Source organism: Malaclemys terrapin, chromosome 1 (assembly GCF_027887155.1).
Source record: "Malaclemys terrapin pileata isolate rMalTer1 chromosome 1, rMalTer1.hap1, whole genome shotgun sequence".
Taxonomy (NCBI): Eukaryota; Metazoa; Chordata; order Testudines; family Emydidae; genus Malaclemys; species Malaclemys terrapin.
In genome coordinates, this window is record NC_071505.1 from 324,808,584 (window position 1) to 324,863,335 (window position 54,752).

The following is a 54,752-nucleotide window of genomic DNA, read 5'->3' on the forward strand; positions in this document are numbered from 1 at the left end:
ATCATGTCAGCTTTCCCACAATTCTTTTCAAAGAAGAGATTGGCAGTCTGGGAGTATGTTCTCTGCCTTTTGTTTCCTTCAGAATGGGCTTTTGTTTTACAAAGGTGTGTAAGGTGTGAGAGACACTTTTGATATTTTGAGTGACACTATGTCAGCCTGAGGTAGTGGCTTAGCGCTCTAAGCCTCCTGTATGAATAACTAAATACCCTAGCACCACAGGTTCAAGTCCTCACTGTTCTAGTTTACCCCTTCTCTGTTACAGTAGAAAAAGCAAGTATCTTGCAAATGTACTGTACGGAAGACATTTGAAGAGACCTGAATTCTGCTACATGGGAATTTTACACATCCCATGGCACTCCCAGCAAAGGATTGCACTAGGGTCCATAATCAAAATCTGCCCTCTCACCCCTAAGTGTGGTATAGTGCACTGTGCATTCTCTGGTTGCCCACCTCAGCACTAAATGCATTTTGCTGGTGCGGTATGTCTATACCTTCTGGGAAGAGCTTTGTGCTTTACTGCCTTTACATCAATGTCGAATACTATTGCTGTGTAAAGACTAGAGAGGCATGTTTTGTACAGAGCAGGCGGGATCATGCAGGACAATGAATCACAGTGAAGACAGGGAGAAGGAGGGGATGTGAATAGTTAAAGAAGAATGTGCATTCAAGGCATTAAAAAAATTCCTACAACAACCCCACCCCCACTATTTCCCAGAATTCCCAGTACAAGCTCAGATAAAAATGCTTCCATCCTCTGGTCTTGTCTCTGCATTGTGTATGATGCGCTGCTAACACAGTTGTGTATTGTTCTTCTCTGGCCCTGGCATGCAGCAGTAGGTCAGGGGCTAGAGACTTATTCCTACCCAAAGATCTGTGATGGGGGCTGGGGAAGTAAAATTGTTCACAACACAGTGACTGGCAGGAGAGACAAAGTCAGGCTTTCTCCTTTGTGCTTTTGCATGTGAGCAGTTCATATTAGGGGAAAAAAAGTGAAATCAAGCTGATCATGTTGTGATTATCACAATTTATAGCCCAGAGAGAACAAGAAAGGGGTGTGGGGGGGGGCGGAGAGCACAAAATTCATTTTCAGTTAATAATGTGGAGTAGCACCAATAGAGGAACATGCAGAGGCTTGCCAAGGCAAGTAAAGTTTACAGAAGCCTTTGTATGACACACCTTTTGCATTTACAGCAGTGAGCCAATTTAATGAGACACCCAAAAAACTGCACCTTGCACAGATAAGCTCTGTGCATATGCCTGAGCTATGACATTAGGCATGCATCTGAGGCCTTGGCTTCACTTGCGAGTTACAGCGCTGTAAAGCTGCCCCCCGTCCACACTGGCAAGGCATTTGCAGCGCTGTATCTCCGTGGTTGCATCGCTGCATGTACTCACCTCCCCGAGAGGAATAGCGAGTATTGCGCTGCTGCTGCAGCGCTGCGGCACCAGTGTGGCTGCCCAATGTGCTGTGAATGGCCTCCAGAATTATTCGGCAGTATCCCACAATGCCTGTTCTAGCCACTCTGGTCATCAGTTCCAACTCTACTTCCCTGGCCTCAGGTAACCAACCATGTGACCCACCCTTTACATTCCCCGGGAATTTTAAAAATCCCCTTCCTGTTTGCTCAGCCCAGCATGGCGTGGAATGCTATCAGCGAATCTTTCCATGTGACAATGCCTCCATGCGCCAAGCGAGCCCCAGCATGGAGCAATGGTGAGTTGCTGGACCTCATCAGTGTTTGGGGGGAGGAAGCTGTCCAGTCCCAGCTGCGCTCCAGCCGTAGGAATTACGATACCTTCGGGAAGGTATCAAAGGACATGATGGAAAGGGTCCATGATCGGGACGCCCTGCAGTGCAGGATTAAAGTGAAGGAGCTGCGGAGTGCCTACCACAAAGCCCGCGATGCAAACGGCCGCTCAGGTGCTCCCCCCGCGACCTGCCGATTCTACAAAGAGCTGGATGCGATACTTGGGGTTAACCCCACCTCCACTCCGAGCACCACCATGGACACTTCAGAGCCGGTGTGGGGGGGAGGAGGAGGAAAACAGGAGTGATGGTGGTGGGCCAGATGGAGACACCCCGGAATCTCTGGAGCCATGCAGCCAGGAGCTCTTCTCGAGCCAGGAGAAAGGTAGCCAGTCACAGCGGCCGGTACTTGGTGGAGGACAAACAGAAGAGCAGGTTCACGGTAAGCTTTTTTTTTTTTTCGGGAAGGAATTTTTTTGGTGCGGGCTCTTTGGGAGAGGAGGGTTAGGCATGCATGCCTAGATGCGGAATAGTGCATTGATGTGGTTTATCACATTGCGGCAATTGGCCTTGGTAATCTCCTCGAATGTCTCATCCAGAACGTGTGCAATGCGCTTGCACAGGTTTATTGGGAGAGCCACCGTGGTCCTTGTCCCAGCCAGGCTAACGTGTCCGCGCCACTGTGCCGCGAGGTGCGTGGGGACCCTTGCTGCACACAGGCAAGCTGCATATGGGCCAGGGCGGAAGCCACATTGCAGTAGAAGACCCTCCCTTGCTTCCCAGGTCACCCTCAGCAGCGAGATATCGTCCAGGACGAACTCCTGTGGAAAATGTTGGGACAGTGTTCAGTGTAGGTGCCCCCTGAAGCTGTTGGCTCTCCCCAAGGCACAGAAACCCAGAGGACAGTGCAGCCCTGAAACAATCAGTCCCCCTTACTCACCATTTTGAGGCTCTTGTGGGATATGTGTGCTCTGTTTCAGATGGGAAAATTATGCTATTGTGTAGACCCTGTGTGTTTTCTACTCCTTAAGTGCGGGGGGAATCATTACTCTGTCTGGTATAAACAATGCTGCCTCTGTTAAATGTTGCGTTTTGCCTATACAGCTGCATCAACCTTGAGACCTCAGACGTCCCTCTTATCGCCTGCTCAGAGGCTGCAAAGACTCAGGAAGAGACTGCAAAAAAGCAAAGAAGACATGCTGCAAGAAGTGATGCGGCAATTTATTGAGAATGAGAAAGCACAGAACTGGAGGGAGAGAGAAAGCAGGATCCACCAGGAAAACGCAGCGCACCAGCGGCAAAGCACCGCGCACCGGCAGCAAAGCACTGATAGGCTCATAAGCATCCTGGAGCACCAAGCAGACGCTATCCAGGAGCTGGTAGCCATGCAGAAAGAGGAGCAGTACCGCAAACGCAAATGCCACCCTCCCCACAGCCCTTGTCCCAAAACTCTTTCCGTTGTGCCCCACTGTCACCTCCAACCCGCTTTCCCCAACTTCCATGTTCTTCACGCCACCCACTGCCTCCAACACCAGTATCTTCACCACCCAGCCCTGAAAACCATGACCCTTACTCTCTGCACTCAACCCCCATCACCATGCAGTATAGCTGTCCTGAAGTGCAGCATTCACTGCACAGCACACCAGACAGGACATACACAAATCTGTGATTGTACTGTTCCCCACTCCACCCCCTTGTTTCTTTTCAATAATTTTTTTTTCTTTGGAATAAATGGATTTTTTGGCTTTGAAAACATTCTTTATTATTGCATATAGTAAAAGACTCCTTAGCCCAGGAAATAAACAGGCACTGCAAGTCTCCTTGTCTGCTTAGCAAACACTGATTCCTAAAGATTGGAACTACTGCACTTCACTCCCGGTATATCACTGCTGGTTTTCAGCCTCAAATTGCTCCCTCAAGGCTCCCTAATCATTGCAGCCCCGCGCTGGGCCCCTGTAATAGCCCTGCTCTCTGGCTGTGCAAATTCAGCCTCCAGGTGTTGAACCTCAGAGGTCCATGCCTGAGTGAAGCTTTCACCCTTCCCTTCACAAATATTATGGAGGGCACAGCACGCAGATATAACCGCGGGGATGCTGTTTTCGGCCAAGTCCAGCTTCCCATACAGAGATCGTCAGCAGCCCTTTAAACAGCCAAAGGCACACTCCACAGTCATTCGGCACCGGCTCAGCCTGTAGTTGAACCGTTCCTTGCTGCTGTCAAGGTTCCCTGTGTAGGGTTTCATGAGCCACGGCATTAACAGGTAAGCGGGATCTCCAAGGATCACAATGGGCATTTCAACTTCCCCTACCATGATTTTCCGCTCTGGGAAAAAAGTCTCGGCCTGCATCTTCCTGAACAGCCAAGTGTTCCGAAAGATGCGTGCGTCATGCACCTTTCCGGGCCAGCCTGTGTTAATGTCAATGAAATGCCCACGGTGATCCACAAGCGCCTGGAGAACCATAGAGAAATACCCCTTCCGATTAATGTACTCGGATCCTAGGTGGGGTGGTGCCAGAATAGGAATGTGCGTCCCATCTATCGCCCCTCCACAGTTAGGGAACCCCATTTGTGCAAAGCCATCCACTATTTCCTGCATGTTACCCAGAGTCACAGTTCTTCTGAGTAGGATGCGATTAATGGCCTTGCAAACTTGCCTCAACACGATTCCAACGGTCGACTTTCCCACTCCAAACTGGTTTGCGACCGACTGGTAGCTGTCTGGAGTTGCCAGCTTCCGGATTGCAATAGCCGCCCGCTTCTCCACTGGCAGGGCAGCTCTCAATCTCGTGTCCTTGCGCCGCAGGGTGGGAGCGAGCTCCTCACACAGTCCCATGAAAGTGGCTTTTCTCATCCAAAAGTTCTGCAGCCACTGCTCGTCATCCCAGACTTCCATGACGATGTGATCCCACCACTCGGTGCTTGTTTCCTGAGCCCAAAAGCAGCGTTCCACGGTGCTGAGCATGTCCGTGAATGCCACAAGCAATCTCGTGTCGTACGCGTTACGCAGTTCGATAGCATCGTCGGACTCCTCACCCTCACTCTCACTGTCACTTTGGATCTTAAGGAATAGTTTGACAGCCAAATGTGACGTGCTGGCGAGATAAGTCAGCATACACCTCAGCAGTTCGGGCTCCATTTCCCGCAGACAGATTGCACTGCACAGAAACCTTTGAAAGATGGCGCCAAAGGTGAATGGAAACAAAGGGATTTCTGGGATGCGAAGCGATGCATCACGGGGCGTTGGAACAGGACCCAGAATGCCCCGCACCCACGCCCCCTTCCCACAACCCACGGCGCCAGAATGGGAAAAGGTGCTCTGTGGGATAGCTGCCCATAATGCACCACTCCCAATAGCGCTGCAATTGCCGCAAATGTGGCCACGACAGTGCGCTGGGCAGCTGTCAGTGTGAACAGACTGCAGCGCTTTCCCTACTCAGCTGCACAAAGTCAGGTTTAACTCACAGCGCTGAACATCTGCAAGTGTAGCCAAGGCCTAAAAGAGAAGTGAGCCACATGGCAAAGCCTAGATCCCTAACTAAATGAGGGCATAATCAGGTAAAACAACTATATGTCTCAACTCCTAGCCCAGCAAAATCTGCTTGCACCTCAACTGAAGAAATGAGGGGAAGATGGAAGGAAATGACCTTTGCAAATCTTGGTTCGCCCATGGAGGCGCATCCAAATCTGTCTTGCCCCTGCTCAGTGCTCTGAAGGAAAGTGATGCCCCACTGTGACCCAGGAACCTCTTGGTGTCAACTGGCAGAGGGCACAGGAGATGTCTAGAGTTTTACAGGGATCCCCTGGATCAGATATATGAATAATTCACTAAAGGGTGGCATGTGAGGTCTCTACAGTAGCCCACTGATCATCATAATCACTGTGAAATGTATGTCTGGATGATATTTGTTTTTACTGAAAATTATGTTCTTAAAAGCAGGTAACCAGAGGGTGACGTGTCTCAGACAGGTTCCTTTCAAGCAGGAGTAACAGACACTTATCTCTCTGGTCTTGTGTGCACTGGGCATTGAATGTCCCATTATGGATGGCTGTGGACACACTGAGCCAAATGCTAATCAAGAAATTGCAAAATCTCCAAGAGAGGAAATTTACAAGAAGAAATAAAGAGCAGGATGGGATCCTGGTAGGACTAAAGTCAGTGGATTGTTGGGGTATAACTGGGGATGGAGAGGCACACCCTGGATCCTTCACTGAGGAGGCAAGCTAGCCATGTATTTATCTTATGAACAGAGGCCCACAGCCAAACCTAGCTGTACAATGCTTGAAGGACTTTGGCTGAGCATTGCTCTATAGGACATGACAATATCTAGTTAAGTCTAGGTTCTGGAATGTGTGTTATGATTTTGTTTAATATGTAACCATTTGTTCCGATACTGTCACTTGCTATCACATGAATCTCCATACTGTTACTTGGTTTCACTATAAACACATCTAAGTGCTATGTGTTAAGCAGAGTGGTGATGTGGCTAAGCTGGGGTGCACTGATTCTTTTGAAACAGCCAATCTGTGAATACTGTGAGTGTCAGTGGACCAGGGGCTAGAAATTCCACAGAGATGCTCAGAGGATTTGGAGCATGCCAATCCCTGACAAGACACAGCAGGGCCTGTGTAGGGGTGCTTGTGTTGCCCATGAGAAGTGGAGTTGGGGAGTTAACCCACTGAAGGCACAGACAAGGCTTCCACATGCTAAGGGCAGGTGGTAGCAAGGTGCCTCACACCCTGGGTCCCCCCTGGGAAACATCGCATACACACCCCAGTGTGCTGTGGGGGACAATTTCTTCTCAACCTGAAAAGTGATAATCAAGAACCAATCAATCAAAAATCAACCCAATTAAGTATCTAACCCAGTTACGCACCAAGATACCATTGTTTTCCAAGTAACAGTCCATTTTTAAAATTTGAATTGTAGTAAACTGGATTCTGCCAATTTGTCTGCATGCAGACAATGCCAAGTGTTTAAGACTATTACAAATACGTAATCGCACCCACTATTAGATAAATGCTTTGGACTGTGTGATAATTCAGTAACTAAAGAGTTAATTATTCTCAAACCAAGAGGGAACACGTGGTTTGGTCCTATTGGCTAGAAACCCTGGAACACGCAAACTATGATACATTCTAAGGCCTGATCCTATTCCCATGGGAGTTGGTGGCAAATCTCTTAACAACTTCAGTAGAAGCAGGACTGGACCTGTAGCTTAGCTTGTTTTTAACGAGTTCAGAGATGGCTGCACCCAGATGCTGCTAAAAAGGGAAGGGCGCAGGCTTCAATGCTAATTAGATTGGTATTTAAATCTCTTTCCCTCCTTGGAAACCCTTCTCTGTGCTATGAAGTAGGGATCCAGGAGAAATGTTTTCTCAGTAATTACGCCAATAGCCAAAACCACATTTATCTGGAGGATCTGGATGTCACTTAGATCTCTGGAGTTCATAGATTTTAAGGCCAGAAGGGACCATTATAATCATTGTCTGAGTTCCTGCATAACACAGGGCATAGAATTCTGCTCAGTAATTGCTGCATGAACCCCATTACTTCTGTCTGAGCTACAGAATAGCTTTTAGAAAGCCATCAAATCTAGATTTAAACTCTCCAAGTGATGGAAAATTTACCCCTGGACAGGCAAAGAGGTTTGTACTATAATACACTCAGGAAAGAACCGCATGTAGCTCAGAGATTAAAGTAAGATAACTAGAAAGCAGCGATTAAAAAAAGAAATGTGTGTAATTATTAGGAACAACATGGATATGAGTTTCCGGTGCAATACCATTGCTTGCTAAAATGGATAATTCCATTCTGATACATGGGAATCTTTTACAGAAAAAAAGACCATCCATTGCCCCTTCACATTGCTTTGGTAGGACCATCAGTGAAATGCTGTGCTGGTCTCCTTTGCTTGAAATATATATAGAAAAGATAGAAAGACAAGGTAGGAAGTGGTGTGTTGGTGATTTGCTTTTCCTTCTGATCAGGCAATATAAAGCCAATTCCCCAGTGTGGTACTGGGGGCACTGTGCTACTGGAACTTCTCTATGTCAGGTGGGGAGCCACGGATGAGTCATTTCCAGCTAACATTTACAAAGGGATAAATGTAGCTTAGCTCTTAGTAGAAATGTTTGGCTGGTGGGTTAAGACAATTGAATAGTTTGCCTAAAGATGGATGCAAGTGTAGACACAGCTCAGGTACAATCACTAGACTGTGTGTAAATATTGTGTAACTACAATTACCTGCTTTGGTCTAAGCACAGAAAAACATTTGATCCTGTAGAAACGAGAGTCTGTATTGGGATCAGGTTGTCTCCTAAACGATCAGGCAAGGTAGGAAGTGAGCCCACTGTGTTTCAAAATGTCAGCTTGCTTTTCCAGAATACCTCCCACCCTACACAGCTAAATTCCTTTTGGGTGACATTGTGTCTTGTATGTGAGCTTCACTAAGATCTTGACAGCAAGCTGCATGTGTGGTTGAATTAAGCAGCCAGAGGAAAAATCAGGAAATAAACAAAATACAAGTTCAAATCCTGTGTCTACCGGGAAATGCCAATATGACATGGGATACCATGTGCTATCATACCAAATTAGAACATTGCTCCAGCATGTTTGGCATTTAGCAAGTGGCCAATACAGAAAGGTAACCATGCACCTAGACAAGGGTACCAAATCATGTAAATCCTCCTTGCAGGGGACTCCTATTGAGTTAAATGATTTGCCTGTATTGTTTTCAAACCTTGTGATGGGATTTATGTGCAGGTGAATAACAGGATTAGGCCCTAATTGTGATGCAGAAGAGAAATCCTTCCTGACCCTGCAGTTTACATGCTGATGTATGAGACTGTTTAACTAGAAATGTTTCTGTTGGGGGCAACAAGGTAGGTGAGGTGATATCTTTTATTGGACCAATTTCTGTTGTCTCGCTCATATCCTGGGACTCACACAGATACAACAACACCTCAAACAATGTTTCGATTGGCAAGTTGACAGCTGTTTTAATCTTTCCCACTTCAGTACCCAATGCTCCATCAGTCAAGTACTGAAAGGTTTGCTGTCTTTGTCTCATGCTTCAGAGATAGAGCACGAGATTTCTCCTATGTACTTTTTTGGGAGAGTTTTCCAGTCAATTGCCAGTCCCCCATCCCAGCACTCTGGAATAACTGAATCTTGGTTTTGGTTTCCATGGGTCATTAACTACTAGAGTACTGAGTAACACTCTTGGTATTTGCAGGAGCGAACGGGTTAACGGACAGCGACAGCGCAGTGGACCCCAGCAATGAAAGGGTTAATAGATGGTGTCAGTCTTGTGCAGCACCAAAAGGCTTACTGCACAATGGGGGCACAGTGGGTGTGGCCGAGAACCAGTAGTGAAAGAGGTCAGTGTACTTAATACAGACAAACAGGGTAAAGCGGACTCAGAGGCTGAGTCAGTGCCTTACCAGTCATCCTTATTTAAAAAAAAAAAATCAAAGAAACAGTAACTTCCTGCCAACTTCTTCTAAGGTTACATTTTTGATTCTGAGCTTTCTGAACCTGTGCACCAAGCCACCATTCTCTAAAATCTAGAGCTGGGCAAATAATGGATTTTTCAGTGCACCGGCAATTCCAAATAATAAATAAAATAATAATAATAAAAAGACCATACATTATCATTATGAATGGCTATGAATTGCCTCTGTGAATTGTTACTGGGCCAGGGAATGAGTGAGAATGACTCTGCAGTCCAGGGGCATTAGGACAGTGGTTCTCAACCAGGGGTACATATACCCCTGGGGGTACACAGAGGTCTTCCCAAGGGTACGTCAACCCATCTAGATATTTGCTTAGTTTTACAACAGGCTACATGAAAAGCCCTAGTGAAGACAGTGCAAACTAAAATTTCATACAATGACTTATTTATACTGCTTTATAGGCTATATCAGTGTTTCTCAACCTGGGGGTGGGGTGGAGGGATCACAATTTATTTTATAATTATACGGTAAAAATGAGAAAGGAAGCAATTTGTCAGTACTAGTGTGCTGTGGCATTTTGTATTTTATGTCTGACTTTGTAAGCAAGTACTTTTTAAGTGAGATGAAACTGGGGGTACGCAAGACAAATCAGCCTCCTGAAAGGGGTGCAGTAGTCTGGCAAGGCTGAGAACCCCTGGATTAGGGCACTCACCTGAGATGTGTGAGTCCCCAAATTCAATCCCTGCTCCAATGACTATTTAATTTATTTATAAAAAGTGGAACAACTTCAAGAGCAGAGACTGAAACTCACACCAGATTATCTCAGTGGCGAGGGGTGCTCTCCTGCAATGTGGGAGATCCAAGTTTAAATCCCTTCTCCCTATCAGGCATGGGGGGAACTGAACCTGGGTCTCCCAGATGAGTGCACTACCCATTGGGCTAAAAGTTATATCGAGGGCACCATCTCCTTCTCCTCCTATTGTTTTGTGACTCCACCCCCAAAACTGAAATACAATCACAGAAATGTAGGGCTGGAACAGACTTCAAGAGGTCATCTAGTCCATCCCCACACACACTGAAGAAGGATTAAGTATGCTTAGACCATCCATGGTGGGTGTTTGTGTGGCTTTAACTTCCAGCCATTGGTTCGTGTTATGCTGTTCTCTGTTAGGTTAAAGAGTCCTTTAATACCCACCTGGAAAATACTTACATACCATAATCAAGTCACCTCTCAATCTTCTTTTTGATAAGATAAATAGATGGAGCACCTTCAGTTTCTCAGTGTAAGCACTTTTTCCAACCCTCCAATCATTTCTGTGGTTCTTTTCTGTACCCTCTCCAGTTTTTCAGCATCCTTTTAAAAATGTGCATACCAGCACTCGACATGGTATGCCAGTATCAGTCTCATCGATGCCGTATACAAAGATAAAATCTTGATTCTTCTAAATTGTTAAAAAAATTAAATTTGCCTTTTTAAAATTCCCTATCCAACTACAATCCCAAGTACTCTTTAACCATCCCCCTTGTCTCCTCTGGGAAAAGTGACCCTGGCTTCACTTATTACTTTTATATCATTTATTGTATCTATTTCTTTGTTCCCCCCGCCCTTCTTTGCAGCTTGTACCCAACTGCCTTTCCTCTATCTAGCATTAGTTCGTCCTTTTTTTAAAAGGAACCAATATCTCCACAACTCCCTCAGATAATGGGCCGTCCGTATGGGATATCTGCCCTGTGTGGAGCTGGTAGATTGGGGCCCTAAGGGTTCCTCAAGGTGCCAGGGCAGATCCATACAGGTGTGAGATTCAATAAGGTAGAAAATCCATTGATCAGCTACGGAGAATGTATTCTGATATCACTAAAGTGAAGGCTGTGAAAGTGCCACTAAGGCCTGCCAGTTACCTAACCTCCTACTCAATAACCCGTTTGTCTCACCTCCCCAACCAAAAATCAATCTCCGAACCACACAATAAAGCTCACTTGAGCCGCAACCCACTGAACATTGGTTAGTAACTTTGAACCCAAAACACTTCAGCAGCTACACACACCACTACTAAAATGCAGACACAGCTGGGGTGAAGGACACCAGCTAACTACCACACAGCATCCTCATGTTGTGTGGGATAATTTTTGACCAAAGAAACCAGGTAAACCCTTATTTTATACTAAACTCTTTAATTGCCATTCAGAGCTGGGGCAACATCCATTTTTAAGATCGCATCTAACAGTCACCCCTTTACAGGGGGCTGCATGGCATTTAATTCCAACCTCTAGAACAAGCTACAAAGGGAAGTAATGGCTTCTCCAGCTCTTGATGTCTTCAGATCAAAACTGGATGCACTAATACTTTGAGCTATCAGCGTAATCCTGCTCATATTGAAATCAATGGCAAAACCCTTATTGATTTCACAGGGAGTAGAATTGGGCTGATTGCAAAAATATGAATATTTATTTACAGGTGTAACTCTCGGAAATGTACTTAATAGTTGTTATTTAATTTAGTGGGTGCCTGTAGCAACTAGACATGTATAACAATTTGTTTAAAATATATTATATAAAACTCTGGGAAGCTTCCACTAGGGAGCATTGAAGACCCTCTTCTGAGGTCTTCACAAATGACAGGAAGTGGGCTGTCATTTTTCCCAGGAATTAAAAGACACACACACACAAAGCCATTACAACTCACATCAAGTAAATGTATCTTACACCAGACCCTGGGGATCACTAGACTTCGGTGTGGGAAGAGCATCAAAAGAAGCAAATTCCACAGATGGAGTGCTCGGGTGACAATGCCCTGCCACCGCCCCTGAACAGTTCAGCCCTGAGCGATGACAACGAGAATCTCCCAGGCATTAAGCACCAGGGCAGGGTGCTCAGAAATACTTCAGATGGACCCGGCCAGAGGCATTAATCTCGTCCAGCATTGGGCCTTAGATCATATAAACTTTGCTACCTGGCCACAATGATCTGGTTACTGTGGCTCAGTCTGGCACACTAGCTCTGGGGACCCCCTGGTGGATGATGCCATTAACAGCAAGCTGGTAGGAGGGGGGCCGTGGGAACGTTTCTGCCGCAGTAACTGTCGCAGGGCCAATGGGGGAGGAGGAGGGCCTGGGCCTCAAGTAGGGTGACCAGAAAGCTTATGCTCCCTATACTTCTGTTAGTCTCAAAGGTGCCACAGGATCCTCTGTTGCTTTTTACAGATTCAGACTAACACAACTACCGCTCTGATACTCGATTTTATAGGGACAGTCCCGATTTCTGGGACTTTTTCTTATATAGGCTCCTATTACCCCCCACCCTTGTCCCGATTTTTCACATTTGCTGTCTGGTCACCCTACCCTCAAGCTCAAAGTGGGCCTCAAATTTAGACACTTGTTAATCTTTTGGCATTTGATAATTTTCGCAACTTCTTTGTATGCGCCTCGCTATCAGACCGAACCGTGACACTCTCTCAGCTGAGCGCTGCAAAGATTAGCAAATAAGAGATGTGAAAAACATTTGTTAAATTAAAAAATATTCAAATTATGTCTCCCCCTTTTTTGGTGCCTTATTTTGTTTTCACGTGTCGCCATTTTCTATCTGTATTGTGGCTGGGGGTGGGGGGGGCTCTGAGGGGCTCAGCGTCAGGGCACGAAGTTACCGGCGCCGCCCCAAGCTAAGCCGGACAAGCCCCCGGGAAAAGCACCGGCCGCAGGGGAGACGGGGCGAGGCGGGGCTCGATCTCCGGCTTCTTCAGCGGTGGGGCCACATTTTACCCGCGACGGGCTGGGCGCCCGGCTCCCCGCTCCCCGCGCCCATTCACGGACCCTGCCCCTCTTGGGCTGGGGCCTCAGACTCTCTGCGGCCCTGAGGGAGAAGCCGCCATCGTTAGCTAGGTACAGGGCTGCGGGCGACAATGGAACCCCAGCACCTACTCCCGGCGCAGAGCGAGGGAACTTCCGCCTCGGTAACCATCATGGCGGAGCAGCGCTCGCGCAGGCACGTAACGTGACTCCCCCGCAGAGACGGAGTAAGCCCCGCCTCTTCTGCCCTCTCTATGGTGCTTCCCCGAGCCGGTCCGTGCGTTGCGGCGTGTCTATGGTTTGCGCGCGGTGGCCTGTGGGAAGGCGGAGGAGTTATGGCCTAGGGGCTGGCCGCGCGCGCGTAGCTGGCCTGGGAGCGGAGCGGAGTGGGGCGGTGGCGCGGGGGGACCCGCTGTGTCTAAGGTAAGTCCTGACGTCGGGTGCTCCTGAGGGCGGGGGGGCCGGGAGAGGGGGCATGTCACGGGTGGGGGGAGCCATGTTGGGGGGCGGCTCTGGGGGAGGGGAGCCGTGTAGGGGCTCTGCTGACGGGGGCTGTGTGGCGGAGTGGGGGGTGTCATTAACGGAAGAGGGCGAGGGGTGCTGGAGAGGAAGGGGCGGGGGTTGACTTGGGGGAGCGGTGGGGGAGGGGGAGCAGGAGGGGGGGGCAGGGAAGGGTTATGCCGCTAGTGGAGACTTTAGCTTCAATGATGACATTTTACACAGTTCTTTTCATGCGGACGGTGTCATAAGTGAAGGTTAAACACCATTCCACGGTTAAAATAAAGTGCAATAGAAGGGTGTGGGGTTACTGCTAAAATCTAGCTCTGATATAACATTTTCTATCTACGCTCTTTACCAAGTATCAGAGGGGTAGCCGTGTTAGTCTGAATCTGTAAAAAAGTAACAGAGGGTCCTGTGGCACCTTTGAGACTAACAGAAGTACTGGGAGCATAAGCTTTCGTGGGTAAGAACCTCACTTCTCTTGCATCTGAAGAAGTGAGGTTCTTACCCACGAAAGCTTATGCTCCCAGTACTTCTGTTAGTCTCAAAGGTGCCACAGGACCCTCTGTTGCTCTTTACCAAGGAGGTCAGTATCATTATCCACATATTAGTGATGGGGAAGGTGAGGCACAGAAAAAGGCAGTGGCTTGCTTCAGGTGACCCAATAGGCCGGCTGGACCTCCTTAGTCCACTGCTCTAGCCACTGGGCCGTACTGCCTTCCAGGGAGAAAGAAGATACAGCACTCAAAAACTAATATTTACATGCACCAGGGCATGTTGGACAAATCAAGATAGGACTGTGATGCATACAAAGTTTTAGACACTTTTTATGAAAACACTTAAGCGTAATGTTCCTGCTTGTACAAATGTATATAGAGAGATTAAGAATTGTCTCTCTTTGATCACTTGATCATTGCCTGTTAGGTTCACTCCCTCTGGGACACCTGGCATTGGCCACTGTCGGTAGACAGGATACTGGGCTAGATGGACTTTTGGTCTGACCCGGTACGGCCTTTCTTATGTTCTTACAAATGTTTGGATAAGAGTTGAAATGAGATGGGAAGATCTAGAAAGGCAGATCTACAAAATAGGAAATGTAGAATAGAGAGCTTGCTCATGCCATTGATGATAGCCTTGTGTTGAGAGAAATGAAAGAAAGCTAGTAACAAAGATTTTCATATGTTATCAGTGTGTCTCATTTGAGATAAACAGTAACTTTTGACTAATTCCATTTATAGACATTAATTATAGATTAATTTGCATGTGTGATTTGACTCGTGATATTGACTCATTTTTGAAAAGGAAAAAATGGAAATGTATTGACTTTTTATAATACTTTGTCCTTCTTGAAAGGAGCTTCCTATGTATATAATAATCTCATGTCCTGTGTTTCTTTTCCCCCTCCCCTTCCTGACAGATTAATGAAAATCTGAATAGGTTATTCAGTTAAATAAAATGCGTCTTGGATGCAGCACTGTTTGCCAAGTTGTAGTTTACACTCTTTAACTGTAGCAAGAGCTGTGGTTGCTGCTATAATTCCATGAGTAATGTACTACTTCAGTTAATGTCTTTTACTATGACTAGTGGTAATTACCATATTTTGCATTTGATCTTGAAGTAATTAAGATGACAACAGCGGCTAGGCCAACATTTGAACCTGCAAGAGGAGGAAGAGGAAAAGGAGAAGGAGATTTAAGTCAGCTCTCCAAACAATATTCCAGCAGAGATCTTCCTTCTCATACTAAAATTAAATACAGGTAAAGGCCAGTTTCTTTTCTTGCACAACGTGGTGTACAGTGAATTATTCTCAGACTTGCACTGCTACTGAAAGAGAAATATTTACATGTTAAACACTGATAATGTACTTAGCACCATACAGGCCCAAAATAAAGGCATTGCACCTGCCACAGTGAGGGTGCAGTGATGGAAGGATAGAAGAGTTTCCAGTCTGAAGAGCAGACACTGAAAATAGGATGTTTTTGAAGTAATTATAGTATTTTCATATTTATTGTATTTACTTGTTTCTTGTGGGCACCACAACATAAATTAGTCTTTAGAAGGAGCCTGAATAAGAAAAAGGGTGAACTGTATTGACCAGAGCATTCTGTGCATAAGGGAAAAGATACAGGGTCATGTGAAGGAGGGAGGAGGAGGAGATGATGTCTCATTCATCATTATCCTAATCCTCACCAAGGCTGGTATTTGCAGAGCAAAGAAGCTGATGGGAGGCATGCTAAAAGATGGAATAAGAGATGTATGTAGGGGTGGGATTCTATAGGGCCTTACAAGCCAGGACAGAGGTTTGAAGTTGACACATTGGGCAAAAAGGAGCCTGTGGAGAAAGTCAAAGGTGGGGAATAATTAAGTCACATTGGGCAAGAAAGATCATTTTTATAATTGTGCTTTGGAAGAGTTGGGGGTGAGCAACATGGATGTCACATAGGCTACAGAAGAGGACGTTTTAGTAATCAGTGTGGGAAATAATTCATTCATCACATGATCTGTTTACAGTTAGGACAGAGGAGTGTTTGGATCTTCAATATGTTGTGGAGGAAGAAATGGCAAGTTTTGGATACTGTTTGAGATAGAAACTCAAAATTTAAAGAGTGTCAATTTGTAAAATAACAAAAATGTGCAGTGACGGGTCAGGGGAACTTAGACAAGTGTAATATCAACTACCTTTAACTGTTTTTTTTTTAAGAGATTAAATTTCAATCTCACTTCATTACATTTTGAAATGCTTTGTCCATCTCTCTTGCTGTGTGCAAGACTCATATAGGTGGTAAATGAAGCATGCTGGAAATATAACAAAACTGTACGCAAAATGCTGTCAAAAGCACAGTATAAAAATGGAGGTGTTTCTCTACTTTTTAGTTAACATTTTAGGTGTTTGTAAGAATATTATAGAAGACATTTTCAGACAAATATGTTTTTTAAAAGTTAATATTGTCCCTTGAAATAGAAGACAAGTAGGATGTGTCATACTGGTTTTCCACTTTCTCAGAGAAGTAGCAGTGGGGAAAATACATGCATAAGCACATACACTGAATATTTTAACAAATCTTCTGGGTGCTTTTTAATAATGTCTTCATTATGTCCCTGTTCTTTTACAGCTGATCTGAAGGATGGCTTTGTTAAATAGTACTGCATCCTTGAACCTTGTTGCAATGTTTTAGTCTCCCTTGTTCTGTTTTGAATTATATGTTGTATTTGGGGTTCTTGTGGTTGTATCAGCCACAAGCCACTCAGTTATGGGATCTGCAATTCCTGATTGTTATTTATACAGTAAGAAAATGAGCAAATTACTACACCATAAAAACAGACTTGTGCACACAGTATATTAATAGCTGCTTGAATCTGGGTTTCGTCCAGGCACTGTGTACACTTATTTCCAGAACAGAGGAGTGAAATGAATTATTGCTCACTTCATTCATTTTAGTTCTTTTAAAGTTTTCCACAGCAAATTCAACACTGCCTGAAAAAGGCTTGCATTAATGTGTGTCAAATATGAATGAGTTGTTGCTCTTGGCTGAGACCTCTTAAATATGCATAGTGTGTCTGTAATATTTTATTGAAGCTATTAATTCCATTTGCCCCCTCTTCCCACTTGCTTGTTCTTCTAGAATACAAGTTAGTGAATCATCTAATTTGCAGGTGGATAAACCATCTCTCTGCAAGGATAAACTATAGTCATCTGATACATCTATCTGGGATTAACTGAAAACACATTTTAATCTTGATCTTGGGATGTTATAACTGTCAGAGAATGTCGGCCAGAATGTCAGGTCCTGGTGAATGTTGGCTAGGACGTGATACACTACTAGGTGTCTTAGAAGTACCTAAGAGAAATGGATAGGGTCAGTCCCTATTTTTATAGAAATTCTGTGATGTCTTTAAAATCCATTTGGAAGCCACTGGAAACTGGATGAAGTTTTAATGTTACTGAAGGATGGGGGGATGCCCCTTGAGTAGTATTTCATCCTCCTTGTATAGCTCTGCAGAATCATTCTGACTTCTGGTAACTAGTTTGTCATTCCAGAACTTTCAGGCCCACGGGGGCAAATGCTACAAACTGGGAACTGTCTACTTCACCTTCCCTTTCTTACTTTTTTTTCTCATTGCCTATTCTAGACAGACCACTCAGGATGCCCCCGAGGAGGTGCGTAATCGTGACTTCAGAAGAGAACTGGAGGAGAGAGAACGAGTTGCTGTAAGAGAAAAGAACAGAGACAGACCAGCAAGAGGTGAAATGAAACTTCTACTAAACAGAAAATTACATCCTGTAATGAATCCATGCACTTCTGTCAGGATATCATGGGAATAGAATCCACAACCTACTTGAGCTAAAGGAAAACCTTTGTCACTAATAGTAAAACACGTATCATTTATGGGCCAGCCACTAAAGCATGACTGTTACAAATACGTTGCCAGTTCATGACAGTACTGAAGGAGCTTTTATTCTTGTACTGCTTGGAGGAAACCCATTATGTGGATTTTTTTAGCCTTGGCAAGACAAATAATGCATTACAAAATATGTGAGCTTGTTAGTGGATAATGAAGAATTCCTCTGAAATTAATATTTCAAATAACTCCTTGTGTTCTGTAGTGCTGATGTATGTGAAAATGTAGGCACTACTGATTGTGTGGATCATCTAAAATGTATCTAGATACTTAAACAACATTTGTGGTAAGAAAATGGGGACATTCAAACTCTGTGGGCTGCAAAAGCTGTCCTGATTAGGTCCAGACTGCCAATGTTTAGAAGCAGCCCATATGCAACACTCAGGATTCCTGTCTCCTTGGGATATGTGGAGTTGGCTCCCTTTCCTCTTCAAATAATGACATGAAGAAACTCTACAAAATGAACCTCTTGAGTTTTTGGGGTGCCAGTTCCACTGCCATGGGATGTCTCTGCAGGGGAGGTCAGTTCAGACATCAAGTCATTTGATTCCAGAAGTTAGATATTGCAGGATGAAGTTTGGTGATTCTGCTTTACTGTCGATCTTACTAACTTGTACAAATGTTCATACATTTTCCTTTTTTAACTTCTCAGAGCACACCACGTCCTCTTCGGTGTCTAAGAAACCTCGATTAGATCAGATTCCTGCAGCAAACCTTGATGCAGATGATCCACTCACAGATGTATGTATTTTCAGTTCTCCTCAAATCTCTTGCTTTTCCTTAGGGTACTCAATAGTGGTACATACTGCATTCACAGATCTGTTAAGGACCAGACCTCCAGATAATCGTTCCAGCACATCTGGTCTCTTTCTTTAACAAGTTACTGTATCTGGAGTTTGGTGGAATGTAGAATTGTTCAGAGGACCCTGCTTTCACACCCTAACAGCAGTTTGAAGAAATCACTTTTCACACACACCTGGCAGTAGCTAGGAAGCTAATGGAGAGGGGTAAAATAGAAGGCTCTGGGTGGTAGATAATGAGGATCTTCCTTCCAAAAGTTATTGGGAATGAAGTGGATTTAAATTTAATCAAAACCTAGGTAGCTAGAGTTTCTGATGCTGATGTTCCACACTCTTACTCTCATTATTTTGTAACAATATTAACATTTTGTGCTGTTCTGGGTGCATGTGGCACATTCAATAGCACAATATTAATTTTGCTTCTAAGTAGTATTTGGAAGTTCCATTCAAGGCCATCTTGTGCTAGTCACTATACACTCCTTTAGCAAAGAGACAGTTCCTGCTCCAAACAGTTTACAATTTTAGCATACAACTAGAGACAACTAATGAATTAAAATCAAACAAGGAGTGAGGGAGGTTGAGGTACAAGTGAAATGATTGTTTGGAGTCAGTAATTGTATCAGCATGCCAACTGCCTAGCCATTGGATGCAAGTAATGAATTACATAGTCTGGATAAGAACAAATGCATCCATTTGTGCCTTGCTTTTAATGTTCGAGGACAAAAGAATAATTTGTATTACTTGCTGTCATTGCAACCTCCAAAACACTTCAGGAACCCACTTCTTGCAAATTCTAGTCTGTCTTAGGCAGTCCTGGTTTTACAACGTTTGGGCAAAATATTTGGTTCTGTGTAATTTCTTTTTCCAGAGTAAATGTATACTTTTCACAATAGACAGCTGGTTTTATTAAATGGAATGAAGTAACCAACCCACCATTTCCTCCTGTTAGGAAGATGATGAAGATGAGGATTTTGATGAAGAGAGTGATGACGATACTGCAGCTCTTCTGGCTGAACTAGAAAAAATAAAAAAAGAGAGAGCTGAAGAACAGGCCCGAAAGGTAAAATCTCACCAGTTAAATGGGCTCTTTGCTTGAAAATTAATTTACAAAAAATGCAGTTCACAATATACTAGAAACCACACTGAAAGTGATAGAGTGTAGAACTATTAAAAACAAGTAAGAAGCACATTTTAATACTGCAGTAGCCCTTTAAAAGGACATTTACCAGGAATAAATTTCTTATTTAAATTTTTTTATGGGGGGAACTTAGTACTCCATTAAAGGGAAGTGCCAATGGCGGCAGTTAGAGCCAGGCATGGCATGGGGTACTGTGCAAACCAATGTACTTAATCCCTTAACAACCTTTCAGTTCCTATGCCAAGTGGTTCTTGGCTAAAGACTGCCAGTTTGCCAAACTATATTATGGGTTTGATAAGTACTTCTGGAGATTTGACTAAGGCCACTCAAGGTGAGTGAGGGAATATCTTTTCCTGGACCAATAAATAGGTCAGATATAGAGTGATCGCTTTGTGAACAGTGTTCACCCACAGGCAATGTGGTGTTTTTGTCTTATTTTCCTGGGTGAGTTCATTTGATAGTATAGTGATTGTCTGGTTTCACCCACATAGTTGCTATTGGGGCATTTTAGTGCACTGGATGAGGTATATCACGTTGTGATAGGCATGTGTAGGACCCATGGATCTTGAAAGGTGTGTTGTTGGGGATGTTGATCATTGTAGTAGTGGAGAGATGTCTGCAGGTTTTGTATCTGTTGTTCTGGCAGGATCTGGTTCCACTTTGAGTTGGTGCAGGGGTGGACAACCTGAGCCTGAGAAGGATCCAGAATTTACCAATGTACATTGCCAAAGAGCCACAGTAATATGTCAGCAACCCCCCATCAGCCCCTCTCCTTCCTCCCCCCCCCGCACCTCCCACCCACCGGCAGCCCTTCTGACCTCCCAATCGGCTGTTTCATGGCGTGCAGGAGGCTCTGGGGGGAGGGGGGATGGAGGGAGCAAGGGCATGGCAGGCTTAGGGGAGGGGACGGGAAGGGGTGGAATGGGGGCAGGGCCCGTGGCAGAGTCAGGGGTTGAGCAGTGAGCAACCCCCGGCACATTGGAAAGTTGGTGCCTGTAGCTCCAGCCCCGGAGTCGGTGCCTATACAAGGAGCCGCATATTAACTTCTGAAGAGCTGCACGTGGCTTCGGAGCCACAGGTTGGCCACCCCATGGTTGGTGTATTCTGGTCTGTGGGGAGTTGCTTCTGATGCTGAGCTTGGAGAGATTGGTCAGTTGAAGGCCAAAGGAGGGGGTTCAGGAAAGATTTACTTCAGGAGAGAGTCCCCATCAAGTATGGAGGTGGTTGTTTGATGATACCCCAGTGTGGGGTGGTAGGTGACAAGGGATGTGTTTCTGTTTTGAAGCAGGTTCTCTCGAGGTGTTTGGGTGGCCCATTCCATTGTGTGATCTACTTCTCTGGTGAAGTGTCTTTGTTTAGTGAAGGCAGTTTTGAGTGTATTAAGGTCTAGATCCCGGACTTTCTTCTTAGAGCATATTCTATGGTATCTTAGTGCCTGGCTGTAAATAACAGATTTCAGGTAACAGAACTTGGTCCAATAAAAGATATTACTTCACCCACCTTCTCTCTCTAGTACCATGGGACCAACCTGGATACAATACAACTCTATAAGGCTACTTAGTGCAGTTTCATTTGAACTTAGAGTTGGCATAGCTGGCTTCTCTGCCACCCTCATCATCAGCCCCTGGTGTAAGGGATGGGGAAGAGGTATGACTGGAATGCAATGTGTTCAGTAATCTCTGGCTGCCAAACATATCTCTGGGGGGGTCATTGTCCACTGGGGTACTCTAGAACAGCCTATTATGGCACAGCCAATTTAGAATCAGCCAGAATTGGGGACCTGCCAGAAAGTCCTTTGTGGCCTTTCTTCTCACTGGATACAGCTGAGACTCTAGCCTCTAGTGTTGATAGCACAGGAAACTATTTTCAAGCTTATGTAGGGTATTATAAACAGGGAAATGAGAAATGCAAATCTGTTAGTTTATGGTGCCTCTCATCTACTTTACCTATGCTCGTGCAATGCCACCTTTCAGTTGCGTACCATTGGTCATGGTTGTCCAGAAGTTTGGAATGGTGTCCCAAATTCTGTGCTTAACAGAATTTAAAGATGTGGTGTTAGAATGTTTTACGTTTTGAAGGTCTGGTATAAACAAGGCACTGTAATCTTCAATTTGATCAGTTTTGCACATGCTGAAGCCTAGGCTGCCCCCCAAGCTTTAACTCAACTAGCTTTGCATGTTACAGTAGGGATGCTCAACCTACAGCCCACGGGCTGTACATGGCCCACCAGAGCATTTCATAAGGCCCGCGGCAATATAAACAATATACTAATGGCCAATTTCTTTTATCGTGAAAGTTGAAGGGGTGAATCAGCCCTGGTTAGATTTGGAGCTGTGGTTCTACTATTGATATTCCAAATACCTGCTGCTGAGCCTACCAAACTAGTCCATTTTTAAAATTAAAAATGTACTTGAAAGTGTCTTTCTCGTACCTCTGTGCCTAGGATTTGCAGCATGTACCATATGTAATGATAGCCCGTAATCTGAAACTATGCTCTGCAGTAGTAACTTGGCCTAGCAGGACTTATTTAACAGCCTGGCAGCCTTACCTCAGAATTGTCCTGCTTTAAAACTTATTTAAACACAGTGAGTTCAGTGTATCTGTTTTCGCAGTAGTATGAAGAGACTGCTGTTTCTGTGATCCTAGAAAAGGCTCTTCTTGCAAGGAAAACTTATAATTTCAATTGGACTGAAAGTTTGAATTATAATTCTGTCTATTAAATAGTTTAGTTTGTTCACACTGATCTACAGATGGCTTTGCATTGGGAATGTAATGGTTTGGAATTGCTGTGCATAGAAGTGTATTTCTTGATTTATATTAAATATACAAATATGGGCGTGTGGGAATTAAATTTCTGAAGGTACATTTAATGTTCCACTAGAGGGCACTTGAAGCTGTGAAGTATATAGCACAACATTCATCTGGCTTTTGCTGTCCTTTTTTTTTTAACTGTTAATATTCTTTATCCTCGTTGTAATCCTCTTTTTGAGAATAAGTCAGTGTGTAACAATTCACGTATAGACAGTGACCTAAAATGAATCGGTGTTTCCTCCTAAGAAGAAATGCTAAGTAAGTATTATTGGATCTGGTGGTACATGTTATCACACACTTGCTATATATTTTAGTGGGAAGGAGATGTCTGTTCTTTGCTACTGTCTCTCAGCCAGTGGCTGAAAATTATTATATATGTAGGCATAAAAGCATTTTTAAGTAAATATTGATGACTTCAGAGTACTTTGAAAAAAAAAATTTATAGCACTAGCCTGAAAATTAAGTCCATACTAATCAAAATTGTATATAAAAGACATGATTTGCAGAATATTACGAAATAATATAAATTGAGATAATTTAAATATGGTTCCCTCTTACTGTCATTGGAGGCACAGAAAGCCTGTTAGTGAGATCAAGTTAAGGAGCTTCATTATGATGGCAACAATAAAGATAAACATCTCTGTAGATTGCTAAATTTAAAAACAAAAAAAACACATTCCCCATCCAAGTGTTCTCCTATCCTTCGGCACTTAGGATGGATTAAATGGAAAGCTTGCAAAAGATCAGGAAAAGGTAAAGTAGCCATTTTAATTTAAGAGGAAGCAGAAGTAAGGGATTTGGAGTCCAGAAATCTCTAGGATGGATCATCTTGTTTTGCTAAAAGAAGTGGACAAAGGGGAGTGAAAACTTTGTTTTTGCACCTACCACATTGGTTCATGGAGAGGGTTTGCTTTCCTCTCCAACCCCGAATTAGCTGCATGCCCTCTTCACTGGCTTAGCTCCCATTGGCTTATTCCCTCACTTCCCGGCAGCATTTGGAGTCACTGCTGCCCTCTAGGCCATCCACTGAAACAGTGGGTTTCCTGCTATGGAAGTGAGCTTCATGAGAAGAAATTCAGCCCCAGGCTGTAGTGTACTCTCCTGTGGAAACTGGGGGGGCCTATGAGTGGACAACTGACTCCCTACATCCAGCCCTGGCCCCACACATGGAGGGACTGCCCACTCCCCATCCATAATTCACCAAGTCTCCCCTGCCCCCCAGGTGGATCCCAACCTCAGAGATTGCTTCCAAAGTGTCTTGAGAAGAGGACGATGACACTTCCATAAAAGTGACTGACCTGCCCACCACTTCTGCACAGGAGTAAGATTATTCTTATGAGCATTGATCTCGATGCACAGGGTAGCTGCTGCATCAATTTCCCACCTGTAAAAGGATATTTCCTTACCTCAGGGGAGCTGACATTTTATGATTATGGTTGTGAAGGACTTTGCATGTCAGGAGTACCTGACATCTTCCAAACTATCAAAATGTTTTACAAACCGTAGTCCAATGCTGCAAACTTCATGGATGTGAGTCATTCCACTGTCTGCAGTGTGATGACACATGTGAGTAGTTAGTTACTTGCATGCATGATTGACTCCTGGAGGAATTCTGCACCAAAAAATTAAAATTTCTGCGCAGAATATTTTAAAATTCTGCAAAATTCTGCATATTTTATTTGTCAAAATAACAATATAATCATACCAGTTTCAATTATTTTTGGTCATTTATTTCAAAATACCTGTCAGCAAGTATGTCTAGAAGATAAGATGATAAATAACAGTCAGCATGGATTTGTCCAGAACAAATTGTGTCAAATCAACCTAATAGCTTTCTTGGACAGGGTAACAAGCCTTGTGGATGGGGGGAAGTGGTAGACATGGTATATCTTGACTTTAGTAAAGCTTTTGATACTGTCTCACATGACCTTCTCATAAACAAACTAGGGAAATGCAATCTAGATGGAGCTATTATAAGGTGGGTGCAAAACTGGTTGGAAAACCATTCCCAAAGAGTAGTTATCAGTGGTTCACAGTCAAGCTGGAAGGGCATAACAAGTGGGGTCTCGCAGGGATCAGTTCTGGGTCCGGTTCTGTTCAATGTCTTCATCAATGATTTAGATAATGACATAGAGAGTACACTTATAAAGTTTTTGGACGATACCAAGCTGCGAGGGGTTGCCAGTGCTTTGGAGGATAGGATCAAAATTCAAAATGTTCTGGACAAACTGGAGAATGGTCTGAAGTAAAAGGACTCTACTTAGGAAGGAACAATCAGTTGTACACATATAAAATGGGAAATGACTGCCTAGGAAGGAGTACTGTGGAAAGGGATCTGGGGGTCATAGTGGACCACAAGCTAAACATGAGTCAACAGTGTAACGCTGTTGCAAAAAAAAGCGAACATCATTCTGGGATGTATTAGCGGGAGTATTGTAAGCAAGACACGAGAAGTATTTCTTCCACTCTACTCCGTGCTGATTAGGCCTCAACTGGAGTATTGTGTCCAGTTCTGAGTGCCTCATTTCAGGAAAGATGTGGAGAAATTGGAGAAGATCCAGAGAAGAGCAACAAAAATGATTAAAGGTCTAGAAAACATGACCTATGGGGGAAGATTGAAAAATTGGATTTGTTTAGTCTGGAGAAGAGAAGGCTGAGAGGGGACATAAGTTTTCAAGTATGTAAAAGGTTGTTACAAGGAGGAGGGAGGAAAAATTGTTGTTCTTAACCTCTGAGGATAAATTACAGCAAGGGCGCTTTAGGTTGGACATTAGGAAAAACTTCCCAATTGTCAGGGTGGTTAAGCACTGGAATAAATTGCCTAGGGAGGTGATGGAATCTCCATCATTGAGGATTTTTAAGAGCAGGTTTGGACAAACACCTGTCAGGGATGGTCAGAGGTGGGCAAACTACGGCCCGCGGAACCCTCCTGCCTGGCCCCTGAGCTCCTGGCCCGAGAGGCTGGAGATATACCAATCTCATAGAACTGGAAGGGACCCTGAAAGGTCATCGAGTCCAGCCCCCTGCCTTCACTAGCAAAACCAAGTACTGATTTTGCCCCAGATCCCCTAAGTGGCCCCCTCAAGGATTGAACTCACAACCCTGGGTTTAACAGGCCAGTGCGCAAACCACTGAGCTATTCTCCCCCCCCACCCCCTCAGTCTTTGTACTGACACATAAGAAGAGCAATATGGATTTTGGAGCAATCTCTGAGCTGCTTATTCCTGGGCCTGATCATATCCCAGAGGTGTGAAGCTGAGACAGCTAAGATTCTGTTTGGGTCTTTTTGATTTGAAACAACCCACACTCAAATGCCTGGAGAGTTGTAACGTTCAGACAGGGAGTGGGTAGGGGAAGATTAATATGGAAAATTCTAAAACTCAGTGAAAACCTTTTTTGGCTGTAGGAGAGGGGACTCTGCAGCTTGGGCTGAAATGTATAACTAAGGGTAGAGAAGGCATAATTCATTGTGGTACTTAAAATGTCAATTTTTTTAACGTCATGGTTCCAGAACATTAAATACAGTAGGTGATTTTTACAAAATGTGCCTGTGTGGGAGGACATAGCCAAGTAAAACAATATAAAATCTACAAGCCCCATCTTTAAAACTAGCCTGCATCTTAAAGCTGTTCAAATACATTTAAATGTCATCCAACCTAGAACAACTTCTGAGCCATTGAGTGCCATAAATTGATTACTGCCAACTTATTACTACTAGTTCTACTCTGCAAACTGACTAAAATTGGCATTGCCTTTCAACAGATCTGCTCCCTGTTTGTATTCAGAGTCTTGACTGTTGATTTTTAGTGACCAAAATAAGCTTGAAAAGTTTGTTATTCCTGTTAGCTTTGCTGTCCGTGCAGGGCAAAAAGTGAGCAAACTGTTGCGAGTCAGCAGCATTGCTAAGCTGCAAACACTAGGAAGAATTAGTAGGGGAAGCAAAAGTGGATGGGAACCTGGGAGGCAGTGACCATGAGATGGAAAGTTCAGGAACCTGACACAAGGAAGAAGAGCAGCAGAATATGGACCCTGGACTTCAGAAAAGCAGACTTTGACTCCCTCGGGGAACCAATGGGCAGGATCCCCTAGGAGAATAACGTGAAGGGGAAAGGAGTCCAGGAGAGATGGCTGTATTTTAAAGAATCCTTATTGAGGTTGCAGGAACAGACGATCCCGATGTGTAGAAAAATACTAAATATGGCAGACGACCAGCTTGCCTTAACAGTGAAATCCTTGCTGATCTTAAACACAAAAAAGAAGCTTACAAGAAGTGGAAGATTGGACAGATGACCAGGGAGGAGTATTAAAATATTGCTCAGGCATGCAGGAATGAAATCAGGAAGGCCAAATCACATTTGGAGTTGCAGCTAGCAAGGGATGTTAAGAGTAACAAGAAGGGTTTCTTCAGGTATGTTAGCAACAAGAAGAAAGTCAAGGAAAGTGTGGGCCCCTTACTGAATGAGGGAGGCAACCTAGTGACAGAGGATGTGGAAAAAGCTAATGTACTCAATGCTTTTTTTGCCTCTGTCTTCACGAACAAGGGCAGCTCCCAGACTACTGCACTGGGCAGCACAGTATGGGGAGGAGACGACCAGCGCTCTGTGGAGAAAGAAGTGCTTCAGGACTATTTAGAAAAGCTGGACGAGCACAAGTCTATGGGGCCATACGGGCTGCATCCGAGGGTGCTAAAGGAGTTGGCTGATGTGATTGCAGAGCCATTGGCTATTATCTTTGAAAACCCATGGCAATCGGGGGAGATCCCAGATGATTGGAAAAAGGCTAATGTAGTGCCCATCTTTTTAAAAGAAAGGAGGAGGATCCGGGGAACTACAGGCCAGTCAGCCTCACCTCAGTCCTTGGAAAAATCATGGAGGAGGTCCTCAAGGAATCAATTCTGAAGCACTTAGAGGAGAGGAAAGTGATCAGGAACAGTCAGCATGGATTCACCAAGGGCAAGTCATGCCTGACTAACCTAATTGCCTTCTATGACGAGATAACTGGCTCTGTAAATGAGGGGAAAGCAGTGGACGTGTTACTCCTGGATTTCAGCAAAGCTTTTGATATGGTCTCCCACAATATTCTTGCCAGCAAGTTAAAGAAGTATGGGTTGGATGAATGGACTATAAGGTGGATAGAAAGCTGGCTAGATCGTCGGGCTCGATCGTCGGGCTCAATGGGTAGTGATCAATGGCTCCGTGTCTAGTTGGCAGCTGGTATCAAGTGGAGTGCCCCAAGGGTCGGTCCTGGGGCCGGTTTTGTTCAATATCTTCATTAAGGATCTGGAGGATGGTGTGGATTGCACCCTCAGCAAGTTTGCAGATGACACTAAACTGGGAGGAGTGATAGATACGCTGGAAGGTAGGGATAAGATACAGAGGGACCTAGACAAATTAGAGGATTGGGCCAAAAGAAATCTGATGAGGTTCAACAAGGACAAGTGCAGAGTCCTGCACTTAGGACAGAAGAATTCCATGTACTGCTACAGACTAGGGACCGAATGGCTAGGCAGCAGTTCTGCAGTTCACAGTGGACGAGAAGCTGGATATTAGTCGACACTATGCCCTTGTTACCAAGAAGGCTAACGGCATTTTGAGCTGTATAAGTAGGGGCATTGCCAGCAGATCGAGGGATTTGATCATTCCCTTCTATTCGACATTGGTGAGGCCTCATCTGGAATACTGTGTCCACTTTTGGGCCCCACACTACAAGAAAGATGTGGAAAAATTGGAAAGAGTCCAGTGGAGGGCAACAAAAATTATTAGGGGGCTGGAACCCATGACTTATGAGGAGAGGCTGAGGGAACTGGGATTGTTTAGTCTGCAGACGAGAAGAATGAGGGGGGATTTGATAGCTGTTTTCAACTACCTGAAAGAAGATAAATCTAGACTGTTCTCAGTGGTAGCAGATGACAGAACAAGGAGTAATGGTCTCAAGTTGCAGTGGGGGAAGTTTAGGTTGGATATTAGGAAAACCTTTTTCACTAGGAGGGTGGTGAAGCACTGGAACGTGTTACCTAGTGAGGTGGTGGAATCTCCTTCCTTAGAGGTTTTTACGGTCAGGCTTGACAAAGCCCTGGCTAGGATGATTTAGTTGGGGAATGGTCCTGCTTTGAGCAGGGGGTTGGATTAGATGACCTCCTGAGGTCCCTTCCAACCCTGATATTCTATGACTCTGGGTAACGTAAATTACATTGTGGCTGGCTTTGCACAAATGAATTTCCCTAACTGCAGAGGGGCGATAGATGGGACGCCTATTCCAATTCTGGCACCAGCCCACCTAGCCTCAGAGTACGTTAATTGGAAGGGGTATTTCTCTATGGTTCTCCAGGCACTTGTGGATCGCCGTGTGCATTTCATTGTCATTAATGCATGCTGGTCAGGAAAGGCGCATCTATCAGAACACAGGCATGTTCAGGAAGTTGCAAGCCGGGACTTTCTTCCCAGACCAGAAGATCACTGTAGGGGAAGTTGAGATGCCCATTGTGATCATTGGAGACCCCGCTTACCCTTTAATGCCAGGGCTCATGAAACTCTATACAGGGAGCCTTGACAGCAGCAAGGAGCGGTTCAACAACAGTCTGAGTCGGTGCAGAATGACTGTGTAGTGTGCTTTTGGCTGTTTAAAGGGCCACTGGTGTTGTCTGTATGGGAAGCTGGACCAGGCCGATGACAACATCCCCATGGTTATATCCGTATGCTGTACCCTCCATAACATTTAGAATCAGCCAGAATTGGGGACCTCCATAACATTTGTGAAGGGAAGAGTGAAAGATTCACTCAGGCATGGACCACGAAGGTTCAACACATGGAGGCTGAATTTGAACAGCCAGAGAGCAGGACTATTAGAGGGGCCCAGCGCGGGGCTGCAAGGATTAGGGATGCCTTGAGGGAGCAATTTGAGGCTGAAAGCCACCAGTAATGTTTGGTGCCCTGCACGGTGGTTCCAATGTTAGTAGGAATCTGTGTTTGCTACGTATGATGCACTGACTTGCAGTGCCTGTTGCTTTCCTGGGCTACGGTATCTTTTACTTAATGCAATAATAAGTATTTTCAAAGCCAAAAAATTCATTTATTGAAAAGAAACACAACTGCTTGGGAAACAGGTCATGACACATCTGTGCTTTGTGGGCTGAGGGAAGGGGGTGGAGTGGGGTGGGGAATGGGACAATCACAGATTTGTGTATGTCCTGTTATCGTACTCCACCTTCCTGTCTGAGTGCTGCACTTCAGGATGGCTATAATGCATGGTGATGGGGGTTGAGTGAAATGAGTAAGGGTCGTAGTTTGCAGGGCTGGGTGGTGAAGCTACAGGTGTTGGAGGCAGCTGGTGGTGATAAGAACCCGGATGTTGGGGAAAGGGGGTTGGCAATGACATGGGGGCACAAGGGAAAAAGTTTTGGGACAAGGGTTGAAGGGAGGGGGGGAGCATGGAAGTGCTCCGCCTGCATTGCTATGAGCGCCTGTATCGAGTCCGTTTGGCGCTCCATGATGCTTAGCAGCTGCTCCGTGCTTTGGTGCCGGCGATCCGCATTCTACTGGCGAACCCTCCTTTCTCTCTCCCGCCATTCCTGCACTTTCTGATTTTCATTAAGGGACTGCTGCATGACTTCATGCAGCATGTCCTCTTTGCTTCTTCGCGGACACTTCCTGATTCTTTGGAGTCTTTCGGCCGTTGATAACAAGGATGGCTGGGATCTCAAGGTTGCATCTGTAAAGCCAAAATGCAACACTTAACAGAGGCAGCATTGTTCACACCAGACAGAGCAATGATTCGGCTGTACTTAAAGACAAGCACAGAAATTGCAGAAATTGCCCGTCCCAAAGCGAGCGCACATAACCCATAGGAGCCCCAAAATGGTGAGTAGGCACAGGTGCAAAGGGGACTGATTGTTTCACTGCCGTACTGTCCTCTGGGTTCTGTGCCTTGGTGAGAGCCAACAGCTGCAGGGGGCCCCTGTACTGAACACTGTACCCACATTTTCCATGGGATGAGTTCGTCCTGGAAGATCTCTCACTGCTGAGGGTGACCTGGGATGCAAGGGAGGGTCTTCTACTACAATGCGGCTTCTGCCCTGGCCCATATGCAGCTTGCCTGTGTGCAGCAATCGTCCCTCTGCCCCTCACGGCACAGTGGTCTGGACATGTTAGCCTTATTGGGACAAGGAGCACAGTAGCTCTGCCAAGGAACCTGCGCAAGCACATTGTCCAGCTTCTGCATGAGACCTTTGAAGAGATCACTGAGGCCGATTACCGCAATGTGAGAGAGCACATCAATGTCCTATTCCACATCTAGGCATGCATGCAGCCCTAACCCGCCTCACCCCCAGAGCCCACACCGAACAACTTCCTTCCCAAAATAAAAGCTGCTTACTGGGCACCTCCTCTGGTGTTTGTTCTTCCCCAAGCACCATCCACTGCGACTGGCTGCCTTCCTCCTGGCTTGAAAACAGCTCCTGGCTGCATACATCTAGGGATATGGCGGGCTGTCCCCCTCCTCCTCAGCACCCTTGCTCACGCTTTTCCTCATCCTCCTGCCTTGTTGAACTGGGCTCTGGTGGTCTTCGGAGTGGAGGTGGGGTCGCCCCCCAAGTAAGTATTGCATCCAGCCGTTTGTAGAAACGGCAGGTCGTGGGGGCAGCACCAGAGCAGCAGTTTGCCTTGCGCACTTTGCGATACGAATTCCACAGCTCCTTCACTTTAACCTGCACTGCAGTGCTTCCTGGTCATGGCCCCTTTCCATCATATCCTGTGATATCAGCCTGAAGGTATCGTAATTCCTACGGCTGGAGCACAGCTGGGACTGGACAGCTTCTTCTCCCCAAACACTGATGAGGTCCAGCACCTCGCCATTGCTCCAAACTGGGGATCACCTGGCACATGGAGGCATGGTCACCTGGAAAGATTCGCTGAGAGCACTACATGCCTTGCTGAGCAAACAGGAAGGGGATTTTCAAAATTCCCAGAGAATTTAAAGGGTGGGTCTGATGGTTGGTCACCTGAGGGAAGGGCAGTAGAGTTCAAAGTGATGACCAGAGTGGCTAGAACAAGCCTTGTGGGACGCTTCTGGAGGGCAATCAGAGTGCATTAATAGATCAGGGCATCCATACTGGTGCCATGGGGCTTCAGCCGGGACGGAGCAAGTGTTATGCTTCTTGTGGAGGTGGATTACCAGGAGCGCTCCAGCCGCAGAGTCCAGGCGCTCTACGTGCCTTGCCAGTGTGGACACATCATGAGTTAGGGTGCCCGGGGCTGATTTAATGAGCTCTAACTCGCAAGTGTAGCCAAGCCCTAAGAAAAATCATTTTTTTGTGTATTCTGAACTAAAGAGGTAAAATTTTGACCAGTGAGCTGGTCTATAAATTCTATATGCTGATAACTTCACAGTGTCCCAAAAGCAGTCCCCCAACCACACACGCTCTATTCTCTGCATGAAACAGGCTGGTGTACCTTAAGTGCATAGTAAAATTTATAGAAATCTTGCAAATTCTACATTAGAACTGCCTAACGTTTATAAGAATGATTTACTATTGTACTTATTAAGGCCTCTTGGGCCTCTTTTATAGAAATATTCCACTTATCTGTTCAATCCATAAACATGAAAAAGTAAAGTAGGTAGGACTTATTAATGCACTCTTTCACAGTGATTGAGTGCTTAAAGTTTGCGAACTCTGGTTAGCATCAGTGTAGTTTATAGTGCTGAAAATCTTAAATTCTACTATCAAGAAAAGCATTTCCTGTTCTGGGTCCCCGTAGTGCCCTGATCCATGAATTTTTTTGCAGTTTCAAAAGAAACACCAGTTATGATCCATATATCATAGTAGCCCTGGTTTTAGTCCATGTAGCAGTTCTATAGCATTGAATGCAATATTTTTTTAAACTGGACTGATTCCAGACCATACTTTAGCATGTAGAAGTATATGCTTATATTCAGTCATCCAAGTAAGAAAGCAGGCTTCTGCGACCCCCCCACCTCCTCGCTCCCCCCCGGTGTTTATATCAAAGAGTGAACCTGGTAACATGTTTGAAAGCTTCTGGAAAAAAATTGTTGATGCAGACAGAAATGTCGCACATAACTTGAAGTCTGGAATAGATTAAGTGACTGGATGTTAAGATAGCTCCTAAAAGTGGTTAGTGAAACCAGTTTTATGCCAGATACGGTTTCTCTGTTGGGGAGCAGGGTGAGGGGAGACCCTGGACAGCGAAACTCTTAAAATTTGGGTACCATGAGATTATTCAGTGTTGTACAGTATCGCAGAAGGAAATAGTAAGACTCAGTGATGGTAAAAGGCTGAGAGATCACTCAAGGTAGAAAACAATAGCTTGTTTTCAACAGCATGTAATACCTTCTGCTTATCTAATGAATATTGCTGAACGTTTTCTCATGTGAGGTTAAATAGAATTTAGAATGAAGAAAATCAGGTAGTTTGCTTATTAATACAAAAAATACATAACCTATAACATGTGCCAGTATTATGGGGTGCTAATTGTAAACTTTAGAACATCAAAGACTAGTAATGCAGGGTTCAGCTTTGCTAGATGACAGTAGATCAGGGGTCGGCAACCTACGGCACGCATGCCAAAGTTGGCACGCAAGCCGATTTTTTCCTGGTACACGAGGTGGGCTGAGCTGCTCAGCCCCGCCACCACTCTGGAGTTCCCACTGCCAGCTCCTGCGGGACCCGCCGCAGGTCCAACTCAGCACCTGCTGCTGGCCTGGGGGGAAGGAACCCCAGGCTGGCAGCGGGCTGAGACCCCGGCTGGCAGGAGCCGCCGGTGAAAACCCCAGAGCCGCGGCAGGCTGAGCTGCTCAGCCCGCCTCGCTCTGGAGTTCCCGCTGCTGGCTCCTGCCAGCCAGGGTCCCCGCGGGTCCAACTCAGTATCCGCTGCTGGCCTGGGGGGGAAGGAACCCCAGGCTGGCAGCGGGCTGAGACCCCGGCTGGCAGGAGCCACCGGTGAAAACCCCAGAGCCGCTCAGCCCGCCCTGCTCTGGAGTTCCCGCTGCCGGCTCCTGCCAGCCGAGGTCCCCGAGGGTCCAACTCAGCACCCGCTGCTGGCCTGGGGGGGAAAGAACCCCAGGCTGGCAGCGGGCTGAGACCCCGCTGGCAGGAGCCGGCAACCGAAACCCCAGAGCAGGGGTCGGGCTGAGCCGCTCAGCCCACCCCGCTCTGGAGTTTCCGCTGCCGGCTCCTGCCAGCCGGGGTCCCCGCGGGTCCAATTCAGCACCCGCTGCTGGCCTGGGGGGGAAGGAACCCCAGGCTGGCAGTGGGCTGAGACCTCAGCTGGCAGGAGCTGGGGACAGAAACCTCAGAGTGGCGGCAGGCCGAGCCAGTCGCTGCTCTGGGGTTCTGGCTGCTGGCCTCTTGCCAGCAGAGGTCTCTACCGTGCAGCTCCACTCACCTTGCTTCCGGTTAAAGGCTCTCTTGCAGACAGGGTCGAGGCCTCCAGCCCTGCTCAGGCCTACCAGCCACCTACTCCACTCACCTCAGCTTCCAATCTTGGTTTCCAGCCCTTGCTCAGCCTGCTTTCGGGCCTGGAGTCCCAGCAGGCCACCCTTTACATATAACAGTAGTTTGGTTATATATTATAGGCTTATAGAGAGATCTTCTAAAAAGCGTTAAAATGTATTACCGGCACGCAAAGCTTTAAATTAGAGTGTATAAATGAAGCTTCGGCACACCACTGCTGAAAGGTTGCCGACCCCTGCAGTAGATTAACAATGCTAAGCTTTTCAGAGTTTCTGCCTCACCCTTTCCTCTATTTTTCCACACACACACAACTGTTTTAAATCAGCTGGAAGGAATGACTGAGCTAGGAGTTGAAGCTGTCTGAGTGGGAGTTATCAGCAAAATGATCATTGTCTTCCTCTGTAAATGAGCTTGAAAAGATGACCAAAAACTAATAAATACGTGCATCTATTTCTCATTGTCAGGAGCAAGAGCAAAAGGCTGAAGAAGAGAGGATTCGAATGGAAAACATCCTGAGTGGCAACCCTTTACTAAATCTTACAGGCCCAGTGCAGCCTCAGGCAAACTTCAAAGTGAAGAGAAGGTACTATGCTCAATATACATTTGTCCCTTCCTGGAGCTCCAGCAGTCTGTAAAGCAGCTAAACTAGTATCACTGCCATTGATTTTATTTCTCCACTCAAGCCTTGCGTCAACAGTGTGACATGAAATTAAGGCATTGTAACGAGGATGGTAGTTTTGTGTTTTTTTCCAAAAAGACCACCCTGGTTCTTTTTGGGCAAAGAGAATTGCTTTGACAATTTAATTGCCTTGCGTTACCATCCATAGCACAATATGATTACAAGAGGCAATGTGGCGAGAGTTCATACGCAGACTCATTGTTACACTTTTCTAAACACATATATCTACTTTGGATCGTTAGCGTGAGTGACTAGTGAAATTTTTTGTGCTGGCACTTTTTTTTATGGTTTGTTTTCTATTGATTATAGTACAGTTTCTGTTAGGAAATATTCCGGGTAGTATTCCATTTAACTAAAATAGGGAATAGATGAGGGGTTTACGAGCTTCACTCAAAAGTAGGGACCTCTGAACATTCAGAGAACTTTCTACAGTTTTGACTGGACTTTCTCTTTCCTGTGCTGATTGGCTGTTTGCGCCAGCCCTCGCCCTCCCTCCGTCTCTTCACTTCAGTTTCACTCAACATCTTACCCTCTTCTTCCCTCTCTTGTCTCCTGTCCCGTCACTTTTCTTTCCATTTAGCTGATCCCCTCCTCATTAAACACATCTTTTTTTTTTTTTTTAATTGTAGAGCTAACATGCTGTTTGCCATCACATTGTTCACTCTGCTTGTGTATTGGTCTCATCCTGCGTCCATCCTATGACTGTCTTGTCTATTTCATTTGTAAGCTTTTTGAGGCAGGGATTGATTGCTGCTCTTCCTTTGTACAATGCCTAGAACAATGGAACCCTGTGATAAATGAAAGGAGGTGTAGCTCCCTTTGATAGACAGCCAGCCAGCCAGTTAGCTGTAAAATCCTTCTTGGTAGCTGTTCTCTGCTTGCTTACCTGTAACAAGCCCACAGGTTAAAGAAAAGGAGTGGGCACCTGACCAAAAGAGCCAATGGGAAGGCTAGAACTTTTTAAAATGGGAAAGAAACTTTCCCTTTGTCTGTTGTTCTCCGGAGAAGCAGAGGCAGAGCAGCGATGCTATAAGCAGGAATGCTGTGTAAGGTTTGATCCAGATATGATCATTTATCTTCCATACCTAGAAGATAGGGAATGTTTAGATAAATGTGATCAGGTTTATTCTTTATTTTGGCTTGCGGATCTCCTCGGTGCTAACCTCAGATGTTTTCATTTGCTTGTAACCTTTAAGCTGAACCCACAAGAAGCTAGTTTGGGTGCTTAATTTTTGGAATTGCTCTTTTAAAATCCAGCAAGTGCCTAAGTTCCAGATGTATTTTCTTTCTTTTTGTTTTAATAAATTTTTTTAAGAACAGGATTGGATTTTTGGTGTCCTAAGAGGTTTGTGCATGTTGTTTGATTAGCTGATAGTCACAGCTAATCTCCTTTGTTTTCTTTCTCAGCTCTTCCCTGGAGGGGGGGTGAAAGGGCTTGAGGATAACCCCACAGGGAGGAATTCCCAAGTGCTCCTTCCTGGGTTCAGAGGTTTTTTGTTTTTTTTTTTGCATTTGGATGAGGGCAGTGTTTACCAAGCCAAGGTCAGAGAGAAGCTGTAACCTTGGGAGTGTAATACAAGCCTGGAGTGGCAAGTAATAATTTTTAAAATCTTTGCGGCCCCACCCCCCCACCTTCTGCACTCAGAGTGACAGAGTGGAGATTCAGCCTTGACAAGCCCTATTTTCTTTAGTCCTTAAGCATTCCCTAATGAATAGGATTTAATAATAATGCTTTCATTTTTTACTGTTACTTAACACAGTAAAGACTTTAGGGTATAAGAGAGATAATGTGGGTGAGGTCGGGGCACCATTTCAGATGTTAATGGGGGGGGCAACTTTAACCATGATTCCAGGGGCTACATAGGCACCTGAAGATTCTAGGTGGGTTTTTTTGTTTTTGTTTGTTTTTTTGCAGATAACTTAGAAATTGGCTGACAGGAACACTGCATCTAATTCCTTTATAAAGAACGAAAATTAAATAAATACTAGACCCACTCAGCTCTAATATTAACATGTTCTGACATCTTGTGTCAAGTCACTTGTCTTAAGGGACACTGAATTTTAGTGTATATTCTTTGTTACTAACTCTTGAATACAACAATTAAAACAATTTGTAGAAAAATCTATATTGCTTTCTAGCACTTTTTTGCAGTTCACCAAGCTTGGAATAGATCCATTTAACTTCTGGAAACATCCTACTAGGGCAAGACCCTGTGAGTTTATACTGCACCTGCTTGGGGCTCTAGGGGTGTTACCCCACTACAAATAATAGACTAAAAACTGACTTTAAGTAGGCGTGAAACTGACACTTTCAAGTCACTTTCACAGTATTGCCAACCCCAAATGTTCAAAAATCATGAATCAGGCTCACCAAAAATCATGAGATTATGTAAAAATAATAGATTTGGTGTTCTTTTTATTTGTCTTCTGCTTTTTGAGCCTGAAGGTTTCTCCACAGCCATGAGGGCTAGGAACTTCATTTTTCTTTAAGAATTAAGGCTGAAATCATCACATACCCCTTGACTCCAGGGCCTCTGGCTTTAAGGAAAACAATAATTATCATGAGACTCATGACAAAATCATGATTGTTGGCAACACTGTTTTCACTTCTGTTTGAAGGCTAGTTACTTTCCAGAAGGCTGTTAAACATAACACTACAATGATTGAGTTGCATTTCTCACAGGAGAATACTTAAAATCAAACACCAAGAAAATTCCACATTTTAAAGTTGAGAAAAAAATTGATACTTCTGAGCATAGGCACCAACTTTTCCCTGCGCTGGTGGGTGCTCGACACCCCTCCCCCCCCGCCCCGACTCCACCCCTCCCCACATCCATTCCAGCCCCCTTCCCCAAAGTCTCCGGCCCTCCCTGCCCCTATTGTACCCCTTCCCCAAATCCCCACCCCGCCTCTTCCCCGCCTCCTCCCCTGAGCGCGCCGCGTTCCCGCTCCTCCCTCATCCCTCCTAGCGTTTGCTGCATGAAACAGCTGTTTTGCGGCAGCAAGCGCTGGGAGCGAGGGGGGAAAAGCGGGCACGCGGCGTGCTCAGGGGAGTAAGCGGAGCAGAGGCGGAGGTGAGCTGGGGCGGGAAGCTGCCGGTGGTGCAGAGCACCCATCAATTTTTCCCCGTGGGTGCTCCAGCCCCGGAGCACCCACGAGTCGGCGCCTATGCTTCTGAGGTATATCAAGGCCACTGCAAGCAGGAAAGGAAAATAAACAGCCACAGGAGCTCTGAGCACTCCTCCTCTTGAAAGGAAGTTGAAGGGTTAAATCTTCTGATCCGTAATCAAGTAAAACTTCTATTGCGATCAGCACCTCCACTCATAAATATTAATGTGCTCAATAACCATACACTTAATACTTAAATATCTGAGCCATCTTATCCAGGGCTACACATCTTATATGCATTAGCTTAGGGACTACATTTTCTGGCATATTCTAACCGGTGCTGAGCACACAGATTGTGCCCAATGAATAATACAAATCGTGACCATAATCGTCAACTTCATAGACTCTGGATGCAATTTCTGTTCTTGTGGAATTGGCCTGGATACATCTAAAACCCTAAGAATTTGAGGCATAAACACATCTGATACTCATATGACACTTTCTCATTCCTTCCTTTTTTCAAACTCAAAAAGCAAAAATGACAAAACAAAATGATTTTCAGATAAAATGTAAAACTGTACAGCAGCCATTTCTTAACAACCCAGCCTGGGGCAGAATCTGACTCCCCTTGGGGGTTAAGTGATCTTTCATCTGACTCTCATTGTCTCTTTCTCCATTGTTCCTGACCTCTGTGCTGCTTTTCATGCTGTCAACCATGACATCCTTCCCAACTGACTGGGACCGTTTGCTGGAGTCTCCTAGAACTGGTCTTGATTTTGCTCCCATCTATCAGAGTCCTCTCTCTTTCCCCCCCCCCCCATCCCCTTCCCCCAAGTGTGCAGCAGAGAGAGAGGGTGGTCTAGTGGATAAGGAGCTAGCCCTGAGAGACCTGGGTTCTACTTACCCTTTGGGCTTTCTGTATGACCTTAGGCCAGTGCCTTAGGGACAGAGTTCCAAAGCTTTTTAGGCTCCCAAAGATGGAGCTAGACATCTAGTGGTGTTTACAAAGCACCTAATCTTCTAGGTATGCATCCGAAGAAGTGGGCTGTAGTCCACGAAAGCTTATGCTCTAATAAATTTGTTAGTCTCTAAGGTGCCACAAGTACTCCTGTTCTTTTTGCTAATCTTCTAGGTGATTTGAAAATCCCACTAGGTGTCTAAACACCTTTGAAAATCTGGCCTTTGGTCTGTGTGTGCCTGTGCACCTCATCTGTACAATGAGGAGAACAGCACTGCTCTACCTCACCAAGAGGCTGTGAGGAGAAATAGGTTAGGCGTTGTGAGGTGCTCAAATACCATGGTGATGGGGCCACATAAGTACTACAAGTAGAGTGGGAACTTCTCTATACCACTGCTATCCCTTCCTTTGTTTTTGGCCCCTTCTTTTCACTTACGCCCCTCACATCTCTCTCTTTTCTGAATGTTATCTTGGGCTCAGAGGGCTTGGCAGTATTTCGAGTCCGCTGCCTTCTCTCTTCAATACCCTTCACTCTCTGCAGAGAGATTCTTGTTTTACAGACTCATTAATGACTTCCAGATCCTTAATTTAGTTACCAGCCCTTTCTTATCTTAATCACCCTGCCTCTGTAAACAAAATACTGACTGCCGCAGAGGCTTTGAGCAGCACCTTTCCTCTGCAGAACTCATGCTGTGCTGCAGTTAAGAGCTCCACCTGACAGCACACCACCTGTAGGAAACTGGGGGGAGGGGGGGGAAGCAGGAGCCCCTCCTCCCCTCCAAATGGTACCCCTGAGTGAAGTAATCTATTTTATTGGACCAACTGCTGTTGGTGAAAGAGAGAAGCTTTTGAGCTACACAGAGCTCTTCAGGAGCTCAAAAGCTTGTTTGTTTCATGAACAAAAGTTGGTTCAATAAAAGATATTACCTCATCCACCTTGTCTCTCTAATATCCTGGGACCAGTATGGATACAACAACACTGCAAAAAAAACATTAGGATACAGTTTGTATGAAAAACACACACACTAATTGTATTTTGGTTTTTTAAAATCAGTTCAGATGTGTGTGTTGAGAACAGTTTTTGTCTAAAAAGAAAGTGATCTTCTGAAATCTACAAAGTACTATTTAAACAAGTATTTAAGTTGCTCTGCCTTAATTTCATGTAGTAAATTTTAACCATATAGCTAAATATTTTGTTTTTCTTTCAGATGGGATGACGATGTTGTCTTCAAGAATTGTGCCAAGGGAATAGATGACATGAAAAAGGACAAAAGATTTGTAAATGATACTCTGCGATCTGAATTTCACAAAAAGTTCATGGAAAAATACATCAAGTAGTACAGTTTTATGTGCTCCATTGCTGAAAGACTCAAAGGGTCAAGGTGACTCCCCCTCTATGGTGTACCTCCTCCCCCCCAAAAAAAGAATAATGGCTGAAAATTGTATCCTGCCATGAATTTCCAAATGCTTTTCCAAGGTCATTGACAGCATTTTAATTGTCGCCTTGTATCTGGAGTGTTTTATCCTTTTCAGCATCATTTTTTGTTTTAACTAAACCTGTTTCTGTTTAATTCAGTGGATATGCATTTACTTTTAATGGCCTTCATGTAAATGTTGGAAGAGAGACTGGTTTGCAATAAATACTTTAATTGTCTAAATACTGTTTCTTGGGAAACAACCTGTATGTAATAGGGAGATTTGTAATTTATGCAGATTATGTAAATTTTCATATTCTTAAAGGTAAGTGAAATTCTACATGCTAGAAGAGAGTATTGAAGTTGCCTTTTTATGCATGAAATTTAATTATCTTCCTTCCTCTGATTAGCTAGTTGAAATCCAATATGAACTCCCTATCTGACGTCTTAAATATTGAGTGTTTCCCTGATGTACCAGTTAAGGATGTGGTCTGACTGGATAGCTCCAGGCTGTTAAAAATTCTGTCTTCATCTATATCGTGAGTTCAACCTGATTCACTGCCTTGCCACAAGGAGCATCCAGCAGGTGTGCGACGAAGTGGTGTTCTGCCTCTAGCCAGGGAATTTCATTCTATGCAATCTTGTGTTCCTAAACCCCAGTCTTGCAGTCAGAGCCACGTGGATGCAAGGTTGGAAGAGCCCAATCCTGCAGTCTTTAAATCTAGTTTCAGGACTATGTTTTCAATGAAGGTGGCACCCAACCCAGCCATCACACTAAACTTTTTTTTTTTTTTTGTCAATTTGAACAAAACTCAGAATATACGTGGGAGAACTTTTCTGTTAATTTAGAGGATATCACAGTCTGTACAATGTTCTTCAGCTATCAGAAGGATTTAATTCTCTTTTGTGATCACTGTCACGTTTGAGATGCATATACAAGAGGAGGCTGAGTGACACATTGGATTGAAATACCATCCTTTTATCTCTGGATACCTGAGTTCAAATCCTGATTTAGGTCACGAGTGAAAATGTTCAGTGGTTTCCTACTCACCATTAGTATTCATTTCAAAACCTCCATATACGATAACATGATTTGCAATCTCTACTTGAGAGATCTTAGAATGGAATAGCAGTTGTTACAGGTCAGGAAGGATTTAAGGTGCCTTTATGTAGAGTTTTTGCCTAGTTGCCTGCCCATGCTATATCTCACTATTTAGCCCTGTTGTTTCTGTAGCACCAATGTTGCTCACAGTCTCTTACTTAAAAATTAGTTGCATATTTTCAAAGTGATGGTCAGGGGGTTTGAAATTTCAGGACAGATATTTCAGTCTTTTTGTTATAGCTGGTTTTTAAATGGTATCCTGTTAAACTACTGTATTTGAAGCATATTTGTATTCCCGAGGCAATTCCATTAGTTTTCGTATTTTTCCCTTTTTTTATGGTAAGACAAGATGAACCAGTCAGGGCTAAACTATCTAAACAAGTAATGTCAGTACATACATAGAACGGGGAATTTTATATGCACTTCAAAAAGCCATATTGAGACAAACTTATTTTACTTGGAATTAAGGAAAGAATACTTACTGATTTTGCTCATGTTATCTGTCTTTTGGCAATGATGATGGTTTTTTGGAAGCAGGAGATCAGTCATAGTTCCTAATGAGCACACATTAAAAAGTCAAGGTTTGAGTTAAGAGCAGTTAGTTGGCAAAATGTGGCAGTGGGGAAGCCAGCTGTTGCTTCAATCTGACCTACAAAATGATGTCATCGCAACAACAAAAATACTTAACTCTAGGCAATATTGCAAGATATATAATATAGCTAAGCCAAAAGTGAGTAAGTAAATACGTTAGGGAAAGAAAATCCTTAAGATGTGGTTTTATAGCTAGTTCAGTGTCTTTGTAAAAATGTATAAGTTTATATTCTTCCCTTTATGGATCTTTGAAACACTATAGCCCTTTTTGTGTATAGAAGAGTGATCCCTTGTACTGACTTACTACTTTTAAGCTGCCAAAGGACCCTTGTTCCGTGAGCTTTGTAGATTTAGATTATCCTATACAAATAGAAATAAAAATCAGATTAATCTCTGAAATTTTATAATTATGTATGTGTACTTATTTAGTATCTACCTTCTCAGTGACCCCTCCCCATAATTCTAGAGGAGGGTTATAGAAATGGAGATGAGAATCTGCCCCTGGATGCATGTGAGTTCTTCAACATTACTTTTAAAATAGGCTTTATTGTTTTGTTTGTGTTTCAACTAAACCACAAAAGCCAGGATTCGCAGATTTTTAGGCTGAAATTCCATCTCTAACACTGTTTTTCAGCCCCATGTGCTGTGTAACATGACCCACTGTTTGGAAATCCTGCAACAGCCAGGCACAATAAAAAGTTAAGGAGTTTGAGGCTGTATTTCTAAATGGTCGGCAGTTGTTGAATATTCGGCACCTCTAACAATGCGTAGGTATCCAGTTTGTAAAGCACTTTGTGTTCCTGCAGGACGAAAAGCACTATATAAACGTAAAATAGTACTTCACCACTGACTCAGTGGCTTAATTTTCTGTTATCCTTTCTAGTATTAAAATGCAGGAAGCAAAGTTGATCCAATTCATGCATTAAAAAGCTCCATTGTGGCCATGATTTAAAAAAAAAGAACAGAAAATGGCACCTTTTTACTGTACACATCTGCTCCCTGGATATTTTTCCCAGGAACATCTGCTTAGTTTGACAAATAACTTTACACAGAACCAGCATAGTTGGCAGCTCTGTTGCAGCTGGAGGTAGAATGGAATACAGCTTACGTTCTGCAGTTAAATGGACATTGTCAATTTAAAAAATAGCACTCCTGTCTGAATTGTTTTACCTATTTTTTCTTATAAGCAACACCTAGGATGGCTGTAACTGGAAGCGATGAATCTTTTCAGTTGGTTTACCTTGTGCATTTGGCAACATTTTGTGCGTAGTCAGCGTCACCGTTTCTCTGTGTTTGAGTCTTTTCACAGGGCAATGGAGGAGGGAATCAGCACCTAGTACAATGGGACTATTGTGTTTATAAATAGACTTTCAAGTCATTTGTTAAAAATTTACTAGATTTCATGTTGGCTGTATCTCTTTCAAGCTCTGATTTAGAGAATACATTTTTGGTTGTTTGGTAATATACAAAGCAGAAATAGAAGCTTAATGAAGTCTGTTATGATCTGAATATATACATTTACTGCTGAAATGTTTAATCAGCCATTTCTTTTCCCTCAGAGAAAATGGGGGGGTGTCCGTGGTTGAGTTTTTCTCCTGATAAGTGCTGGTTGTTTTAAGAGAATTAATTACACATTAAAAGTCTGATGCATACACTCCAAACTGGGAGCCTGGGTGAGGGTAGTTTTTCTTTAAAAATTTGTATCACTATTTCTGTTGACATAGCTATTTTCAGGTGTGCTTTGGGGAAAATGTTGGAGTTGAGGTAGTCTGATGCATCTAGATATTAACCTCAAATGTCTCATGGGGAATCCTCCTGGTCCATGTGCACTGGCTGCCTTTTCTTTGGCTATCCTTGTACAGAAAGATCTTGGGAGTCATCAGCCAAACTGCTGAACTCTTTTCTCTCTGCTTTTTCTTCTCCTCTAACACCAACATACCTTAAAAATCTTTCTTGTCAGTACTGCAAACTGGTTCTGAGTGCAGGGTCAAGCAGTTGCTGGGGTGTGGGACATTCCCTTGAAGCACTTAACTTCAAAGAGCTGCTATCTGATTAAAACTTGAAGGGATGTGTTGAAGCTTAGGTATGTCCACACTACAAAATTAGGTCGATCTTTAGAAAGCGATTTTATACAGTCGATTGTGTATGTCCCCACTAAACGCATTAAGTTGGCAGAGTGCGTCCTCAATACCGTGGCTAGCATTGACTCTCAGAGCAGTGCATTGTGGGTAGCTATCCCACAGTCCCTGCAGTCTCCACTGCCCATTGGAATTCTAGGTTAAGCACCCAGTGCCTGATGGGGCAAAAACATTGTTGCGGGTGGTTTTGGGTACATGTCATCAGTCTCCCCTCCCTCCCTCCCAACCTCCATGAAAGCAATGGCAGACAATTGTTTCGCGCCTTTTTTCCTGGGTTACCCATGCAGACACCATTGCATGGCAAGCATAGAGCCCACTCAGCTCACCGCTGCTGTTGCCAGCATTGTAAACACCTCACGTGTTATCCTACAGTATGTGCAGAACCTGGCTAGGAGCTGCCAGTACGAGGATGATTGTGAGGAGGACATGGACACAGACATTCCTGAAAGCACAGCATGTGGCAATTAGGACATCATGGCGGCAGTGGGGCAGGTTGATACAGTGGAATGCAGATTCTGAGCCTGGCAAACAAGCACAGACTGGTGGGACCGCACAGTGTTGCAGGTATGGGATGATTCCCAGTGGCTGCAAAACTTTCGCATGCGTAAGGCCACTTTCCTGGAACTTTGTGAGTTCCTTTCCTCCGCCCTGAAGTGCAGGAATACCAAGATGAGAGCTGCCCTGACAGTTGAGAAGTGAGTGGCGATAGCCCTGTGGAAGCTTGCAACTCCTGACTGCTACCAGTCAGTTGGGAATCAACTTGGAGTGGGCAAATCTACTGTGGGGGCTGCTGTGATCAAAGTAGCCAGTGCAATCACTGACCTTCTGCTAACAAGGGTAGTGACTCTGGGAAATGTGCAGGTCATAGTGGATGGATTTGCTGCAATGGGGTTCCCTAACTGTGGTGGGGCAATAGACGGAACTCATATCCCTATCTTGGCACCAGACCACCTTGCCAACCAGTGCGTAAACCACAAGGGTACTTCTCAACGGTGCTGCAAGGACTGGTGGATCACGACGTTTCACCGTCATCAACATGGGATGGCCAACATCAACATGGGATGGCCGGGAAAGGTGCATGACGCTCACATCTTTAGGAACTCCAGGCTGTTCGAGCAGCTGCAAGAAGGGACTTACTTCCCAGACCTGAAAATTACCATTGGGGATGTTGAAATGCCAATAGTTATCCTTGGAGACCCAGCCTACCCCTTGCTCCCCTGGCTCATGAAGCCGTACACAGGCAGCCTGGACAGCAGTAAGGAGCAGTTCAACTATAGGCTGAGCAAGGGCAGAATGGTGGTAGAATGTGCCTTTGGACATTTAAAAGGTCGCTGGTGCTGTTTGCTGACTAGGTTAGACCTCAGCGCAACCAATATTCCTATTGTTATTGCTGCTTCCTGTGTGCTCCATAATATCTGAAAATAAGGGGGAGACGTTTATGGTGGGATGGGAGGTTGAGGCAAATCGCCTGGCGGCCGATTTTGAGCAGCCAAACACCAGGGCGATTAGAAGAGCACAGCTAGGTGCACTGCACATCAGAGAGGCTTTGAAAACCAGTTTCATGACTGGCCAGGTTACGGTATGACAGTTATGTGTGTTTCTCCTTGATGCAAACCCGCGCCCTTTGTTGATTTTAATTCCTTATAAGCCAACCTCCCTTCCCCCTTTGATCACAGCTGGCAAAGGAAATAAAGTCACTATTGTTTTGAAACCATGCGTTCATTCTTTATTAATTAAAAAAAAAAAAAAAAGGTGAGATAACTGACAAGGTAGCCGGAGGGGAGGGAAGGACAAGGCCAATTGCTTATTGTAGCCACACTACAAATCAAAACTACTTGAATGACAGCGTTCTGATGCTTGGGCCATCCTCTGGAGTGGGGTGGCTGGGTGCCCGGAGCCTCTCCCCCTCCCCCGGCATTCTTGGGTGTCTGGATATGGAACTTGGGGAGGAGGGAAGACGGTTATACAGTGGATGCAGGGGGGGGTCTGTGCTCTTGTTGCCTTTCCTGCAGCTCCACCAGATGCCTGAGCATGACCATTTGTTTCCTGTAACTGGGTGAGACTCACCCCTGCGGCATCTCCTGTTGGTCGTCCTGGGAATTAGCTCTTTTGACCCGGAGTGTCCTCTGCAGGCTGGTGCCTTGCTGCCGCTGGCCCCGTGTCCCTCCCGGACCCGGTGCCCATCATCCTCGGGTGCTGCCCCCTGGCAGTACACCCGCTCTCTGGGTCTCCCCACCTCGCCTCAGTCTTGGGCTACTACCAGTCACCATCTAGCCCCCGCACACTGGGGCAGACTGCAGTGTAAAAGCCACTCATCATAGGCAAGGGGGGGTTGGACCGGCTGCCTCTGCCTACCCTGGGTTGCACCCTTGCACCTTTCTGGCCTTTAACAAGGCTGCAGCCTGGGGCTTTTCTGGGCGGGAGCTCCCCAGTTCTATTCCCCAACCCTGCCCCACTCAGGTACCCTGTTCAGCTTCCCAGCAGCCAGGCCCTTCTCCCTCTAGAGACAGACTCTGCTCCTGGCCCACTGCCCTCTTATAAGGGCCAGCTGAGCCCTGATTGGGGCGTGGCCACAGCTGAGCCTGCTTCCCCAATCAGCCTGGGAACTGCTTGTTCCCAGCCACAGCCCTCTCCTTGGCTGTTTTAAGTCCTTTAAGGCTGGAGCGGGTGACCACCCCACTACACTCCCCCATTAGCCTCAACATCGCCTCTTATCACGCTCACTTAATGCTTTCCTGGTCTCTGTCACTGAATGCCTCCATGCATTCAGCTGTGCCCTATCAGTGTGGGAGGACTGCATGAGCTCGGAAAACATGTCATCGAGTGCGGGGTTTTTTTTCGCTTTCTAATCTGTGATAACTTCTGGGACGGAGATGATAGGGGGAGCATAGAAACATTTGCACCTGTGGGGGGATAAAAAGGGAGAGTAGAATTTAAGAAGATACATTTCTGAGAACAAAAGGGAGACTCTTTCACAGTGAATCAAGCAATTCACAGCAGACAGCACGTGCTTTAGGTACAAGGTTGCATTTTGCCTTCTATATTGTGCGCCTGCTGGTAGGGTGACACATCACACACGTCTGGGCAACAGAATTCGGTTTCCAGGCAGCCATGGTAAGCCAAAGGGTACGTGGGGATGGCTTCTTCCACTTTCATAACATGTCGGAATGGTTTCAAACTACAGCGCACTCCTTTCCCATAGAAAGCAATGCCATTGGGGTTTGCCATTTAAAAGGAGGGGTGCGGTTTTTGGGTGAATGTGCAGCACACTCCTCTCGGATGATCCCTTCACCCCGCCCCCCACCGCGTGGCTATTCTCAGGGATGATCCCTTTTAGGCAAGCAGAAACAGCCCAGCATGCACGGGGTCCTTTTACTGTTCCCTTACAAAAATTCCCCTATTTTAACCAGGTGACCATGAATGATATCGCTCTCCTGAGGCTCACACAGAAAGATATAGACCGAATGTTGCTTGAATGTGACCAAAACCCAGGACCATTCGCTGCCATGCTTTGTGCTGCAGTGATTCCAGACTACTTGCTACTGGATTGGCATGATAAAGTGTCCTACCGTGGAGGACGAAATAAGGCAGCCCTCCCCAGAAGCCGTCTGCAAAGGCTTTCAGAATACCTCCAGGAGAGCTTCATGGAGATGTCCCTGGAGGATTCCTGCTCCATCCCCAGACACGTTAACAGACTTTTCCAGTAGCTATACTGGCCGCGAATGCATCCCGATCCTTCAGGGCAAATCAAACATTAAACACAATTGCTTTTAAACCCTGTAGTGTAGTACAAATGTGCACTCACCAGAAGTGCCTTCTCCCGGCTTCAGGATCCAAGAACCCGCCTTGGGAGGGTATTGGCTCTAGGATGATGAAAAGGTCCTGGCTGCCGGGGAGAACAGATTCTCTGCTTGCCTGCTGCGCATTCTCCTCCTCCTCATCCACAAAATCCTCCTTTCTGTTGTATGAGACTCCCCCCTTACAGGTGTCCATGGATAGTGGTGGGGTAGTGATATGGTTCCCCCCTAGAATGGAATGCAGCTGATCATAGAAGCGGCATGTATGGGGCTCTGACCCGGAGCAACCTTTTGCCTCCTTTGTCTTTTGGTAGGCTTGCCTGAGCTCCTTAACTTTAACACACACTGCTGTGTATCCCTGTTGTAGTGTCTCTCCACCCTGCCCTGTATGATTTTGGCATATATATTAGCATTTCTTCTTTTTAATCGGAGTTTGGTCTGCATAGATTATTCTCCCCATACGGCAATCAGATCCAGGGTCTCCCGTTCGCTCCATACTGGCACTCGTTTGCGATTCTAGGACTGCATCGTCACCTGTGCTGCTGAGCTTGCCACGCTGACCAAACAGGAAATGAAATTCAAAATTTCCCGGGGCTTTTCCTGTGTACCTGGCTAGTGCATCAGCGTTGAAAGTGCTGTCCAGAGCGGTCACGTTGGAGCACTCTGGGATAGCTCCCGGAGGCCAATATCGTCAAATTGCATCTGCACTACCCCAAATTTGACCCAGCAAGGTTGATTTTAGTGCTACTCCCCTTGCTGGGGAGGAGTATAGCAGTCGATTTTAAGAGCCCTTTAGGAATGGGGTTGGTTGTGTAGACGCATTGCTTATAAAATCGACCTAACGTGGCTAAATTCGACCTAACCTCGTAGTGTAGACCAGGGCTTAGAAAAGTGCTTCAGATCTTCAACGTGTGTTCCTCTAGCTATTCCTGGTGGGTATGACTGAGGCTGGAGTTTATTAGTTTTGTACTGCAATATTGAAAAATAAGGATTGCATTTCAAGGGATCATCTGTATGACTTCCCATCCTTGTGCTTGGTGCTTTACAATATGGAAAAATAAAGAAGTTTTCAGCTTGGGGGTGTGGGGGTGAATACCAATAAAATATATTCTCAAAGAAATAAGATCGGTCATTGAAGTCCTCGCTTCCCCTTTAAAAGAGAGGAAAAATTACAAAAGACTGAGCTTTTCATAATATGAAAATGAAGTAGTGGCAATGTATAGTTCTTACTTCATTGTTTCAATTCATAGTTGTGCATGAAATATGTTTAAACATATATGAGAGCAATATATATTTGTGTAAGGAGTTGGATTTTTTCCTTCATGGCTTCTGCCCAACAAATTGGGCTGGGAATTCCAAAATGTGCAGCACAACTATATCCAAAAAGAAGATTTATCTGAATCTAAACAAAATGAATCACCCACTGTGCAAATGCTGCGCTCCCACCAAATCTAAGACATACTCTCTAAATCAGAAGGGAAATAAGCATTATATCAATGTGGGGAAAATGAAACAGAGAACCACAGACTGTCTAATGCATCTGTGGGGTATTTCCATTGGCTTCAAAACACATCAGCTGAATAGTGAGGATGTGATGGATTATTTATTTGTATTATAGTCCTACAGGCCCCAGCGAACATCAGGGATCTCTTGGGCTGGAAACAAGACAAATATAGAGTAAAAGTCAGGCTATATCCTGAAGAGTCAAATTAGGCAGGACAGAGCATGGGCAGGTGGGGAGCTGAGGCACAGAGAGATTAAATGACTTTCCCAAGGACTCACAGAAAGTGTGTTGTAGAGTTGGGTACAGAACCCACATTTCCACAGTCACGCTCCAGTGCCTTCGCCACAAGACCATCTTTCCTCCTAGTTCAGGGGTAACTTTCACTTTCAGAAGTGGTGTGCCGAGTCTTCATTTATTCTCTTTAATTTAAGGTTTCGCGTGCCGGTAATACATGTTAACGTTTTTTAGAAGGTCTCTCTCTATAAGTCTATATTATATAACTAAACTATTGTTGTATGTAAAGTAAACAAGGTTTTCAAAATGTTTAAGAAGCTTCATTTAAAATTAAATTAAAATGCTGATCTTACGCTGCCAGCCTGCTCAGCCCGCTGCCAGTCTGGGGTTCTGTTCACCTAGGCCTGCAGTGGGCTGAGCAGGGCGACTCGAGGTCAGGGCAGAGGGCTGGGCGGGGTGGGGGGGTGCAGGGCAGAAGACTGGGTGTTGGGGGGAGGTCAGGGCAGAGGGCTGGAGGGTGTGGGGGGTGCAGGGCAGAAGGCTGGGTGTTGGGGGGAAGTCAGGGCAGAGGGCTGGGAGGTGTGGGGGGGTGCAGGGCAGAAGGCTGGGGTGCTCGGCTCGTGGGGGTGCTCCCAGCCCCCTGCCCTGAGCGGCTCATGGGAGGGATATGCCCTGTTCCATCCCCTTCCCCCAGTCCCGTCCCTACCTCTCTCTGCCTGCTCTACGGAGCTGTGTGCAAGCTGCCGCTCTTCCCCCTCCCCCTCACAAGGGCCATCGCGGGCAGGGAGAGGGAGGAGGAGGGGCAGAGGGGCCGGAATGCACCAAGCTGTGGGAAGAAGCCGGGGAGGAGGGAAACTTGGCTGCTGCCGGACCAAGCTTCTGCCTCCTGCCCCCGCAGGGGAGAGCGGTGGGCAGGGGGGGCTGAGTGCCCCCCCCAACTGCTCTCCCCTGCCGGGGCAGGAGGCAGAAGCTTGGTCCTGCCGCAGCCAAGCTTCCCTCCTCCCCGGCTTCTTCCCCCAGCGTGGCTCTTTCCAGCCCCTCCGCCCCTGCTCCTCCTCCTCTCACCGGGCAGGCAGCATGCCACTCAGAATCGGCCTGCGTGCCGTGTTTGGCACGCGTGCCGTAGGTTGCCGACCCCTGTCCTAGTTCTTCAATTCGCAATTATTTTCCCCCTGAAAATCAGGCTCTTCTTGTTTATGATCTGGGTGTCCTGTATGAGTGAGATCACTGAAACATCTTCTACTGAAATTTATTTGACGGTACTACTCAGAAACAGGTGTCTGAATGAGTGACGGTCAAGACAGCACTTCTCAGAGTAGGAAAGGGAAGTGAGTAGGAAAGGGAAATAGAGGAAGTATCGGTGAGTGTTTGTCAGTCAGAGTGCTCATTTTTTGCTTGTGTTGAAATTGAGGTGTCAAATTCCAGCTTGTGTAGTGGCCCTGTTGAACTCAATGGTGTGTAAGTCATGAGTGGTATTGGTTCCATGTGTGTGGTATGCACTAGTCAAGCAGTATATGCTGTGCTGTTGCTTACCTAGTTGCCATTTAGATCACTCCTTGGAGCTAAGCTATCGGGTATTCTCTTTTCATTTTAGCTGAAATTGGCTCTCCTGAAAGTGAGGGTATAAGAATCTGATTCCCACTGAAGTCCATATGAATTTTTCCATTGATGTTAATGGGCTTTGGATGTGGCCCTAGGAGAGCACTCTGGTAGTTGGACACAAGCGTAGCACAGACAAGATGTCCCCCGTAGCTCTTCCAGTGCACGTGAAATCTGAGCTGAGTCAACCCTGCCATCTCAAGGCTCGGCCTCTCCTACAAAGATTAATTGTGCTAAAATATGTCAGTCTTTGTCATGTGGACTAAGGCCTAGGATGAGACACACCTGTGACATTTTGGGAATCACACAGACCAGTAAGGGGTTCTGTAACCTTGGGTGCCTTTATGCTGTGCAGCTTTGATTCAGACCCCTGACAGCAGTAGCCTGCCCACAAGTACAAGATCTTGCCCTGTCTTCCACCACCCTACTTACTCCTTGCATGGTGACACCACCAGCCCTTCTGGTCCTGAGTCTCCCCGAATCCATCGACCCCAAGTTCAAGTACCAAAAACTCGGACCGTTCTCCTCTGGTGCATCAGCCCAGACGGTGTGAAACCAACACCACTGTAGAGAGGTTAGCCCAAGCTCGTCTCTCTCCGGGGTGGCGGGGAACACACCGCCTCACTACACTCTGTTTATGTATTAGGGAATTAGCTCGGCCGTGGGAGTCCTCCCTGGGCGGCCCTGGTGGGGGCAGAAATAAGTACAGTTAAGCCGGGGCCCTAGGTCAGGGCGGGGCAAGAATGAGTCAGGAGCTCAGGCCCTCAGGCACGGCTGAGCAACAACAGTAGGCCTAAGCCTCCAAAGGGCCTGGAAGAGGGGGAGACTGCCACCCACAAGTTGGGTGGCAGGGGGGACGCAGGCCCTCCCACTCCACTGCGTTCCAGCTCGGGGCCCTAGCAGCAGCAGAAGACCCGCTGCTGAGTCAGTGGGGATCCTGGCTGCAACACACTGACATCGGCTCTGGGAGTCCTGCAGCCAGACTAGGGTTGGCTGCCCCCAGGCTACTTCCTGAGTCACAGTGGTGTCCTCCGGGGGGTCCAGCACCATGGGCTCATTGGGGTAGCTGGCGAGAGGCAGGCCCAGCAACTCCTCCGGGTAGCTGGTGCAGGGCAGGCCCGGCAACAACTCTGGGTAGCTGGTGCAGGGCAGGTCGGGCCAGGCCTTGCATGGACCGCGGGTCACTGGTGCTTCCCAGTTGCAGCCTAGGCCAGAGGCATCTGGCCTCTCTGGCAGCTGCTCTCCCAGTGAGCTGTGAGGTGGAGCCTTTATACTTTCAGGGCACCAGCTGACCCTCTGGGGGGCAGGCTTAGAGCTCACTAGCTCCGCCCACTCTGGTGTCCAGAGGGGCGTCTCTCTCCGGGGCGGTGGGGAACCACACCCCCTCACTACAACCACTTATTTTGGTCTCCACACAGTTTGCACAACAGAGACCTGCTTAGGGTAAAAATAAAAGGCTTATTTAATAGAAAAGCCACAAATTCAAAAATGTAATAGTAAGGGAAAGCCAACACATACCAGTTACATAAAAATAAATATGAGACGCAACCTCAGGCTTTACACTTCCATATTAGACAAAATCGCTTTTCTAGTACAAGTTACCTGTCACTTTTGAACAGTTTCCCAGCTCCCCTAGCCATAGGGAGGACCCACCAAGTGACTGTCCCTCAGTTTCAGGATGCCAAACCTCAGACACAAACCTGCTTTTAAAACGCTTTTTCTCTCCCCCACCCCCAACTCTTAATCCATGCTGACTCATATTTGTTCAGAGTGTGGAAATCCTCTGATTTGATTGCTGGGGTGTTCAGGTCTTTCCATTAACTTTAATGGTCCACTATTATCCTTTCCTGGGCTGGACACTGGATGGGTACTTGAAGTTGGTTTCATGTAAACAGCTGGCTTGAGAGGTCCCTTTCCCTGTCTCATCACTTGCTGTCCTGCTGTGAAGTGGGGCCAAAGCTTTAAGAGCACAGTTCTCTATATTCACAAATACATAAATATTGTGATGATAGCCTGTATTCCTATATCATGATGATGATTAAATTTAGAACATTACAAGCTTTCATAAGAGACCTTACTTGACATTTTAATACCACAATAACAGTGTATACAATCAGTTGATTTTCTGCTTATTCTTTGGGGTTCAAATCCCCTGTTCTCCCCTTGGAGTGTCTGGACCCTTGTTGTCACACAACCACACACAGCTTCACTTGTGACCTAATTTACCAAGTGGACCTGAGATTAAATTCTTGTGCACTAAACCCCAAGGCCCAGATCCTCCAAGGTACTTAAGTGCCTACCTCCCATGGGACTTAGGTGCCAAAATACATGGGAGGATCTGGGCGCAGCTCCGCAAGCTAAGGCATTTTGTAGTAATTTTTGTTTCTTAAAAAAATGTTACCACCCCAGTACAGAACACCGTTGACTTCAGCAGGACCAGAATCTGACCTGAAACTAATGGTGATCAAGAGTGCTCATCACCTTTACAGAATCAATTAGGTTGATTTACATTTCCTTTTTTCCAAGATGAGGGAAAAAATCATGGGGTCCAATTAAAGGACTATTCTAAATTAACTTTCTGCAGCAAAGTTTCTTCACAATAATACACAATTGTCAGTTTGTTAGAGCTGTTCCAGTCAGTACGGTGAGAGAGATTAGCGTTATGAATTATGGGATGATGATGTTCCATGGAAAACATCTTTCCTAATCGAAAGCATTTTCAGATTAACTCATTTCAGCAAAATGTGCTAGAGTGGAGACATGTTTGAGATGTTGATGATGAATCATGTTCCATAAGAAATAATTCACTTGCCTTGAGATCCTGTTGTACTTTTACCGACTCCTACTTTAAATCATGTTGGCTTTTCTAGACTTTGGGTACGTCTTCGCTACCCGCCATATTGGTAAGACAAATCCCACCTGTTTATGCTCTCTGTATGTGTGTATATATATCTCCTCAATATTTATTCCACGCTGTATGCATCCGAAGAAGTGGGCTGTAGTCCACGAAAGCTTATGCTCTAATAAATTTGTTAGTCTCTAAGGTGCCACAAGTACTCCTGTTCTTTTTGCGGATACAGACTAACACGGCTGCTACTCTGAAACAAGAGTTAAAGTTATTAAGTGGGGGAGCCTGAAGCTATATTGCTAAGCAGCTGGCGGAACAGCGAGTGGCCCAAGGAACGGTGAGCGGAGCTGTTTGCGGGGATGGCTGGAGCGGCTCACAGGTCGCAGAGCGGAGCAGCTTGTAGAGCAGAGCGGTTCGTGGGACAGCAGGAAGTGGACTGGCTCGTGGTGAAGGCTGCGGCGGAACCCCACGGAGAGACGGCCAGCCTTGGATCACGTAAGGTGCCCCTTAACACCCTGCATGGCCCCCTTTTACTCTGGGGCTGCACTGACCAGGGACAGAGACTTTGGGGGTTGTTGGACTTTTGGGACTTTGGGTGGTTGCTGGTCCCAAGAGACTTTGGGGGTGTTGGACTTTGGGGACTCTGGGTGATTTTTGGGTTGCTGGATTCAAGAACCAAA

General features: G+C 45.6%; 1 protein-coding gene across 1 annotated transcript; it reads left to right on the top strand.

Annotated features, from left to right (window-relative positions):
- Positions 1 to 13,297: 13,297 nt before the first annotated feature.
- On the top strand, positions 13,298 to 40,502 carry CWC15 (CWC15 spliceosome associated protein homolog). Its single transcript, XM_054015619.1, has 7 exons — positions 13,298 to 13,407; positions 15,104 to 15,242; positions 17,617 to 17,729; positions 18,539 to 18,627; positions 19,636 to 19,746; positions 34,564 to 34,682; positions 40,053 to 40,502. Exons 2-7 carry the CDS (start codon positions 15,112 to 15,114, stop codon positions 40,180 to 40,182), a joined length of 693 nt encoding a protein of 230 aa, XP_053871594.1. The 5' UTR covers positions 13,298 to 13,407; positions 15,104 to 15,111; the 3' UTR covers positions 40,183 to 40,502.
- Positions 40,503 to 54,752: the final 14,250 nt, after the last annotated feature.

Excerpts from the sequence above, each read along its gene's own strand:
- CWC15 (XM_054015619.1), top strand. The coding sequence starts at position 15,112 with ATGACAACAGCGGCTAGGCCAACATTTGAACCTGCAAGAGGAGGAAGA. Across the intron at positions 17,730-18,538 it reads CAGAGACAGACCAGCAAGAG|AGCACACCACGTCCTCTTCG; the intron begins GTGAAATGAAAC and ends TTAACTTCTCAG. Across the intron at positions 19,747-34,563 it reads CTGAAGAACAGGCCCGAAAG|GAGCAAGAGCAAAAGGCTGA; the intron begins GTAAAATCTCAC and ends TCTCATTGTCAG.